We start from the raw sequence: 72,089 nt of genomic DNA, 5'->3' as shown, positions 1-72,089 counted from the left end.
TCTCCTTCTCTCTTCTTCTTGTCTTGAGAACTTTTAAGGGGAAGTTGCCCTTACTGCTATGTATACTACCAACTGTGTTCTCACCCCTGTCATCAATAATCAAACTCTTTTTGAACATCCACACGGCACACACCCTCCATACATACATCTTCAGGTTGTTGGGTCCGCATGTTTTGTCCTGCTTCAACCTCATGAACACACAAAGCTTAGACATCGTTCTCATCTTTGTTGCTTTCCCGGGTATGGGATTGAACATAAAGGTTATCGCTATCGAGACCCTCTCTTTAAACATCTTCGTGTATCCCGTCATGTGATTTATTGTGAGCATAAAATGTTTTCCTCCCAATCCTCATTTCACTTACCCTCCCCTACTATTTTACTAATCCTTCCATAGATTTCTTCTCTAATGAATTTGATGCAGATTCCTCATTTGTAAAGACGTCTTTGTTGACTCTTGATCTTGTCCGAACTACTCTCTCTGATGGTCCATCTCCTATTGTGCATTCTCGCTCGTCTCCTCTCTTCCAACCAAATCTTCTCACAGGTCGTCCTCATCGAATAACTCAACCACCTATTCATCTTCATGATTATATTGTCGGGTCTACTGCCTTTTCTATTTATGAACCTACCTCCTATCGTGAGGCTTATACTAATCATCTTTGGTAGTAAGTTATGACTGATGAACTACAGGATTTAGCCAAAAATCATACTTGGGATGTGGTTAATCTTCCTCCTGGAAAGACTATGGTTGGTTGCAAATGGGTATACAAAATAAAGACCCATTCTGATGGCTCTATTAAGCGCTACAAAGCTCGTCTTGTTGCAAAGGGCTTCACCCAAGAATATAGCATTGATTATGAGGAGACCTTTGCTCTTGTTGCTTGGCTTACCTCTGTTCGTAACTTGATTATTATTGTTGTAGCTTGCCACTTAGAGCTTTTTCAGATAGATGTCACAAATGCATTCCTTAATGGTGATCTTCTTGAGGAGATATACATGCAACCTCCCTCTGGCTTTACTTATTCAACTCATAAGGTTTACCAACTACAACATGCTCTCTATGGTCTCAAGCAAGCCCCATGAGCTTGGTTTGCTAAGTTCAGCTCTACCATTCATGACTTCGGTTTCACTTCCAGCTCATATGATTCTACTCTATTTGTTCGGACCACTACTCATGGCACTACTCTTCTTCTTCTTTATGTGGATGATATGATTATCACTGATGATAATGTGGCTGGTATTCTTAGCCTCAAACAATTTCTCAATTGTCAGTTTGAGATGAAAGACCTTGGTACTCTCAATTATTTCTTAGGACTTGAAATCTCTCATGATTCCACTAGTTACTATTTGTCACAAGCCAAATATGCATCTGATCTTCTAGCATGTGTTGGTCTTATCGATGGCAAGACTACTTCTACTCCAGTTGATCCTCAGACTCGTCTCACTCCTATAGATGGGGATCTTCTCTTTGATGCTACTTTTTATCGCCAACTGGTAGGTAGTCTTATCTATCTCATTCTGACTCATCCTAACATTGCATATGATATCCATCTTGTTAGTCAATATATGTCAACTCCCCGCACCCTGCATTATACTGCTCTATTTCGCTTACTTCGCTACGTCAAAGACACTATGTTCCATGGGCTTCACTACTCTTCTCACTCTTCTCTCGAGCTTCGTGCTTTTTTTAATGTTGATTGGTCTGGGGATCTTACTGATCAACGCTCCACCACGAGTTTCTATTTTTTCTTATGAGATTCTCTTCTTACTTGGCGCAGCAAAAAACAGTCCATCACTACTCGCTCTAGCACTGAAACTGAATACCGCGCTCTTGCTGACACTACTCAGGAACTTCTGTGGCTTCGTTGGCTTCTTACTGACATGAGTGTTTCTTTCCTTGGTGCTACCTCTTTCTATTGTGACAATTAGAGTGCCATCCAGGTTTCTCACGATGACGTCTTTCGTGATCGCACCAAACATATTGAGGTTGATTGTCCTTTCATTCGACAGCATGTTACACGTGGTACTATTCATCTTCTTCCTATTACTTCTGTTGATTAACCTACTGATATTTTCACTGAGGCTCATCCTCCTGGTCGTTTCAGTGATCTTGTTTCCAAACTCAAGTTGGTTAATGCTTACCCACCTTGAGTTTGAGGGAGGTTGTTAATGTATATCCTAATTAATGTAAACATATCACAATTAATGTATATCATTGATAATGTATATCCTAAATTAGGAATTAGAATTAGATTAGGATTGTATCACTCTCCTATATATAAGAGCTCAAACAACTGAGAAACGAGGAAGAAATAGAAAATATTAAACCTACCAACAAAAAAAAAAATGCACACAAAGCAAATGAAGAAACTATATATGCTTATAGTACGAGTTTAAAAAACACAAAATACATTTTTTAGAGAAAGGATCAAATAGAACTAGATGAAAAAACATAGATGAAGAAGCATTATCCAAGCCAATACGAAAAGACAAATAAATATATGAAGGCTAGCATAAGTGATTTGTTGTGCAAAAGAAGAAAAAATGAAGATAAAAGAAAATCATCAACGGTCAAAACCCTAATGCCGGTGAAGAACAGAATAGTCGGCGGCAACGCGAAGGTTGTGCGTGTGTGCGAGAGAGAGAGAGAGAGAGAGAGAGAGAGAGAGACAAAAGGGTTGGTTTGAGTCTAAAAATGAGAGTGTACGAACAGACCAAAAAATAATACTAAAAATATAAATAAAGAGGAGCGAAAATGGAAAGGAAAATTTATTTATAAATGGAATGTTGATTCATAAATGGGAAAAAAAATTTGAAAAATTATATTTATTTAATTTGATACTATTTGAATTTAAGTGAACGTGATATGCACAGAATAAAATATTATATTACTTGTGTTAGGTTTTTGTTTTTAGCAATTCCGTTTAACAAAACTCTTATCAGTTGTAATTCTATTCTATTCGTTGAGCAAATTATTCATACTAAAAATTAAGTTAATAGGAGATTGTTCGCCACTTGATTAAATTGGTGAATTACTTTCAAAATAATATAGACCATTAATTATTTTTAGACAAAAATGATTCAATCAAATGACTATCGATACTCAATCAACTTGATATTTGGCATGATTGATCAGCTCGATGTTCTCTGCAAAATGAGTTTAAATTGTCGAAATAAGCTTAAAAAGGATCCACAGTGGACCACATTAGACATCATAGACAATTCAATCTCAAATGGAATATTCACAAACATTTTAGGGAGAGTTTTCTTATATGTACCTCAATGAATAAAATCCTTTAATAAAATTTTAAATAAATCTTAGGTTAATATTAGAAAAACGATTTAAAACTTTAAAAAAAAAAATTAGGCAAAGCAAGTTGGGTGAACGAATGCGACTTTTTCATCTATAAATATCTATATGAATATGATGTTCACAAATGGTAAAAACACTTATTTTTATTTCTATAAATAACGGATATAGTAATCCTCCATGTGCTTTGAATTAAAAAAAGGAAAATTGACTCATAAATCCTAAAAGGTGGAATTGTAATCTAATCAGTCTCATATTTAATTTTTTACACCCAAAGGTCCCATTAATTTGGGGTGGACTGTTTTGCCCATGTATGTAGTGTTTTTGGTTTGTGATATTATGTTGTAATGATGTGGGTGTATGTAACGTTTTGGAAAAGCTTACTATAGAGCTTTATGGGTTTAGTAGTGTATTTTGGGGGTCCATATTTTTTATGACCCACACGTTGGTGGCCCAAACCATTTTCGAAGCCCACATTTGGAGAGCACACATTATTTTCCATAACCATAAATTGATGGACCACATCAGTTCGGTGAACCACTATTTGATGGCTCACATCAATTTGCTGAACCACATTTTGGTGGCCCACATCATACTGCAATTCCATCCTGTGAAGCCCCACATTTTGAATAGTGTTTGACGATTGATGCTTCGATTCTGAAGTGTGACCCACTACGACTAAGGATTCGGGCGGCAACCATGGTGTGGTGAGAGTAGTGTAGGGTTTGACGACGAATTTGTGTCGCCACTGTGACGATGATTGTTTGGTTGTAGATATATAAGTTTGTTGTTTCCAAAATCGGAGGTTTAAATCTTAATCGGGGTGGGTCGCGCATTTGGCGTAATCCGATCCCACAATTGACGGTGGGAATATTGGGTTTAACCGTTTACGATTAAGTGATTTACGTCAGTAAATACCCCAAATCCTACCAAATCCGAAACGCAAAGCAAACACCCCCAATTTGGTGTGGATGGATTTTTTTTCTTTGGTTAGGTTTATAAGTTTAGATATTTACTAGTATTTAAGTGTGGCTGCCGTGGTTTCAACAACTGTTATACACAGTGTTGTACTTGTAAAGATCCCCACAACTGATGACAACTCCGCGAAACAGTAAGTTTTCTCATATTTGAAGAGTTTTGTGAAATCATATTGTGTTAGTGTGTGTTGTGATGTGTTTTTTGTTTGTTTTTGTTTTGGGTTTACTATTGGTGCAATATTGGCAAGTATGAACAATGGCATATGAAATGTGCCTAAGGCCGTTCGTTTTATCCGTTCCGCTTAAGCTATGGCATGATATGAATTGTTCGGTCTTTAAAGACCAACTAACTTTGGTATGGAACAAAGTGTTGTGTGAAACTAGGCGCTACAGTGAGAGTCACCTCTAGAATCCATACAAGACACCTCTTAGGTCCATACATACATGAATTGGGCCTGAGGCCGTTTTGATACATGAATTGGGCCCGAGGCCATTTTGATACATGAATTGGGCCCGATGTCGTTTTGATATATGATTGGGCCCAAGGCCGTTTTGATAAATGTGGAAGAGTAATGTGTTATACTTCTTTTGACTCTAGATTATTTACTTGATTCACTTCACTTTATTATTACTCATTGAGCTTCGCTCATTTCGTATTTTATCTGTATGTAGGTGATCAATCTGGAGACCATCCTTCGGTCAGCCTCAGGAGTTTTTTTTGTGAACTTGCTAAGTCAAGCCACCCAAAATGCACCTCCGTGTTGAGGTTGTAACCTTGCATTGTGAGAATTTTGTGTTTACTTAAGTTTTATGTATATATGGGTGATATATATATATATATGTATATATGTCTATTAGTGTGTTTTCATTTAAGTATTTCAGTTATTATGTATGTACAAGCTCAATGGACATTTCTATTTGATTTGCTTCCGCTTTAGGCCCCGATGTCTTTTAAATATTTTGAAATTTTGTCTTTGAGGCCTAATTATAGGCTGGTCATGGCCTAAACTTTTAGGGGCAGGTTTGGGTCGTGACATTTCCTGTGTCAACACACGACGTTAGTGGATGCTGCTAACCCCGACTTGTTCCCTAGATTCTTGAAATGGAATGTTAGTTCTTTGTTAACAAAGATGCGTACTGTGACGTTTTCAGATGGTGATGCATTTGAGGTAACCATTTTACATTTAAGTCTTAATATTTAGATGTGTGAACTGTAGGTGAATGCAAATGTTGATGAACGCATATGTGTTTAATTGAGTGTTTATGGTATGGTTAAACAGGTCAATCCAGGCAGATTACAAGTGACGTCGTATGAGAAGGCACAACTGACGGGGGGATATAGCACGATGGGCTTGGTTGACGACGACTTTGTTGATGTAAATGATGTGCATACAGTAGGTAATGGGGAATGTGAAGCAGCTGGTGGAACTGTGAATGATACGAATGTTGAATGTGGTATGCTTGGTGATGGAGTTGGCAATGGTGTTGATGTGGGTGGACAATTGGTATATGAATAGCGAAGTGGTAAATCAGTTGGAGTGGATAAAATGGCAAAAGACAATGTACGGCGTTGCCCAAGTGGTGATGGTGCACCCATTACTTCTACCACTGAGCATGCACAGAGAAGAATCATTGTTCTGGAGGCTGAGCTGAAAGCAAAAGATTTTGTGATCACCAAACTGGAGGACAAAGTTGCAAAACTAACAAAGGCACTTGAGTAGCAAGCGTCCAACTTGTTTGTTGGGTTCAATGATTGCCTGAAGGTGAAAGAAAATGAAATAGCATGACGGGCAAATGTTATCAGCGATTTGAGAAAAACCATAACTAGGCTTGAGGTGCAAATTAGAGCAAACGCTGGTTGTATCGTTATAGGAAGTCCGCATGCGAATGCTTGAGGCAACGATTCGGATTCATTTGCATTTGTTGATGAAAAAATACCGAGGAAGTGATACACGATGTGACACAGAATGCTGTGGGGCAATTCAGCATTGGGAGTGAAGCAAATGGGGTTGCAGACGTGGTTGGGGTCGAACATGTCTTTACTGAAAAGTGTGCAATCGACAACGTAGATTTACCAGAAGTGCAACTTGTTAGGGAAATGCAAGATGAGGTGCAGCCCGGCACTTTGTTACAGAATTCATTTGTCCAAAACATAAAAGGGAAAATGAGATGAGAGAAAGTTACCAGAATATGAGTACCCTATTTTGCATGGACAGCTTCGTAAGGTGGATTCAAATGATCGGCAGCGTGTTGTAGGCGATGGTGGAGGCAATTGCAAGATGATGTTACGTGATGAGGTTATCGATATTGATGGGATTGGCGAGCATGAGAAGAAAAGGTCGGAGTTTGGGTTGAATAATCGTCTCGCTGTATGGAAATTAGAGAATGAAGAAGTGAAACATAAACTTAGCAACGCATACGACCGAGACGGAGATGAGGAAGACGCGTGTCACATTTGTAGTATATGCGTTGTGCTTTATCCAACATTAACTAGTGGGTAGTACTTGTGCAGGACCGTTGTGTGGACTGGAAGCAATTGGGATGTATTTGTTTACTTATCAGACATCAAAAATTTAGTATGCCAGTATATAATAAAGGGGAATGTACATGGCAACTAATATGATATGATTAAAATGCACGTTTCATTTGTCTCCTCACCCCCAAACTCCCCCCACTCAATGCACACATTTGTGTTACCATGTTGTTTTCTATCAACTATATGTTTGTACTGCATTTTGCTGACGTGTTAAATTGGTTGATGGCAGGTTATAAACGCATATGTTGAGCTTCTAGTGAGTAAGAGAAATGTGTTGTCTGGCAGAGTGGTTTTCCCATAAAAGTCATACTTCTTCAGTAGCATCTGTTTTGTAAGTATTTTGAAAAGAACACATTTGTGATTGTAGGTAATAGGGAGTTAAGTGTTGTTGGTTGATATAAGTGTGAACAATTTGAATGACAGGGTATGGTGAATAACGTAAGTAAAACAACAAGGGATCGGTATCTCGAGGCCAACATGCGCGCATCAATTGGTTGTAGGTTCTTACATTTCCCATATGCCACAAATCGCACTGGACCTTAGTTGTTTACGACACAAAAGTTGGTAGTTGGAAGCATTACAATTCAATTAGCTTTAGTGACGTAACTGGCCAATAATCATTGGATTGCCAAAGGCCTCTTGACATGATAGTATATAAATAGGGGCTGCGAAAGCAAATACATGAAATATACATAGTCCAACGAGCTGTGAAGACATGCATGAGACTGATAATTTCAAACTTCCATAACCATACGTGTGATTAAACGAAATACAATAATTAAGTCACTTCGTGTATGCATAAAAGAAAACTTGTATGACAATCAAAAGAAACAAAAACTTATACATTTCCAAAACACAGCCTCGAGGCTTGACTCAAAACGGAACCACCTCGGGAGGCACGAAGGCTGGCTAACAAAACTAAAACTCTAGGTCCTTAACTCTGAGCCTGGTCACGTACTTGATCACCTATATACATAATATAAATAATGAGCGAAAGTCCAGTGGATAATAACAGAGTAAAAGATTTAATGAATGATGTCCCATAATTAAGTCCATACATAGAACTATTTCATATTCGTGTTCTCATTCAACGTGTAAACAGAATTCAGAAATCATGCTTGTTCATTCATAGATCATTCGTTAGCACTAACAAATCATATACAGAACATCATTGATCATACTTGTCAGTTCCATAAAGGAACCTCCGACCAAGTATGGATAACTTGCCAGTTCTATAAAGGAACCTCCAGATTGGGTACGGATAACTTGTGAGTTCCATAAAGGAACCTCCAGCCGGGTACAGATAACTTGCCAGTTCCATTAAAGAACCTCCGGCCCGGGTACAGATAGCAAAGTTGAATCATAGCATGAATGCCATAAATATTTGCCAAAGGCAGACAATCATTCATAGTTTAAACACATAGCTTTCACGGTACAGATCTTAGTCCATATACAGAAATAATTTAATTTGAACATAACTTTACTAAGTTATTACTCACAGATAACTAGTAACTCCAAATAGATGAGTAGAGTAGGCAATTCACTTAACTTGAGGCGCATGACCTGCATTAACATAACAGATACATACATTGGAATACACGCTCGGATTGTACATAACTTATTTCATTTGTCCTTAGTGTGCTTCTAGCCTTTATCCTCATTATAGTGTTTTAATCTTGGCCTAGGAATGCCTAGGATGACATGAGGATACAAAAATATACTTAAAAACATTTTTCAAAACTTGCTGAAAACAGTGTCCACGCTCGAGCGTGGCTTTCCAAGCTTGAGCAAACATGTGAGGGCCCACTCGAGCATAACTTTCTTCGCTCGAGCGGTCTGCAAACTTTTGAAAAAGTACTGGTTGCTTGTTTTTCCCACTCGATGCTCGCTCGACATTCGCTCGAGCGTAAGAGACATGCCCTTACTCGAGCGCAACTATTGTTGCTCGAGCATGCTGCAAAACATAAGAACTTCTAGGAGCATGCATTTCACGCTCGAGCCAGCATTTGGTCGCTCAAGTGGAAGTGTGAGACACAGAGTGGTCGCTCGAGTGTGGAATCCATCGCTCAAGCGTGGAAGCAGAATTCTGGAATCTCCAGAATTGCTTCCAAGCTTCAAATCTTGATTCCAACATTTCAAAACTCATCATTTGGGCCCAAAACTTAAGGAAACTTGTCTAAACTTGAAGAACATTGAGAATCAAAGATCTTTTCATGAAATTCAAGCCCAAAAGGATGACAATTGTGCAAAATTCAACTTGAGATGGAAACATGAGATATTCCTTTCCAAAAACATGGTGAATTCTTAGACTACAACTATAATATGAACATGCATGGGACAAATTCTTAGATAGCATGCTCTAAATGTAATGTAATGTACATGCATGCATGTATACTCTATCCTACTACTTCATTAAGCTTAATTCATGCCCCAACTTACTTAATTCTTTTGAATGCATGAGTTAAACTCCCTAATTACCCAATTAAAGGCTTGATTTCATACCTTAGGTTCTCAACTCTTTGAATCATAGTGAATTCTTGCTAAGTCTTCAAGTCTCCTTAATTCTCTAGCAATTTTGTTGTTTGAAGGCTCCTCTCTAGTCGCTCTCTCTCTCTACACGTTTGTACGTGTGTGTGAGCTCATCATGGGTTGAAAAATGAAAGAAAAAGAGAGAGAAAGAGATAGCACAAAAGAAGCTTTATATAAGTTTACCTAATGATAGTTAATTAAGGCTAATCAAGCGGGCATTAAGTTAATCTAATTTAATCGTTCCAAATCGATTTTCAATTGGACCTACCATAAAATTCTTAAAATTCTACTTAACTCAAAAATCAAGTCAATTTTTTAATCGAATGCCGATAAGGCCTTCAATTTGTAAATCGAAACAAAAACATGAACAGATCTTTCTACGTTAAACAGATATAAACACAAATAATGCAATGCTCATGTAATTGACTCATGACTTCGTCTTAATTACTTGTTAAACATACTTAACCATGGATTAACGTTAATCATGGGTCCGGGTTGTTACATAAAGTCTGAAATATTTGTTGCTGTACATGGTGTGGTTGTCCACAATAGACCTGATTGCGCTATCATCGTCTGTTACGTGATGCGACAATATGTCCACCACACCGAGGTCAAAAAAATGATAGAAGGTACGAACTGTGTGAAAGCGAGGGCGACGATGGCGGAAGCTTTTGTAGATGACCCTACTAGAGGACTGAAAACGTGGTAAACGAAGAATGTGGCCGAACATGGCTCGTACTGTTTGGTTTTTGTTTTTGTTCTTAGTTTATTTTTTATTTTTATTTTTTTTTTCTTGTTGAGTAACTTAGCTTTTGCTTGGAATTGTTTGGAATGTCATTGACGTTGACTTTGATGGTACGATTTTTGTGGCATGTTATTGTAGTGCAAGTCCTTTTTTTGGAGCCCGGCGCATTGCGTCCAACATTTTGGTTTGAATAATCCAAACTTGAATTGTGTTTTTTTAGGGCTAATGAATTATAAATATTGCATTATAATTAGGGTGCAAGTTTTTGTGTAATGGAATCATATTGATATGGTGTCGTGTTTGACATGTGAAACATGCATTCAAAGTGGCTAACATTGGAACATGAATGCTCACGTTCATTTTGTTTAATTGTACAGTATGGTTTGTTTAGATGTTGGTAGGTTGTGTTGACTATGTAATTTGAAGTGACTTAAAAGATACGTTGTGGTGTCCTCGTAATGTCGTGAGGGTATTTTTTTACATCTGGTCGCAAGGCTTCTAGGAATTATGTGCGACAATTCAAAAGAGGGAAACTGTTTTAGGTGGGTTGATTTGCTGGAAAGTTTGTGATACAATTGTAGGACGGGTTTTCCAATTGTACAATGTCCTTACTTTGTGTTGTTTTGGTGGAAATATGAAAGGCCAAGTTGTTGTGTTGTTTATGGTGTGAAAGTTCATTAGAAGTTGTGGGATGATGGTTGTGTGGTCTGATTACGTAATTTGGGGTTGTTACATTGTGAAGGGGAAACGGTGGCGTTGGACGGTCATGTGGTCGAGTCGATGAGTTGTATGTTAAATAAGTTCAATGAATTTTCCATTCAAGTCATGTAAAGAAATTTGAATGTAACACCCAATTAACAACACATTGTTTATTCTTTTAAAACATGTTAAAAATTCTTGAACATAACACAAATAACATGGCCTAAAATTTAAACATAACAACAAATGTAAAATGTGAAAAATTGTAAAACAAAACACAGAGAGCATGAAATGAATCTTGAAAACGTAACACCGAATGTTAAATGAACTGACCACTTTATTGTAGCTTGAAATTCAAATTGATATATGTTATTGCATATGACTAAACTAACATAAAACATTGGACCATGTAGAAATAGTTCGAAATTAAACGTGGCAACACACAATGGTTGGGACTATATTGGTTCATTGCATGTCTTTCTGTTATGGTTCCCTAGACTGCCGCAACTGCCACATCGAATCTATTGCACTTCTTCACTTTTAGATGGTATTTGTTTTTTCTTTGGTCTGCCAGGTGGTCATTGCACTACTGGAGGAAGAATAACATAATTTTCTGGATTAGCATGTGGTTTCTCAACTGTTGGGATTAGATATATGGTGTGGGAGTATGAAAACTGATAGGTTGACACATGAAAATAAGGTTCAACCAATGCATTCAAGTCACTGGCACTATTACGGATGGCAACCATTGCATGTTCACAAGGAAACCCATTGATTTGCCATTGGAAGCATGAGCATGTACGCCTGGCAATGTCCACCAACACTAATGGGTGTGAGTGGACCTTGTACACGTCATTATTCGACTGATTGACTATCCACGACCTTCCCTCCTTGTATGCCTTGTCCAGTTTGGACTCCATCATTAGACATATAGCACAAGCTCACGTACTGGACACTCCCCTACGTTCAGACATCTAATTCATTATCTGGGTCCTGATTACATCAACCAATCGAGTGATTGGCAAACTGCGGGCTTCTTCTATCCACTTGTTAAATGATTCAGCGGCGTTTGAACCCATCTCGCCATAACGTTTGCCCCTACAAAAAGTGGGTGGCAAAATGGGTGTGTGACATACCAGCAAAAGCACAAAACATAGACGGTGTAAGGTTGTCTAAAAGAATGAACTTAAAATTGTTGTCCCTCACCTGAAATACGCGTTGGCCCATCGGTGCGGTTCTAAATCTTTTAAAAAATTTATAGCAATGCACTGACCGAACTATATGAATGCATCTATTTTTCACTGAAATCAGTGACGGTCAGTGCATATGCACATGCACGCAACTTACTTACCATTCCAATGTGGTATAATTTGTTGACATATTTCATCTTGTCTTTCAAATTCATCTGTAAATGTTGCATGCAAAAAGCATGGTGGGCCGTTGGAAAGACAGTAGGCATGGATTCCATAATGCCGACGTGACGATCCGAAACAAACGTCAAAACCCGATTCCCATTAACAACGTTAGCTAGGTTCTGTAAGAACTAAGCCCAATTCGCAGCATTTTTCGAATCGACAATTGCAAAAGCAACTAGGAACAAACCTGTGTACGTAACATAAAAATAAATTACCCACGTCTGATATGTAATCCCAATCGGCTGGGAACAAAAATGACAAAATCTATGAACCAAGAAACACATAACGTGCACAATGAGTATATTACCTTGGTTTCCATCTTTTGCGGTCGCCGCAAGTAGATTTCCCTTGAATCTCCCTTTCAAAAATGTACCATCCAAGAACAATAACAGGCGATAGTGGTTAAACCCATCAATACATGCTTTGAATGATATGAAAAGCCTATTAAAACGACGGGTGTTGTGTTCATCAAAATCAAGATTAATATAACTCCCCGGATTATATTCCATAACAGCATTACTATACCAACACAGTTGGTCGAACGACATCGAATTATCACCGTAACGTCCTCCTCTCGCTTTTTCAACCCCCAACCAAACTACACGGTAACTAATTTGCAAACCATATTCTTTTTTGAAATCATATTTGACATCGGTTGGGCAAGTCAATGGTTTGTCGTGTACATGTTTTGTAATAACATCAGCAACTAGTCCAGACCCCATCCTCGGGTTTTGGTCAGTACACACAGCGATCCCACAAGTGTGCTCACGGTGCCATTTTTTGAGGTAAAAATATCCATTCGCATTCAAGACCCTCGCATGGATGGACCATAGACATCCCTTTGACTCCTTAAACATGCATTCCGCCGTAATTTGAACTAAGTCGTTCTTTGTGAACTTAAATTGAAACCCACATTTGATGGCGTAATTGCTGAGTACCTTGCGAAATTCCCCCGCCCCACCCTCAAAACATTGTCCGATATTAGTTATGCCACATACCCAATCCGCTAACAATGACACTTTGCCAGTGTATTGGCAAATAGGTAACAAATCAGCCTCCTCATCAATATATGCATCCATTTCCCCCTATCAATAACTATGTCATCGAGTACATCGTTCACCCCATTGCGACGTTTAATCCCCCGCAACTCACCACACTATTCCACATGAAGATCGATATGATCCAATCGAAATGATCTAGCGAGGCATACCATGTTCTCGAAATCGGAATCATTTTCCATCTTGAAATTATTGTACCCAGGAATCTTGAATCACATTGACGCCGAATCAATATGGAGGCCACCAAATCGTCTGCAAATATGATCAACCAACATACTAAACGTGTAATCCGTACAGGCCACAATGGCAACGTTTTCAATCCCGTATGAACACAACAACATGATACTGTCCGCCATTCCTGCAACGAGACAGAACAAAAAATGAAGATTAAATATGAAAATCATATTCTTCGCTTCTGCTTTGTAAAGACACTACATACATCACACTGAAAATCTATATAAAAAAATACAACCATTATGCTTTCCGCAAAACACGTATCGAACACATCAATTGTTTGTGGGGTGTAAACTTCGCAAAATGATACATGCAACATTGCGAACAACGTGTCAATGTTTACACCCCCAAAGTAAAACCATTAACATAACGAACAAATACCCCAACAACATTACCGTCACCGCAAATGAAGAATCCAACACCACGCCCTACAACGTTGAAGCAGACGACTGAGTACACCAGTACACAACTCGCACACCTTAACGCCTCCCCTCTCTCTCCCCCTCCCCCCGGCAACTTTCAAATACTCATGACCCTCATTATCCCTAAAAATCTGGCCACATTTGATCTTCCTATATACTGCACACTGAAATCAACGTAATGAATATAATTCAAACATCCTTTCAAAAACCATTTCCAACCACATAAAAGAAGGGTACATTAGTCAGAAAACCCATCCCATAATTACATAATGGGATCCTTCGAATCACATTACCAAAAAACAGGACTGGGACGTCTATTAATTTTAAAAAAGGACCTACTAGACTACAATTCTTTGAAATAGGAGTTTCCAATAATTTCCCCTTAAAAAGAAGGTTGGACCAATTAAAAAATTACTTTACAAAATAACATAAATCAAATTATTAATTTACAAAGCAACATTTGAAATGATGAAACACCAATAAATCTTAAATAGTGATCTTATAATCTATTTGATTCTTCTTTTTTTCTTATGGACCCAAAGATCTTATTCTAGTATAAATTACATAAAGGGCCAAGTATAAACGTGCCTGTATTATGTGTTCAGAAACAATTGTGGGTTTTCTCATTATGTGAAAATTATTAAACATAACACTTCAAAAAAATTCCTTAATATACTTTTTTCAAACGTAACACTTTAAAAATGTAATACTCCAATATAAGACACTAAAAAACTCCTTAATGTACTTTTCCAAACGTAATACTTCAATCAATGTAACACACAGAAACTCATTAATATACTTTTTAAAACGTCACACTCCAATACTAAAAAACTTCAATTAATGTAACACACTAAAAAACTTGTTACTATATTTTTTTTAAACGTAACATTCCAATGTAACATACTAGAAAACTCTTTAGTATATTTTTCTCAAACGTAACAAAGTAACATTCCAAAAAAAAACTCCTTAGTGTATTTTCTTTAAACATAACACTCCAATCAATGTGATACATAAAAACTCCTTAGTATACTTTTCCCCAACGTAACACTCTAATGTAACACATTAAAAAGCTCACTAGTATACTTTTCTCAAATGTAACAACGTAACATTAAAAAAAAAAAAAAAAACTTCTTAGTGTATTTTTTTTTTTAAACGTAACATTCCAATCAATGTAACACACAAAAACTCTTTAATATACTTTTTTCAAACGTATAACACTAGAAAATCACACTAATAGAAATGTAGATTTTTACGTTCGACAACTAACACTTCAGCCACTAATTCCTCCAAAAAAATATCTTCCACATCTCACCTTTTCATTCCCATCCCAAAAACGAATCAAAAATATATATATATATATATATATATTATAAAATGGCATTTTCTTAAAATTAAACGGTACCAAATCAGATGTAACTTTCCAAAACAAAAAGGATTAATTGGTTTATAAGAAAACTCTTAATACTAAATAGATCAATATTCTCCCATACAGAATTTATAGGTAAATTTTCCTAATCGAAACTGTTGAGCAATAAAAAAAAATTAAAAAAAAAAAGAACTTTAACTTTCAATGAAATGAACGACCTTGTAATGTGTCTAAACCTATTGGTTAATTTTAACCTCCTGCAATTAGTGGCGAAAATGGATAATACAAATAAAAAATATATTATATATCCTCGTCATCGGAATAGTTAATCAAAATTCTCCACCTCTTATGTGAAATTCACATGTGGCATGATAGGCATGTTTGATTAGGCGAATTATAGTATAATATTGAGGTTATTAATTAATTTATGAGATTCACATTCCATTATTTAGTTGCAATTGTTGATTAGTAAATTTTTAATTCTACGACTAATAATACAAAACAAGCATATAATTGAGATTATATATTTTTATAACTATTGCAAAACAAACGTGGAGCCGTAATTATTAATCTTACTAATCAAACAGAGTCATAATGTCTACCACATGCCATGTTTCAATATATTGAATTATATAATTCAAACTATTCATTTTATAGAACCCTTTGTATTTATTATTCATAAAAAAATAAAATTGATATAATAATTATAATATTTTTATTTTTTAACATTTGTCTCTAAAAAATATATGATAAACAAAACCTAAAGATTGATGCAACATAAGAATCAAATACAAAATAATTCCAATGTAGGAAAAAGTTACATGATTTTTCAGGAGTATATTATATACAGCTTTTTCTTCTTTTCTCTCAACTATTGTAACATGACACTATTAGAAAAAGGGTAAATGACATGAAACTTTTTGCAACGGTATACGTTGCCGTCACAAAAAGTTGCTTTTTGCAACGGTTCATATTCCGTCGCCAATAGTCACTTATTGCGATGGTAATTTCTGTCTCAAAAAGTGGGAAGCATATGTTCAACACTACTATACACGGCTTTGAGACTACATCATTAAATAACAACCAATTTGGTGACACAAGTAAGCTTGTCAGCCATATGCACATGAGATTTTTCACCATAAACTCTGTTGGTAAATTCCAAAAGGATTTACAAGCTCATTTATCTTGTTCATACTTCATAATCATATCAGACCTTCTGGCCATAAAACAAGAAATTCAGAAGCTCAAAACCTCATTCTACAAAGAGCACATATGAGCTTCTTCATTAAGCATATTTCAATCCTTGTGTTGTGTTGCTGTTGTCCCTCTCCGAAGCCTATCTCACCAAGACGAATGTACGGATCATAAACGATTTAGGGCAAGGCTTCAACCTTACAATACACTGCAAATCCAAAGACGACTATCTGGGGACTCACGTATTGCAATACAAAGAGTGAGAGATGAGAAGCTTTGTGGTAAAAGGTGTTACTGGTATACTAGACCTAATGCTGCGTGTTTACATAGTGACAAGACTCATTATGACTATTACTTTGATTGGCCAAAAGTATTTGAGAAAATTAAGGTCTAAGATTTTGTCTTATAATGTTCATGTCTTTTGTCTTTTGTCTTTTGTGCTCGTAATTATGTGATTTTATATTTAATAAATTTTTAAATTAAAGAAAATTATTTCATAAAACATCAGACAAGGAGACAGATGTTTTGGGATAGGGCCCAAGATGTTCCTTAACAAACTTTATAAGGTTAATTTGGTTCAAGAAATGAAGGGTAGAGTTTTATTTTTTATATTAATTTAACATTGGAGAAAAATGTACATAATTTATTAGATTAGTCCAATCCGGCAAATGTGCAAACAAAGATCAATAATTTGGCAAATTTAGTCCATTTAACGAGGGATCTCTTCTCAAATTGAAAACCTAGTTCACATAATATCATTAACCGTATCATATACCAATGATGCATCACCATAAACCAACACTCAGAAAGTTAAACTTAATCGACATGATTTATTCATCAGAAATCCTAATTTTACTATTGAAACACTAATTTAAGTTTTGATCCAATATGAAACAGTAATCTTTACTCTTCTTGTTTTCTTCTCTTTCATCTTGTGAGAAAAATTTCAAAATATTTTAACCTTCCATCCTTATTTTTTCTTTTTTTCTTTTTTTTTAAATTCATCAAATTTGATATTTAAAAAAAAAAAAAGGTGACAATTTTCTTAGTTTGATACAAGTTTAATGAAGTAATTAGGACTCAGTTTTATAGCTCTTTTTTCACTAAATTTCAAATTTAATTTTGATGAAAGAATTGATGAAATATTGAAGATGCTCAAAAAACATTAATTAACCACACATTAAACATTTTTTGTTGCGGAATCCAGAATCCACATATTTACTTTTTAATATCAAGATCCTTAACTCGAAAATGGAGAATATACATACATATATATTGAAAAGTAGCACAAATCAACCTTCAAATGATGCAATCGCTATGCATAATGTGAACAAAATCACAAATTGAGATAGAGAAACTTGTGACTATGACGATAAGCCCGAAAGAAGAAGAAAGTATGGGTTTGTTACACCTTCTACTCCTAATCTATTGTCAAATTATCTTTTTAGGCATTATTTGACATCCCTTACAAAAATGTACTTTTTTTAATTTTTTTTAGATCACATCACCTCTCTATTTTTTTGAACATATTTTCGTAAAAAATTAAAAAGTATATTTAGTTAGATCATCCCATACACCCTCTTAGTCACTAATTATCAATTGAATCTACTAAGTCTTCGTTTGTTATGCCAAACTTTTTGACTTTTTGACTATTTTAGTCACAAAAAGACAAAATAGGTTTTTTAATCCAATAAGACAAAACATCACATCCAACTCATAATCATTTTATTTTTTCTCTTACAAAAGTCGAAAAAATCAAAAAACCTATCTCAAACGAGACCTTTTAGCCCCAAACTAAAATAGCCAAAAAGTCAACCCACATCCCAAACAAATATGTGTTTGGCATGTACTAAAATAACATATGCTATTTTAGCACATTATGTCACAATTATCTTATTTGGGTCACATTATCTCTCTACTACATCATTTCAAACCCAACCTATATTTCACATTTTTTCGTAAAAAAGTATACTAACCTAGCACTTCTCAAATAACCAAGTCTGTAAATATGAATCAAAATCTATTTTTCGTAAAAAATCAAAAAGTATACTAATCTAACACTTTTCAAACAATCAAGTCATGAATCAAAATCTATTTAATTCCTAAACTATCGATGGAATATATTAAATCTTTAAAATATTTAATTTAAACATATTTAGTCCCTAAAAGAATTATAAAATTAAATATATGCTCATAAGTATTATAAATTAATAAAAGGCTCAAACTAATTAAAATTCGGAACACTTACCCATAGACCCTACTTTTGGAACTCATTATCCATTAAGTCCTATTAATAAATTTATCACTGTAAATTTATTCGTAAAAACAAGAGAGACTCATAAATTTATCACATGATAAATTTATCAATAGCACTTAATAAGTCTCAAAATTTGAACCTATTGGTAATTTATCGTTAAAATTTTATTATAAAAAAAAAATCTAAAATTTTTATTTTGTCTTAAAAAGTATTTTTTCGTTGTGTATTTAAATTAGTATTAGAGTATGATTTCTTAGTATTGCCAAAAAAATTATATGAGTATTAGATATACTGAAAAAGTAAACTTAGATAGTGTGAGGGAGATTTCATAATCTGGCTTTGGGCCGTGGTAATGATCGGGCTAAAAAGAGGTCCGAGCGCGTTTGGGCCAAGCTAACTTAGGCTAATCCAGAGTTGGTTTGCTCGGTTGAGGTCCAAGGCCCATTCAGCCGAGATGATCGTCTGTCAACCCGGGCTTATTGGTCGCGCATGTAGCTCGGCGGAAAGGTCTCCCATGGACCGGCCTAACCTGTCTGGAGCTCGGCCATACTGGAATGCTACGGAGCCCAGTTGTTGTCACACCCCAAACTCGCCCCTAAAAGTTCGGGCATGACCTATGCAGATACGGACACATAACCTGATATACATAATATATGGGGCCTGAACGGAAGCATTTAATATTACAAAATAACATAAAATAACATCCATTGAGCTAAAACTAACATGCCAGGATCACATACATAAGAGCCATTTATCTATATACATACCCATACATATAAATGAGCGTATATCCGAACATTGGTAAAGAAACGGGTCATATACATACATTTTAACCTAAGGAAATTAATTAAAGTGCAAGCCAAAATTTTAAAAAAACTTCACGTAAAAACATGGGCTTAGTCTGGGAGCCTGGGCATACTGGGGTTGACAATTGAAGAGTGAGCATCAAGGGTTAAGACGGACTCCCAAAGTGATTACCTACAGAACAGACATAACACAAAGTGAGCGAAGCTCAGTGAATAATAGTACATAAACGATGCAATGCTCAACTTGAATTATAACACATATCAATGCATACATAAATAAAGAGGGCATAAGGTTAACTGATTTTGTATTAATTTTAGGACGACCTTAGGCTCAGTCTTGAAACATAATGATTTGAAACATAAAAACTTGGAACATAATGGCCTTAAGCCCTTGAACATAGTGGCATCAAGCCCTTGAACATAATGGCACGAAGCCCTTAAACAATTTGGCATTAAGCCCTTGAACATACTTGTATGAATTCAAGAGGTGTCTCACACGGATTCTAGAGGTGACTCATATCGTAGCACTTAGTTCCGCATAGCACTTTGTTTCATATCATAACAACTTGTACGAAATGGCCATAGGCCTCATAACTTGCACATATGTATGGACTCAAGAGGTGGCTCATACGGATTCTAGAGGTGGCTCGCCTTGCAGCACTTAGTTTCGTACAGCACTTTGTTCCATACTAGAAATACAGAATGGCCTCTGGCCTAATAAATCATACAGAATGGCCATAGGCCCAGATTGGCTTTAAACCTAGTTCATATATGTATGGATTTGAGAGGTGTTTCACATGGACTCTAGAGGTGACTCACAATGTAGCACTTAGTTCCATGTAGCACTTTGTTCCATACCAGTAATTAATAGGTCTTACAAACCAAACCATACATATCATGTCAAACCATAAACGGAAACAAATTCATATATATGCATTATACTTGAATCATAAACAGAAATCAATATTCATACTTGATTATACTTGGCACTTCGCTAGCGCTAACAAATCAATATAAAGGATTCTTGTTAGTTCCATAAAGGAGTCCCCCGATACTGAGAACTTATAACATACATGAACTTGTAACATACCTAAACTTGTGCATACTTGAACTTGTAACATATGTAAACTTGTAACATCCTTGAACCACGGTATTATTACCCCCGAGTAAGGGCCGTGTGCTACGGATGTCATGAGTACTTTACATATATGGACAACTGTTCATTAAGTCAAAACGTAACATATCAGAACATAAATCATTTCTTGTTATATCATGTCATTACAGTACACTTAACAAAGACAGAACAGTTTACATCATAACGTGAGTCACATGACAAGGTCATTCATATTTAATTCTGTCTTCAGGTTAAGTCATCCGTAAATCAATCCGTTGTTTATCATAATGCTTAGCAGGTATTAACGTATAAAACAATCCGTGGTCTTAACTAATTATTCATTAAGGAATGGCGTAGTTCACTTGATCTATTAATAGCATATAGAAGCATACACCTTTGTTTGATCATTCATATATGTTACCATAGTTGACTTGTACTTAACAGAGTACTAATGGTAACCGTTACATTATTCACATGAGTTAACATAGTTAACTTAAGTTTAACAGGACATTCCTGATAATTATTAATGAGAGATTAACACATTTACAGATTGAATGATCTCAGAGATACGTGAATACCATGGTTCCATAGTGCTTATACGTTCCCTTTGTTCATTATGAATCACTATAGCTATCTTGCAAAAAACAGAATGTTAGTCTGCTTTGTCAACAGTAATACTACTCAATTATGCCTCTAGATTTTCCAATCAACACATTATTAACTTAATTACTTGCAAGGAACAGCATATTAACGATAAAAATCATTAACAATAATTGAACGTACGACTACTGTACTACTACTCACAATGCTAGCATAGAGTGCTTGTCCCTCCTGGAGTGTGCCCTGTATACATACATAACTTAATCATTAGTTCTTTTTTCTTTCTTAATTCACTTCTTGCTTCATTATACTTTGAACGAATTTACAGGCATCTTAAGGACATCAAACACATATTTCAAAAATACCAGCGGCATAAGCATGCAAAACGGAGCGACTAAATTTTTGCAGCTTGGGCCGCACGTGCGGCTGTAAGCCCCGCACGTGCGGCAGTGCTTCCCGCACGTGCGGCGATTCTGGCAGAATGCAGTTCGAAAATGTAGAAAAACCCAATTTTGGATACACTTTTTCAAGGCTCAAAATAGGTTCTTTTAATGGTAGAATATGGTTTAACAATCATGTATAGAAACATTATAACATATCTCAATCTCAACATAACTTGGATCTTTAATCTGTAAAACTTATGAACATAATCTAATTCCATAATATTTCCACTTTCCTTACACATACACACATATATACAACCATGTATCCATATCAATAGGTTCAAGTTTGATAATTGAGGAAATAAGGTGAAATTCTCACTAGATAATCCAACACAATTCCAAATCCATTAACAACATAGAGGAATTCCTTGGAGTCAATTAGAAATTGTTAGACATACCTTGAAATCCTTTAAATTTTCCCCAATTCCTTCTTTGAAGAGCCTCCTTCTCCTCCTCTCAAACTTTTTCCTTCTTTCTAACCCTCTTCAAGAGATATTTATTTTTTTTAAGTGATAGTTTCCCCCAAGTCAAAGATATAAAAAGCATTGATATACATAAAAGTAAATAAAGACAAAATTTAATCAGTTTAATCATTCCTAAATGAAATTTCACAGAAAATCATACTATAACCTAAAAATCATGCTGATCTCAAATATAAAATGAATTCCAAATAATTAAGCTTCTAAGGCCTTCAATTTCTGATTCAAACACTTGAATTGTAACAGATACACATCCATAACCATAAGATTAACTTCATTAAACTTATTTTCACGTAAAAGTTTACAAAAAGTATTTAGCTACACAGGATAAGGGACCGAAAATGTGTCGAAAAACATATTTACGGGGATCGGGTCATTACAGTTGTGATGGAGCTCGGCGAGTGGCGCTGTTGGGCTCGTTAAGTAACTCGGTCGAAGGAGGCCGAGATAATTCCGCCGGGCTGCCCATTCCCTCCGATGCCAACTGGCGGTTTGATTTGGTGGTGTTTAGCTGAATTTGCCCTGACAGATAGGAGAGCAGCTCCACGTGTCAATAAACGAATGGATGCAGAGGTGAACGCAAAAACGTATATAAGCATGATTGCGCCCTCCATGCTAGGGATGGGACATCATTTGATGAGAGAAACCTAACATTCATTCAGCACTTCTCTCTCTCTCTCTCTGAGTGTAACTTGACCGTCGGAGGAGTTTTCCGGCAACACACCGCCAGGTAGCTCACCGCCGTTGTGTTCGTAGGTTAATCGGATAGAAGCGGAGCTTGGACGCAAGGAGTACGGAAAGCGATGAATATCTCCTTTCCATATAATTGGCGCCGTCTGTGGGAAGTTGACAGACAAAACCTTGTCCTCCAAGCTTCTCCGACCATCTTTTATGGCGAACCACGACGACATTCCGTTGTTCGCCATCGACGGCATCACGCCAGAGTCTGTTCGGCGCAGAGATGGCCTGTCCGCCATTCCGACGATGGCTGATTTGGAGACCTCCGCACAAGGACTTCCCAGCGATGTGCGAGACAAGCGCGCAAGGAGTTTTGGGCGCTCTGTCATTCCAAAAGAGCATCGCCGACGGCGAGATTCACACACTCAACACTTGGAAGACAAGTTGAGAGACCAAGATACCATCATCAAGAAAATGACGACGAAAATGAAGGCCATGAGATGCCAGATGAAGGGAAAAGGCGTCGCTAGAGTGGGAAACCACAGTGAGCACGCACATTCTCGCCGTTCCGGCCGTCTTAATAGACGTTGCACCCCTTCACACTCCGTCACGAGAAGCTTCAAAGCTGGAGACTACGTCGCGCCGGCGATGATATCTCGCACGTAGGACAGCAGTTACCACCGCTCACGCCCGATAACGGCATCGAGATTTTCTAGTTCCAACCGTTCGAAAGACTTGAGGGATGTGTTGGAGGAGCGCACTGGCCAGCAGGAGGTGCAGAAGGTGCCTGCACTGCAACGTCTGGTCCCTAGAGGGCAAGCTAATGAAAAGGTTGCCATGCCACAACCACGCTTAGCGGCACACGTGCCACCAGACAGAGAGTTGGCAAGGCTGAGCGCCACCCCTTTTCCGTAGAGATCGAGAACACACCGCTCCCCCCCGGGTTTCATCAACCAAAGTTCACGCTCTATGATGGAAAGACTGATCCATATATGCACGTAAGCCACTTCTGGCAGGTTATGGTTGGGTACAGGCGAAACGACGCGCTCATGTGCCTTGTTTTTCCATCGAGTTTGGGCGAGTTCGGCCTAAAATGGTTCGAGAGGCTACCGGAGGAGAGCATAGAGCGGTGGCAACAGTTGGCAGAGGCATTTGCCACCAGATTTAAGACAAACGCCAAAACGCACAAGGAAATTGACCATCTCTTGAGAGTAAAGATGGAGCCAGACGACTCTTTGAAGGCGTATAACGCTAAATATTGGGAGACTTTCAACGAGGTCCTTGATTGTCCAACTAACCTTGCAATCACTCAGTATAAGCACAGTTTTCCAGTTGGACATCGACTGAGAGACTCGCTCACAATGAATCAACCGTCAACCATAGAATTGCTCATGCAACACATTAATGAGCACATCCAAGTCGAAGACGATGCAGCCGCAGCTACCGTGATGACAAGTCCGGCCGTAGAGAATAAGAGAGTAATGCAAAAGGTTCACACAGTCGGACAAGATGATGGCCATGCAAACCACCATGGAAGAGATATACGGAGTTCGATTTTTGGAAGACGTATAAGAAGGCCGAGGAAAAGGGGCATAAAACTCGTTAAATGTAAATGGCCGATCTATTTTAAGAACATCGAACTCTGTCAATCTAAAGTTTTATTCTTAGTTCTATTTTTGTAACCCTTTTTGACATTGGCACAATGAAAAAAATAGATCATTTTCTTGAGAATTTTGTATTTTTGCCTTGCCAAGCGAATTTAGTGTGGTCCAAGGGGCAACTAACAATAATTTTGACGGAAAGATCAAAATTCATTGCAGGGCGGATTTTGCTCGGCAAGAGATTTATTGATGGTTTTGATCAATTTTGGAATTCCTTGCCGGACAGATTTTGCTCGGCAAAAGGTTAGTTGATGATTTTATCAACTCTGGAATTCCTTGTCGGATGAATTTTACTCGGCAAGAGGTTTGTTGATGATTTTAATCAACTTTAGAATTTCTTGCCGAGCTGATCTTGCTCGCCAAGAAGCAAGTTGCCGAGCTGACCTCGCTCGCCGACCATAGAGTTCATTCCCGACTTGATCTTGCTCGCTAAGAAGCAAGTCGTCGAGCTGACCTTGCTCGTCGACCTTGCTCGCTGGCCTTAGAGTTCCTTACCAAGCTGATCTTGCTCGCCAAGAAGAAAGTAGCCGAGCGGACTTTGCTCACGGACCTTGGAGTTCCTTGCCGAGCTGATCTTGCTCGCCAAGAAGAAAGTCGCTAAGCTGACCTTGCTCGCGGCCTTAGAGTTCCTTGCTGAGCTGATCTTGCTCGCCAAGAAGCAAGTCGCGGAGCTGACCTTGCTCGTCGACCTTGGAGTTCCTTGCCGAGCTGATCTTGCTCGCCAAGAAGCAAGTCGCCGAACTGAACTTGCTCGCTGACCTTAGAGTTCCTTGCCGAGCTGATCTTGCTCGCTAAGGAGAAAATCACCGAGCAGACCTTGTTCGCAGACCTTGGAGTTCCTTGCCGAGCTGATCTTGCTTGCCAAGAAGCAAGTCGTCGAGCTGACCTTGCTCGCCGACCTTGGAGTTCCTTGCCGAGCTGATCTTGCTCGCCAAGAAGAAAGTCACCGAGCAGACTTTGCTCACGACCTTGGAGTTCCTTGCCAAGCTGATCTTGCTTGCCAAGAAGAGAGTCACTGAGCTGACCTTGCTCGTGACCTCGGAGTTCCTTGCCGAGCTGATCTTGCTCGCCAAGAAGCAAGTCGCCGAGCTGACCTTGCTCGCCAACCTTGGAGTTCCTGGCCAAGTTGATCTTGCTCTCAAAGAAGCAAGTCGCCGAGCTAACCTTGCTCGCCAACCTTAGAGTTCCTTGCCGAGCTGATCTTGCTCGCCAAGGACAAAGTCGCCGAGCGAACTTTGCTCACGGACCTTAGAGGTCCTTGCCGAGGTGATCTTGCTCGCCAAGAAGAAAGTCGCTGAACAAACCTTGCTTGCGACCTTGGAGTTCCTTGCCGAGCTGATCTTGCTCGCCAAGAAGCAAGTCACGGAGCTAACCTTACTCACCGACCCTGGTGTCCCTTACCGAGCTGATCTTGCTGTAGACACCCCATTTTTGACCGCCCTTAAGACTTGGGCGCTACTGATGGTTTGCTCGATGATGAAAGGTGTGTAGGGCAAAGGTTCAATTTCTTCAGCAATGAGAAGGTCAAATCCCAACTTCACACCCCATTTTAGACCAAAGCTATTTTGAATGGTTTTTAGACCTTAAAACCCTCTCTTTCAAAACATTTTTGAAATAAAGTTTCTACGATATTCCGAGGCTCACATTTTGTCAAAAAATGCGCTTTTCGATAAACCGAGCAAGGACAAAGTGGAAATGAATGAAAGAGAGATGAAATCTTCAAAAAATCTTTCAAAACACCTTGCTTAGGGGTTTAAAGTTGAAGAAAAGAGGAGAAGAGGGGAGAAGCCAAGTTGGAGAAGAAGACAGGCAAGAATTGCTAAGAGAGGGACGAGCAGTCCTCGCTAAATCAAGCTTATTTGTCTATACACTTTGAGTTAAGCTATGAGGACACCACCGTTGGAAAGAAGACTTCCAGGGTTTCATTTTTCATTCAAAAATCTCTTAAATCCGAGACCGGAGGGCGGAGATATGATTGGTTGAAGTTGGGCATCATCCCGGTTGGACCGAAACTGAGCAGCCTTCACTAAAACAAGCATAACTTTTTACTCAGTTGGTATTTTGATGCAAGGCTGGTGCCATTGGAAATCTTACTTCCGGGGCTTCAATTTTGACACAAGAATGACCCGAAAAGGAGTTCATATGAAGAAGTTATGCCCGTTTGAAGTTGGACCTGCAGAGCAGATTTTTCCTGCCGACCGACCAAAAATATGGCCGACCGGCCAAATAGATTGCCGACCGGCCAGAACAGATGGCCGACCGGCCAAATAGATTGCCGACCGGCAGATTAAAGTAGCCGACCGACCTTTTTTGCTAGCCGACGACCTTCCGGAGCATTCTGCAGATTGAGTGGATTCCAGCTGTGCCAGCTGGAGTGCACAGACTCGATCCCCCATGCACATGTGTGGTTGTTTTGCACCTTGTGAGTCTTTGAACCCCCTAACCTTTTAGAAGCTTGAACCCTTTGGCCAAGCTTCTTGGAGAAGCTTGGCCAGCTGTTTTAGCTTCCTCTAGAAGCCTTGCACCCCCCTTGAACCCCTTTGACCCTTTCCCTTTACTTAGCTTGTAAGTTAAGTACTTCCCTTGCCTTATATAAGCACCATTCCTCTCCCTTTGTCTAGGTTGGATGTTTTTGAACAAAAAACCAGAGATATATAGATATATCTAATATATACATACATATATCCCTTCATCTCTCACTATATCTCTCTCATTCAACCATCAAACACCCTTGTTCTTGGGCCATTTCTTCATCAAATCATAGCACAAGGCATCCTTACTCCATTGCAGCAACTTAAGGCTGTTCTTCAGAGCTTAGGAGCACCTAAACTTGGTCCAAGAGGTGCTGGTTTGCTGGTCTTCAAGGGAAGTTTCTGCCGACCGGCAACATTCAGTGCTGACCGGCCATTTATTCAGTGCCGATAGCTTTATCTCCAGCCGATGGATATTGTACACGGCCGGTGGCCATCCCTCCCAGCCGATGATGTTCCGCAATGCTCATAGAAGGTTCTCTGGGACTTTGACAAGTTTTCAGAGAAGAAAAGGCAGTGAAAACAGAGGCAGTAGTGCTATGGCAGCGAGTTTCCGGGCGATATGGGTCAAGCATGCATCATTCGCGCATCCCGAGGCGGGGGCCGTGGCCACCTTCCCTTTGCATTTAATTTATTAATTAAATAGGAATTCTGTAATAATTAATTAAGTAGTTAGTTATTTATTCGGACTGTAATATTTATTCGGTCCCTCCGAGTGAAGGCGTATTTGTAATAAGTGTGGGTGCGTGTGTGTATGTCTTCCAATCCCCACTTCTTTCTCCCTTTTATTTACCTGCCTATGATGGTAGACTAGGGCATATTTAAATTAGCATAACAGTATGATAGCATGCGTGCATCCATACATTTGTCTTACATGCACCAGGCTCGGCGCATCATGCTAACAGCATTAGCATTTCAAATCTAACTTGAATACATGCTACCTGCGCATTTTCGCATGTCATTCATAGACTAGCCGAGCCTACTCTAGTGACATTCCGTGTGCGTTGCATTAGGCATTTAAACATGGACTTGGATCATGCATTGATTGGTAATGAGTTCTTTATTTTGGCACGGAGTACGATGTAAGTATTTATGCTTTAGCATCCTTGCATGCGTGTGAGTGTTGCCATGATAGCATGATTACCATGAGGCTAGTTGCTTACGTGATATTACTGCTTTAATGCCTGTGGATGGAGGTCGAATTGCTTAAATTGGGATAACACATTAAAACTGTGAATTTTAAAGCCCACTAGATAGTGGCAAAACCATTTTTTCTAAAAGCCCACTTGAGGGTGGCAAAACCTGCATTTTAGCCTATTTGCGAGTAGCAAACCATTTTCAAAACAAACATGAAATGTTTTGTTCCAATTTAGGCGATTTGGTCTATACTTGTTTGCTGTGCGCATAACATAGTAATTCTAGGCTAATAACCAGAATAAGAACACATAAACGTTTTCAAAACAGAATATCACGGTTAGTAGAGGCCGGTCTTCGGACCGGGCGAGAGGGGGTGCTCATAGCTGACCTTCCCCAATCGTACCCAAGCTCCCGAGCCGAGATAACTCCGGTGATGACAGACATGTGGCCTTCGGCACTGAGTCAGGGTTTCCTAAATTTCCCCATTAAAAAATATTTAGGTGGCGACTCTGTATCTGGAAAAGCAGTCCATGTTTGGCACTACTTTTTCAAAAATCTCTTTCTCAAAACGATTTGCCAGATTTGGACTCTTTGGTTCAAGATTAAGAACCGCGACAACAAAATCGCGAGTCCGAACTGTAGTAGCGAAGGGCCCCTCGCGGGACGCGTCTACACTTGCTCACCAAGAAACAAGTCACCGAGCTGACCTTGCTCGCTGACCTTAGAGTTCCTCGCCGAGCTGATCTTGCTCGCCAAGGAGAAAGTCGTCGAACTGAATTTGCTCGCCGACCTTGGAATTCCTTGCCGAGCTGATCTTGCTCACCAAAAAGAAAATCACCGAGCGGACCTTGCTCGCGACCTTGGAGTTCCTTACCGAGCTGATCTTGCTCGCTAAGAAGAAAGTCACCGAGCTGACCTTGCTCGCGATCTTAGAGTTCCTTGCCGAGATGATCTTACTCACGAAGAAGCAAGTCGCCGAGCTGACCTTGCTCGCCGACCTTGGAGTTCCTTGCCGAGCTGATCTTGCTCGCCAAGGAGAAAGTTGTCGAGCAGACCTTGCTCGCGGACCTTGGAGTTCCTTTCCTAGCTAATCCTGCTCGCCAAGAAGCAAGTCGCCGAGCGGACCTTGCTCGCGACCTTTGAGTTCCTTGCTGAGCTGATCTTGCTCGCCAAGAAGCAAGTCGTCGAGCTGACTTTGCTCGCCAACCTTGGAGTTCCTTGCCAAGTTGATCTTGCTTGTCAAGAATCAAGTCGCCGAGCTGACCTTGCTCGCCGACCTTAGAGTTCCTTGCCCAGCTGATCTTGCTCGCCAAGGAGAAAGTCGCCGAGCAGACTTTGCTCGTGGACCTTGGAGTTCCTTGCTGAGCTGATCTTGCTCGCCAAAAAGAATGTCGCCGAGCTGATCTTGCTCACCAAGAAGCAAGTTGCGGAGCTGACCTTTCTCGCCGACCTTGGTGTTCCTTGCCGAGCTGATCTTGCTCGCCAAGAAGCAAGTCGCCGAGCTGACCTTGCTCGCTGACCTTAAAGTTCCTTGCTGAGCTGATCTTACTCGCCAAGGAGAAAGTCGCCGAGCGGACCTTGCTCGCGGACCTTGGAGTTTCTTGCCGAGCTGATCTTGCTCGCCAAGAAGCAAGTCGTCGAGCTGACCTTGCTCGTGGACCTTAGAGTTCCTTGCCGAGCTGATCTTGCTCACCAAAAAGAAAGTCACAGAGCTGACCTTGCTCGCGACTTTGAAGGTCCTTACCGAGCAAATCTTGCTTGCCAAGACGCAAGTCGCGAAGCTGACCTTGCTCGCTGACCTTGGAGTTCCTTGCTCAGCTGATCTTGTTCTCCAAAAAGCAAGTCGCCGAGCTGACCTTGCTCGCCGACATTAGACTTCCTTGCCGAGCTGATCTTGCTTGCCAAGGAGAAAGCCGCCGAGCGAACCTTGCTCGCCGACCTTGGAGTTTTTTCCGAGCTGATCTTGCTCGCCAGGAAGCAAGTCGCCGAGCTGACCTTACTCGCGACCTTGGAGCTCCTTGCCGAGCTGATCTTGCTCGCCAAGAAGCAAGTCACGGAACTAACCTTGCTCACCGACCTTGGAGTTCTTTGCCAAGCTGGTCTTTCTCTCCAAGAAGCAAGTCGCGAAGCTGACCTTGCTCGCCGACCTTGGAGTTCCTTGCCGAGCTGATCTTGCTCACCAAGAAGCAAGTCGCCGAGCTGACCTTGCTCGCCGACCTTAGAGTTCCTTGCCGAGCTGATCTTGCTTGCCAAAGAGAAAGTCGTCGAGCGGAACTTGCTCGCAAACCTTGGAGTTCCTTGCCGAGTTGATCTTGCTCGTCAAGAAGCAAGTCGCCGAACTGACCTTGGTCGCCGGCCTTGGAGTTCCTCGTGGAGCTGATCTTGCTCGCCAAGAAGCAAGTCGCCAAGTGGATCTTGCTAGCCAACCTTGGAGTTCCTTGCCGAGCTGATCTTGCTCGCCAAGAAGCAAGTCCTCGAGCGGACCGTGCTCGTCGACCATGGATTTCCTTGCCGAGGTGATCTTACTCTCCAAGAAGCAAGTCGCTGAGCAGACCTTGTTCGCCGACCTTAGGGTTCCTTGCCGAGTTGATCTTGCTCGCCAAGAATCAAGTTGCTGAGCCGGCTTTCCTCACTGACTTTGAAGGTCCTTGCCAAGTTGATTTTGCTCGCTCAAGAAGTTGCTAAGCTGATGTTACTCACCAAGATGCAAGTTGACGAGCTGACTTTTTTTGCCAACTTTATAATTTTTTGACCGAGCAAAGTGAACCACCGAGCAAAAAGTCTAGCCCGGCCTTGTAATGTAATTCCGGTCACGCAAGTGCGGACAGAATTAAGGGGCAATTGTGAGGGAGATTTCATAATCTGGCTTTGGGCCGTAGTAATGATCAGGCTAAAAAGAGGTCCAAGCACGTTTGGGCCGAGCTAACTTGGGTTAATCCAGAGTTGGTTTGCTCGCGGTTGAAGCCCAGGGCCCATTCAACCGAGATGATCGTCTGTCAACCCGGGCTTATTGGTTGCGCATGTAGCTCGGCGGAAAGGTCTCCCTTGGACTGGCCTAACCTGTCTGGAACTCGGCCGTACTGGAATTCTACAGAGCTCGGCGAGTGGCACTGTTGTGCTCGTTAAGTAGCTTGGTTGAAGGAGGCCGAGATAATTCCGCCGGGCTGCCCATTCCCTCCGATCCCAACTGGCGATTTGATTAGGTGGTGTTCAGCTGAATTTGTGCTGACAAATAGGAGAGCAGCTCCACATGTCAATAGGCGAATGGATGCAGAGGTGAGCGCAAAAAAGTATATAAGCATGACTGCGCCCCCATGCTAGGGATGGGACATCATTTGGTGAGAGAAACCTAACATTCATTCAGCTCTTCTCTCTCTCTCTCTCTGAGTGTGTGCTAACTTGACCGTCGGAGGGGTTTTTCGGCAACACACCGCCGGGTAACTCACCGCCATTGTGTTCGCAAGTTAATCGGATAGAAGCGGAGTTTGGACGCAAGGAGTACGGACAGCGACGAATATCTCCTTCCCGTACAGATAGTTTAAATAATAACATTTTCGTACAAATAATAATAGAAAAAATAATATATTAATTAAATTATATAAAAAAAACATAGTCAAAAACTTAAAAACAATCCATTAGAAATTATTTCTAACATATAATATTAGATAAAGGTAAACACACGTAGCCATTTTAAAATATACATAAGAAAATATTATAATCAATTAGGTTTACTCTTATAAAGGAAATTCACTATAAGAGTTAACATCTACTTTTTAAAGTCGGAATAAAAATTAAAGATTTTTTGAAATAAAATTTTAACTAGAAAATGTCTTTTGCTAATTTATAATACTTATAAATTTATATTTTATTTTTATAATAAATTCAATTGATAATTTAATCTATATACTTTAGATCCTTAATAGACTCAATCAATTATTTAAGTATTACGTAGATAAATTGGTGACAATTCAAAAGTATAATAAATCCAAAAAGTACTCATAGTCAGACGACAGAAAAATTACTAGTTGATCCGGGACAGCACCATATAATGTTTCATAAGTATTGTAATTGATAGAAGGATGAAACTTATAATTTTATATTGAATAATTGAGTAATATGAAAAATATAAAAGTTCATAATTAGCTTAAAAATAATAACGTGATGCTCCAAGATTAATTAATAATTTTTCAAACCACGCTTGAGTTTGGTAAAAGTATTTGTTAAACGACGCTACGATACGATTCGCCATGATAGTAGTGGGGCAGCGTTGCGTTGGCTTTGTTGGAAAAGTTGAGTTGATTTTTTTGATTTTCAATTATTTTAGTTTTAGTTAAAAATTTATTTGGATTGATTTTTTTTGAATTTTTTATTTTTTATGAAAAAAATAATAAAATAATTATAATTTAAACATAACATATTAATTTTTTAATTTTGTTTTATAACTAATTTAGTTAAAAAATCAACTCAACTTTCATGCTTAGTCAAGGCTACGATTGTACTAGGCTTCTATTCCACTTCAATTGTTGAATATTTTTAGAGAGAAAATTATACAATACTCTTGGGATATGTTTGTGTGTGGGTGATTTTCCGACCACACTGCCCGCTTAGTAACCAGCTGGAGAGCACTGGCAGAATAGATGGCACCTGACTGACCTGCAACAGAAATATAAGAATCCCGCGGTGGTTTCGACCACCCGGGGGCACTCCGACGATCAAGTCAGTATATCTCTCAAAGATAAATCAAATACTAAACTCACAAGCTTGAGTATCAAAAGCATACCTTGGACCCATGGGGGTGCCTCTCTTTTATAGCCAATACAATCCTAGTCCCAAAAGAAGCCTGACTTCTATGGACTCAGGATTACTGCTAATCTTAGACTCCCAGTAAGATTAGGATAAACTCTCTAAGAGTCCTATCTTTAATACAAACCGAAGTCTTTTCTTCATTCTAGGACTCTTGTCCATATCCAGGTTGAGTTCCCTCTTCATTCTAGGACTCTTGTCCCTTATCCGCTTATCTCGAATTCTGATATCTTCGGAGGAAACCTCGGCCTAGCCGAGATGACCTCGGCACAACGACCAAGACACGTGGCACCTCGGCTGACACGTCGGCGTCACCTTGCCACGTGTTGGTACTCAGAAAATATATCCCCACAACTGTCCCCTAGGTTCTATTACCTCGGCATTCTGAGGTGATGGAATCTACACTGTTCGTTCATCTGTGCCCCTCTGTCCTAGATCAAACTCGCCGACCTCAAAGTTCTATGGACTTTACTGTCCACTGGTGTCAAGAATCAAGTTTCATGCTTTCCGAGCTGCTTGAAATTGCACCTCCTAGCCGAGGTTCTGGTTCCATTAATTCGTAAACTCCAAGAGCTTTGCAACTGTTCCACTCACATTCTTCGATGGATTCTCGACTTCCAGTCATCTATTTGACTCCAGCGATCTTTATATCAGCGTTCATTTCTCTTGATAGGTTCATAAACTCTTTTATTAAGCTCAATCTTTCATAACTATTTTGAATCCGTTTACTTGCCCTCTGTTGTTTTCTATTTTCGTTTGTTTTCAAGTTTTAAATTGCTTGAACGCCTGGCACTGTTCTTGCCATATCCGCTTTCTGTTGCTAGCATCGTGTCTGGGTCATTACTTTCTTGTTCTTCACATATTTACTTAGTGCCTGTGTACTTGGCTTTATTCTTTGAACTTTGTCATTTTCTTGACTCTGATTTTTCTCTTCTTGTTTTTCTTATTGTATTTCTAGATTCTTGCCTTCGTTTCTGTTTTCTGCATAGTCTTAGAACCACGTCCCTTCTTGAAATTGTTGCCGAGATAATGGTAGAGAAGCTCTCTCAACTGACTGCCAATGCTGAACCACCGTCAACTGTTGAAGTAGATTAGTCCGACGTTCTTGTCTTAGTCCCTAGTTCTTAGGGTCTTCATCTTTGTACTTTTATTTTCTTTGCATATGTAACCTTTTTTGCTTCTGAAAAAAGTTTGTTGTTGGCCGATGTTAACATTCTGTGCTCCTTGATTATCATTCCTTCTTCCACTGTATTTGATAGCCATGTCGGGTAATTGATTTCTCGGATAGTCCTAGGCTCTAGAAGTCTGTCTACTTCTTCCTCTACTGCTTCGACGTGCATCAACGTCGGTCTTCTTGCTCGTTGGATTACAGGTTTGGCCGACCTGTCGACGTTCAGTTGGTGGCAAGTGACCTCGGGATCAATGCCAGGCATTTCGTAAGGTGTCCAAGGAAATACCTCAATGTTTGCTCTCAAAAAAGCTTCCAATTCTCTTTCTTCTTCTTCGGCTAAGCCTGAGCCGAGAAGAAAGAAGCGTTCTTCATCACCCTCCTGAACGAGGATTTTCCTCAGTGCCTCTTCACTCTTCTCGGCTGGCTCCTTGCCGACATCATCTAGGACCTCTATGTCCTCGTTTTCAATCTCTGCCTTCTCTGGTTCTCGATTGCTGCATGTGGATTTCATTGCTGCCATGGAGCAATTCTCCGTCTGCAGTTGATCTCCTCTAACTTCTTCAATCCTATGTTCTGTGGGGAACCGCAATAGTTGATGCAACGTTGAGGGAACTGCCCCCATTGCATACAACCATGGTCTTCCCAAGATGATGTTGTAAGGTGAAGGCGTGTCAATCACGACGAATTCTGTTTTGATCTTCTTCTATCTGCTCTTGCATGATTTTATACTTAGAATATTTTGCATGCCTTTCATACTTTGCCTCCTTTGTGCAATCTTCTCGGGATTACATACCTCAGGTATAATAGCTACAAAACTTTTACTTCGGCAAGATACTGACCTGCAAACTTTTCATAAATTCTAACAAGTGTGAAACATATACTACTCAATGTTAACTTTGCAAACTTTTTCTCAAGTTTCAACAAGTGTTTAAACGGTGATCTCGGTCTAGCCTACTTGTAAATTGCTATAAATTTCAACAAGGATTAACATATACTGTAACAGGGATCAACAAGGATTAACATAACAAGTGTTAAACAATAATCTATTTGTAAATTGCTACGAATTTCAACAAGTGTTTAAACAACATACTTAGCTTTTTTCTTAACCTGTAAATTGTTGCAAATTTCAACAGATGATCATACGTCGGCTTAATGTTATCTTGTAAATTGCTACAAATTTCAACAAGCGAAGAGAAACAGTAATCTTGGCTTAACTTCAACTTGTAAATTGCTACAAATTTCAACAAGTGAAGATAAAGAATAATCTCAGCTTAATTTCAACTTGTAAATTGCTACAAATTTCAACAAGTGAAGATAAGGAACCATCTCAGCTTAACTTCAACTTGTAAATTGCTACAAATTTCAACAAGTGAAGATAAGGAACCATCTCAGCTTAACTTCAACTTGTAAATTGCTACAAATTTTAACAAGCGAAGATAAGGAACCATTTCAGCTTAACTTCAACTTGTAAATTGCTACAAATTTCAACAAGTGAAGATAAGGAACCATCTCAGTTTAACTTCAGTTAAACATCATCTTCGACTTAACTTCGGTTAAGCATCATCACGGTTTAACTTCGGTTAAACATCATCTTCGGCTTAACTTCGGTTAAGCATTATCTCGGCTTAACTTTGGTTAAGCATCATCTCGGTTTAACTTCGGTTAAACATCATCTTCGGCTTAACTTCGGTTAAGCATTATCTCGGCTTAACTTCGGTTAAACATCATCTTCGTTTAACCAACTTGTAAATTGTCCACAAATTTCAACAAGTGGTAAACGCATTCTTCTTCTCTACGCCCCTAGTGTGAACTTAAAATCCACTTGGGTTCTCATCATACATGTAGTTTCGACCTTGTCGCCGAGGTTGAATTCAAGCCGAGGTTGTCGGCCTTGGTTTCTCTATTGATCTTACTTGGCTCCGACCTGAGTTTGATTTTCGGCCTCGCATCGGCGAGCCATTTCTCTTTTCTTGTTCCGACGCCTTTATTCCTGGCATGTCTTCCTTGGCCCTAGCATACTTCTCAATTTGGGCCAACTTTAGTCTGATCTTGTGTGTTTCCTTTTTATCTTCTGGGATCTGAGATTTGCTCATCGTGCTCTTCTCTTCTCGGACTCAGGTGCCGAGATCTTATCTTCTAGAATCTTGGATTTGCTCACTTAGGTTGAGCTCTTCTCTTCTCGGACCTATTCATCTAGGCCGAGATATGTCTTCTAGGATCCGGGATCTGGAATTCGGGATCTGCTCACTTAGGTTGAGCTCTCGTCTTCTCGGGCCTACTTGTCTAGGCTGAGATCATGTCTTCTCGGATCCGGGATCTGGAATTCTGGATCTGCTCACTCAGGATGAGTTCTTCTATACTCGAATGTTATCTCCTTGGGAGCGCTCATGCCCCTTGTCTTTGCATCCCTTCTGGAAGGGTCTTCGTTCCTCCGCAGGTATCTATCCTTCCACACCTGGAGGTCGTCTTCGTTGCTTCGATCTGTTGTCTTTGGTGCGTCACCTTCCTGGCCGGCTTCTTTCACTCCGTGACTCTGGTCACGAGTTTCTGTGTTGCGGTTGTCCCCTTCAACGTCGAGGTTGATAGATCTCTCATTCCCAGTAGGAGCATTGTCTCCAGTCTGATCCTTCTGTTTGTCATTGGCTATCTATTCTTCTTTCTTTCCCACAGATGGCGCCAAATTGTGTGGGTGATTTTCCGACCACACTGCCCGCTTAGTAACCAGTTAGAGAGCACTGGCAGAATAGATGGCACCTGACTGGCCTGCAACAGAAATATAAGAATCCCGCAGTGGTTTCGACCACCCGGGGGCACTCCGACGATCAAGTCAGTATATCTCTCAAAGATAAATCAAATACTAAACTCAAAAGCTTGAGTATCAAAAGCATACCTTAGACCCATGGGGGTGGTCTCTTTTATAGCCAATACAATCCTAGTCCCAAAAGAAGCCTGACTTCTATGGACTCAGGATTACTGCTAATCTTGGACTCCCAGTAAGATTAGGATAAACTCTCTAAGCGTCCTATCTTTAATACAAACTGAAGTCTTCTCTTCATTCTAGGACTCTTGTCCATATCCAGGTTGAGTTCCCTCTTCATTCTAGGACTCTTGTCCCTTATCCGCTTATCTCGGATTCCGATATCTTCGGAGGAAACCTCAGCCTAGCCGAGATGACCTCGGCACAACGACCAAGACACGTGGCACCTCGGCTGACACGTCGGCGTCACCTTGCCACGTGTTGGTACTCAGAAAATATTTTTTTGATATTTATTTTATCAAATTAGTTTATATTTTTATAAAAAAAATTAAAAAACAAATCAAACATAGTCATTGTCTTTTGTATTTTTATTTTGCTTTTATTTATATATTTATAATTTTTTTCAAAACCACGTTTATGAAGAAATTTTGACAAAGTAAAGATTGTGAAGAAACATTGATGAAGGGTAAGATTGGAAAATAAAATAATATAGCTATAATCCTATATTCATATATTTTTTTATCCAGTGCAAATCAAACAATGGATAATTGATAATTTATCCTACTAACCCAATTGACTAGTGAATACCACACTAATTTGATAGGATTATTAATACCTTCACTATTGGTCTTGTGAGCCGAGGTGTTATATTGCCATATTGAATAAAGAAAAAATAGATTAAAATAATTAATAAAATTAAATATCACATTTAATTCATAATTATTTTTATTTTTTTTCTTATAACCATTAAATCAATTAAAAAAAATAACTATCATCTTAAATAATTTTTTTAACTAAATTAAAATAACTAAAAAGCCAAAATATATATATATATATATATAAAATATATTCTCAAACAGGATCAGAGCATCCGCATCAGCCTCAATAAATTTTGAGTCAAATTATAACCTAAAATTCATTTTTGTTATTTTAGCTAGTCACCTTTTTGAACAACTCCAATCACACTCTCTATTTTTCACTAGCTAAAGTACAAAAAAAATGCACTCTTTATTTTACCTAATTACTTTAGTTATTGTGCTCTCCAACCACGCTCTTTATTTTAGCTAATCATTTAAACTAACCTAATTAATTTTTAAAATAAAAAATATACTAATTGTTGATATTTTACCAATATAAATTTGCAATAATAATAAATTTGCCCATACAAACATACAGAACCTGTAGAATGAGGAGAAAAAAATACAAAATACAAAATAAGTTATTCCGTAATTCATCAAACATAATTGAAAGAACATATAAAATTGCTACATACACACACACACACATATATATATATATATAATATATAAAATCGCAAATTCAAGACATAAATATATAAAAATCTAAAATATATACAAACATAATTGTTTGGAGAGCCTTTGGGGCTCTTCAATTGTAACCACCAAAAAAATAGGATGGTAAAGTAGCTAGCCCAATAGCTAGCACATTAGAACTCAAAATTAGACTTACATTGGCTAAAATGTCTAACAAGTCTTGGTTAACTATCCATTTGGAGATGTTTTCACTATTTACTGCATCAAGCTCTCTATTCTAACTCAATCTTATTAAAATATTAATTTCTTATTGTATTTGTTATTCTTTATTTTTTTATTAAATTGATGAGATGCTACCCAAACAATTCTTAAAAAATGCACACAAAAAAAAAATGCCGTTGACCGGTTGACCGATTAGGTTAATTTTGGACTCTTTTTTTTTTCTGCTACAGGCAGTCACGGGACATCCGGTAGGATATCTGGGTAGACATCCGGGTAGACGATCAGTTTAAAGATTTTGACCCAATTTTGCTCCATAAAATATAATAAGAAATATGTAACTAGTGAATACTGGCTCAACAAAATTATTAAGGTAATATAACAAATTTAATAAAAAATTTATTTATAAAAAATTTATTGAAATTGATGAAAAACAAATTTGATGTTAATAGAGACTGATGCGGATCCTCCAAGCGAGATCTCACTTCCTACTTGCGGCTGGGTAGGCCCCGTTTAGTATAGGTGTTAAAATAACTTATAGATTATAACTTAACAGATTATAAATTATGACTTTAATCAGAAATTGTTAATCTGTTTAGTGTAACTGTTGGATTATAGATTTAAGTTGCTAAGTAGTGTTTGTTAAATAAGCTGTGAAATAGTTTTTTCAATTAATTTTTATTTTTTGTTTGTCTACATTTCTCATAAAAAATAATAATAATAATCTATAATCCATTTGGGTCTTTTTCTATTTTTAAAAAAATAAAAAATAAAAAAATTTAAAAGTATAACCATAAATTAGCATGTCCACAGCAGAAGCTGATAATCAGAAATAAGGGGTGAACAGCTTCTCAGATTCAGTTTTTTTGAGTTAAAATAAGCGGTTAGAATCAGAAACTGTTTGAATAAGTTTAACCAAACAATCCAAAATAACTTTTTCAAAATTAAAAACCATAAGTTAGCTCTGAAAAGTTAAAACAAATACCTCGTAGCCTCAAGGCTCTGATTTTTTTTTTTTTTTTTGCTTTTTTTTGGGTAATCACACCCCAATCGGTGTTGGGGGAAAAACAAATATTTACATGAAAAATTTTATAATTTTAATTATTAATATGTATAATTTTTTTATTAATTTATAATTTTTTTTTAAAAAAAATCTCACGGATTTGATATTTCCCTCTTTCTTTTTTTGAGATTTGCGCCTTAACGCTTGGTTATAGTTTAAAGCACAAAATTATTTTAAAAAAAAAGTATAAAGCTAAAAACTTTGTTTGGGCCAATCATTGATTTTTGGGTGCGTTTAGTTTGGATTTTCAAATCAATTTTTGAGAGTTAGAATTTTGTTTGGGCCAATCATTCAGGATTTGTCAATCACTTTTTTAATCTCTTCGCTCTTTTTCTCATATTTTATAGTCCTGTTTAGTAGAGCTGTGGAAAAGTACTTATAACTTATACCTAAACAGCTTATAACTTATAACTATGAACATAAGCTGATTTTTGACTTATTTTTAAAGCATCTCCTGCCCCACTCAAAGAATAAGTTGATTTCTGACTTCTAAAAAGCTATAAGCTATAAGCAATAAGTTAAACCAAACACATCAAAATAGTTTAAATTAAGCTGAAAGTTAAAATAAACTGATTATAATTTCTGTCAAACAGGCACTATATTTCAATCAATTATTTTTTCTATCTCCTATTTCTTTCTCTCACATCATGGAGATCAATCAATTATCTTTTTCTCTCATACCCATTTATTTAATTACAAAAAAACTACTAATACAAATCATTTCAAACTACAAAACTCCAAATTTGCAAAAACTATTTTCAAAATATATAATCAAACAAATTTTCAAATTTTGAAAACTATTTCCAAAAAATTATCTCTCAAAATTGATTCTGAAAACCAAACCAAACCAAACGCAGTAAGTTTTCAAAATAATTTTTTTTGTGTTTTCTTGTTTTCGTTTTTTTTTTTTTGTGTATTTTAGTTAAAAAATTAGATGTACTTAATTTAAATATATTTAAAAAGTAAAATATTTGTAAATAAATTAATAAATACCACAATATACTAAATTTTTATATTGTTTTGTATTTAGTGAAATTTTAATTGGGAGTTGAAACTTCAAAATACAAATATAAATGAAAGAGCAAATTATAAATACACCTACTGGAATTTATTTAAATATGAATTGTCTTCTGTAGTTTTGAAAATTACAAATACTCATTTGTTAGAATTTTTTTATTTAACATAATTAACCGAAAAAAATAAAATTTCTAACGACTCTGCTATCCAACAATAAAATTATCAAAATTGTTAATTGAAATATATTTATAACATAATTAAAAATAATAATTGACTTAACGATATATTGATAAAATTGATCATTTGTTACAAGATTATAAATTTAAAGGAACGAAATATAATTTTCAAAATCATAAATCATATTTAAAATAAATCTTAAAGAATATATTTGTAATCTACCAACATAAAACTATTATAATTTGTTGCAGTAGACATTAAACATCATTAACGTGACCATGATTTTATTTGATTTTATTTTTTGCGCAAGATTTTCTCCTTTTGTACGGGTGTGCATGCTCACATTTAAATAGTTTAAAACTATATATTTACAAGGTGATTTTTTTTTATTGAATATTTGCAAGGTAAGTTAATCAAGTGAAATTGGTAGAAAGGAGGACTTTCATTTTGTAAGGTTGGTGGTTACAGGCTTAATTTGGAATTCGTTTGGGAATAGATTATTTTTTTATATTATTTGACTATTTTAGTAAGTTATTTTAATTTTTATGTTTGAAAAATGAGTTGACTTTTTCTAAAAATTATTATATTAAAAAATGTGTTTGAAATTGATGTTAAAGATGGAAAATGACTAAAATGCCCATACAACACTGACGTTATTTCCATGCATAGTAGAGAGTGGCGTGGCAATACTATTTCATGCAAATGCAAACCACAACTATTGAATCATAGGGGTAAAAGCATCATTTGACAACTTGTCCTCATAATCCTACAAAACCACGTGATGAACTTTTGTTTGTATGTGTTTATTGACTATTTTTACTATGTTGACTATTTTATCCTCAATCTTTGGATATGTTGGTTTAGTTTTGAGAGATGAGTCTTAGAAGAAAAAAAATTTAAAATTATTTGGTTTGAGATTTTTTTTTTTTTTTAACACATTAATCAATCACTTTTTTTCTCTCATCTCTCTTTCTCAATCACTTTTTTTCTCACATATATCTACTCAATTATAACAAAATATTAAATCATCCCAAACTCCTAAACTCCAAAATTACTTTCAAAATATAAAACCAAACAAACCAAAAAAATTTCTAAACTCTCCAAAACTTTTTTTGAAAATCACTCTCTTAAAATCAAACCAAACACACGTGTTTTTTTAAATTTATTTCAAAATTTTGGTCATTTTAACTTAATTCTATAAGCCTTGGTTTGGTTTTTGAGTTGGGACTAATAAGCATATAAGGACAAACCAAAAAAAAAAAAATCACAAAATGACAAAACACTTTGGTTTGGTTTTGGGAGAGATGTTTTTAAAATTATTTTGGGTAGAGAGTTTAGAAATTTTTTTGGTTTGTTTGGTTGTGTATTTTGAAAGTAGTTTTGGAGTTTGGAAGTTTAGAATGATTTGATATTTTGCTATAATTGAGTAGACGTGTGTGAGAGAGAAAAAGTGATTGAGAATGAGAGCGGAGAGAGGAGAGAGAAAAAGTGATTGATTGATAGATAAGAGAGAGAATGTGATTTTGGAAATTGTTTTGAAAAATTTACAAACCAAACAATTTTTTTAGAAAAATTTTTCCAAAATCACTCTACAAATCTAAACCAAACATACTCTTAACTTTTGATGCAAAATTACCAAATTGACTCATATACAAATAAAAAGTCAAAAAAATATCATTTCAAATGAAGGGCAATTTTGTCATTCCAATGCAAAAAGTCAAAAAAATCAAACAAAAAAACTAAACGAACAAAAAAATCTCAAGCTAAAAAAATTCAAAAAATTTAAAAGTCAAGTTTGCCAAACGACACTAATAATAATGTGAAAATTGGGAGCAAGTTCAAGTATTCTTTGGATTTTGGTCAATAGTCTGCATGTTGAAGTATATTAGGCGTTGAGATTCAACACACACCGTAGAATTTTTCATATGATTGGTGACGTGGGTAGGCCCATAAAGGCCATAACCCATTATGAACAACCCAAGCCTACCACTTAGGGCCCAATACATAACCCAACAGATAAGGCCCAGCACCATCTGGAAGTCAACATGGCATGAAAGACCAATGATATTCAGACACGTAGCAGGTAAAGGGCAAGCCACATCAGTAGATAAAGATCTGCAAAGTTATTGCCACTGTGCATCGCCATTAATGCAGCCCCTCACTGTATTTATTACGACAACACCTCTCCGTCGGGACAGCATGCCCTCACCCTGAACAAGGTAAGCTACAGCATAGACTTTTGGCCAAGGTGACAGGTCGGAAGGGACAACGAAATGATTACCAAAGGATATAAGCAAACGTTGAAGACAAGAAGAAAGTTAAGCTTTTTTATCTCTAATCTATCTGCATATTCCACTCTCTCTCTCTAACTTGCTCGTCGGAGGGTTCGCTGGAGGACTCCCCGTTCCCCGTTGAACTCTTGTGCAGGTTTTCTGGTGGGCTTGGTCATTCGGACATCAGGCTTGAGGAGCGTAGATCAGTCCAACTTGTCCTACCATCAAAAACTACATCATCAGTTGGCGCCGTCTGTGGGAAAGCTTTGCTCCGCACGCCAGTTGTGCTCATTGTTGCCGGAGACCCTGTTCCAATAACCCTTTCCTGCTACCCATCAAAGTGTATGGTTACGACTAGATCTATGGATTCTCACCAAAATGTTGTCGACCACCAAGCCGACCCCCTCAATCCAAACAACTCACCACAGTATTTCATCGAGCTTACCAACAGCATTAACCGCATGGCCGAGCAAAACCAAGTCCTGATAAATGCTCTACTCCAAAGAAACCTTCATATGCCTCCTCCACCACCTCCCGATATTCCGCCCAACCAAGAGCAAGCCCCGAGCCATACTATCTCGCAGCCCTATCCACCCAACTTGGAAGGCTTGCAACCTCCTCCTCCTAATATAAATCCACCACCCCGACCCTCGCATCCATCGGTCCTAGCACCAACCCCTGAAGGGGAAGCCAGTAGCGTCCAACCCCCGCTGCCTTCCGGTGGTGATAATATCCCTCTCTGGGATACCGAACTCCGAGCCATGAAGCTCCAACTCCAAGGGGTCATGCAGAACATCCAGCATAAACCCTCTACCATAGCAAACTCACCATTTGTTGCCTCCATCCGGGACAAACCTCTAACCTCCAAGTTCAAAATACCCACCGTCGATTCTTTTGACGGTACGACAGACCCAGTCGACCATCTGGAGACCTACAGAACCCTCATGATCCTCCATGCATTCCCTGATGAGATCATGTGTCGAGCTTTCCCCGTGACACTGAAGGGGTCAGCTCGGCTGTGGTTTAGCCAGTTACCAGCAGACTCCGTCTCCACTTTTCAGCATCTCAGTGACTCCTTCCTCAGCCATTTTATAGGAGCCCAGCGCCAGCGACGTCCAGCAACCCAACTCCTCAATATCCGTCAGACCGAGGGGGAGTCGCTGTGCAGCTTCGTCACCCGTTTCAAAACCGAAGCCTTGCAGGTAGCGGAAAACGATGACAAGGTCATCCTTACGGCTTTCATGGCTGGTCTGCTGTCGTCTGACTTCTTTTTCTCCCTCTCTAAAAACCCCCCAACCTCCATGGCAACCCTACTCTCCAAAGCTCAAAAATACATGAATGTTGAAGATTCCCTAGCCGCCCGACAAGATCCTATAACCAAAAACCCGACCCCCAGAGAAAAGAGGAAAGATCCAGACACCAGAAATACCCAATACAATAACCAAACGTCTCAGTACACTGACCGACCCCCCAGAACTGAGCGGTCGGCCCAAGCCCGACCGGCGGGTCAGTTCGAGTGGTACACCCCCCTAAACTCCCCCATAGAACAAGTCCTCAATCAGATCCAGCGGGACTACCCCCTGAAATGGCCCCAACTATCGTGAACCCCTTCCAACTGGAAAGACCAGTCCAAATATTGTCGTTTTCACTAGGACCACGGCCATAACACCGATGAGTGTGCTAACCTCAAGGATCAGGTCGAGACCTTAATACGTCAGGGATGACTTAGCCGGTTCACGGACACCCGCCCTCAGCAGAGGCAAAGGACTGAACCCAACAGAAACAACCGCCGGCGCACTCCTCCCCGGCAGCCAGCCCAACCTAACCAAGGCCATGATTACCCTCCACAGCAACCTCGGGCACAGGTTAACCCCGCCCCACCTGTTGGAGAAATTAGAGTTATTTCCGGCAGACTTGCTTGTGGCGGACCATCCCGCTCGGCTCAGCGGGCAGAATTCAGGAAAATAAGGCAAGGCTCAAATAAAGAAATTGCCACGTTGGATCGACCCTCCAAACAACCCATGCAGTGGACCGAGCCTATCACCTTTAAGGACGCCGATTGCACAGGCATTCGTTACCCCCACGATGACCCCCTCATCATTTCGGCCCTCCTCTCCAACTACAAGGTCAGACGGGTTCTCATAGACAACGGCAGCTCTTCAGACATCATCTTCCTCAACTGTTTCCGTCAGCTCAAGATCGGGGAAGAAAGTCTTTCCCCTCTCCAAACCCCTTTGGTCGGTTTCACTGGTGACCGGGTGACCTCCATCGGCTCTATCGATCTCCTCATCACCATCGGCGAGTACCTACGGCAGACCACCAAGTTGCTCACCTTATTTGTTGTCAACTACCCCTCTGCTTACAACATCATCCTTGGCCGAACCGCCCTAAACGCCTTCCAAGCCATCACCTTCACCTTCCATTTCGCCGTCAAGTTCCCTACCGACCTTGGGGTCGGCACAGTCAGAGGAGAACAGACTGTGGCCAGAGAATGCTATGTTGCCTCACTTAAAGAAGTTAAGCTTAAGGAGACCATGATCATTAAAGGACTTGACGTCAGAGACGATGATGAGCTGGTCAGAGGAGAACCAGTGGAAGAGCTTATCGAGGTCTCCATCGACCCCACCAACCCGACGAAAACTGCCAAGATTGGCAGCCAACTGCCCTCCCATGCCAAGGCCGACCTCACCGCCCTCTTGATCGAGCACAACGATGTCTTCGCCTGGACTCACTCCGATATGCCAAGGATCGACCCCTCCTTCATCAGCCACCGTCTCAGTGTTAAGCCTCATTTCCGACCTATCCGCCAGAAGCAGCGCATTTTTCACCCGGCATGCAATAACCTTATTGCTTCTGAAGTAGACAAACTCCTTGAGGCACAGTTCATCACTAATGTGGACTATCCCAAATGGCTGTCGAATGTGGTTCTGGTTCGTAAAAATAATGGTAAATGGCGACTCTATGTCGACTACTCCGACCTCAACCGAGCCTGCCCCAAAGACAGCTACCCTCTCCCTCGCATAGATCTACTGGTCGACGCCACAACCGGTCATCAAATGCTCAGCTTTATGGATGCCTTCTCTGGATACAACCAAATCTTGATGCACTCATCTAACCAGGAGCACACCTCCTTCATCACCGACCGAGGCACCTACCACTACCGTGTGATGCCATTTGGGTTGAAGAATGCCGGGGCCACTTACCAACGGTTGGTCAATGCCGTCTTCCATCATCAGATAGGCCAGAACATGAAAGTATATGTCGATGACATGCTGGTCAAGAGCACGCTCTCCACTGATCATCTGGCCGACCTGCGGGAAACCTTCGCCACCCTACGAAAGTACCAGATGAAGCTCAATCCAGAAAAATGTGCCTTCGGCGTCAGATCGAGGAAGTTTTTAGGATTCATGGTCAATCAGCGGGGCATCGAGGCTAACCCCGAAAAGATCAAGGCCTTAATCGAAATGCAGTGACCCAAAACGGTCAAGGAGGTTCAGAGGCTTACTAACCGAGTAGCCGCCCTCAACCGCTTCATTTCCCGAGCAACGAATAAGTGTCTTCCCTTCTTCAAAGTCCTTCGCCAACTTTTGAATGGACGGTTGAATCTGAAGAGGCTTTTCAACAGCTGAAACAGTACATGGCTAACCCCCCCTACTTTCCCAAGCCATCACAGGCGAACCCCTCTTCCTCTATCTAGCCGTGTCACACACTGCAGTCAGTGCAGCACTCGTCAGGGAAGACAACTCTGTCCAGCGACCGGTCTACTACATCAGTCGGGCTCTTCGGGGGGCGGAACAGAACTACCCATTATTAGAAAAAGTGTCATTGGCCTTGGTCCCTGCCTCCAGAAGGCTCCGCCCTTACTTCCAAGCCCATTCCATAGTGGTCCTCACTGACCAACCGCTGAAGAAGATAACGCAACAACCAGAGCTTTCCGCCAGGCTTATGCAATGGTTGGTCAAACTCAGTCAATTTGATATCTCCTACCGGCCTCGGACAGCAATTAAGGGACAGGTTGTTGCCGACTTCATCCTGGAATTCACTAACCTCACCCCAACCACAACTCCTCCGCCCCCACAAACCCCTACCGAGCCAGAAAACCCCCACTCGTAGACCGTCAACGTCGATGGATCATCCCGCAAAGAAGGCAGTGGGGCTGGTCTAATCCTCACCGCCCCTGACGATGGTTATTTCAAATGTGCTCTCCGCTTCCTGTTTGATGCAAGCAATAATGAGGCCGAATATGAGGCATTGATAGCAGGTCTCCGCCTAGCCAGAGACATCGGTGTCAGCCACATCCAGGTGTTCAGTGATTCCCAGCTTATCGTCGGGCAAATTACGGGGGAATTCGACGCCAAAGAGGACACCATGCAGGCATATAGGGATGTCGCTCTCCCCCTTGCTCGCCTCTTCAATACCTTCCATATCAAGCACATTCCTCGAGCTGAAAACTCCAAGACAGATGAGATGGCCCAATTGGCTTCTGCAGACCAGTCAAATCTCAACCACGGGGTCCACCTCGAATACCTGACCAACCCGGCCATCTCCCCTAACTGGTAGGAAGTCTACTTCCTCCAAAATGAACCTATCCCATGGGCGGCAGACATCTTTCTGTATCTAACAACGGGGGAACTTCCAGACGACAAACAGGAGGCCGCCAAAGTCAGGGTCCGGTCGTCCAACTACTTTCTTGTCGGCGACCTCTTATACAAACGTGGTTTTTCACACTCGTACCTCAGATGCCTCAATCCTACTCAAGCAACCTACGTGATGAGGGAAATCCATGAGGGTATCTGTGGTAATCATTCAAGCGCCCGGTCTCTCGCCCACAAAATCCTCCGCACTGGTTATTTCTGGCCTACTCTTAATCAGGATGCGACAAACTCCGTGCTCAAATGTGATAAGTGCCAGCGTTTTTCCAACATCCCCCATTCCCCTCCTACAAAATTGATCACACTTTGCAGCCCCTACCCATTCACCAAATAGGGGATCGACTTGGTTGGCCCATTGTCCACTGGCCGAGGCCAAACCAAATTTGCCATTGTCGCCATTGATTACTTCACCAAATAGGTGGAGACAGAACCCCTTGCCACAATTACCAAGCGGAACACAACCAGGTTTATTTGGCAGTCGATTGTATACATATTTGGTATCCCTCAAGCCATTGTCTCCGACAACGGCAAACAATTCAACAATGCCAAGTTCAGGAAATTCTGTGCAGAGCTTCAGATCCAGCCATGTTTCTCTTCCCCAAGTCACCCCAAAGCCAATGACCAAGTTGAGGTCACCAACCGTTCTCTTCTGAAGATCATCAAAACCAAGTTGGAAGCTGCTAGGGGACTTTGGGCTGAGGAACTACCAAATGTGCTTTGAGCCTACCGTGCTACCGCTCGAACTCCCATTGGGGAGACTCCTTTTCGCTTAACATACGGCACTGAGGCGGTCATCTCAGTAGAAGTCAGTCTTCCTACCCCAAGGGTTCTACATCCGAATCCAGAGTTGACTGAAGAGCTGCGCCGGGCAAACCTAGACCTAATCAAAGAGCTCCGAGAAACCACGGCAGTCAGACGGGCCTTACACCAACAGAAAATGAAAGCTCACTACAATCGCAAAGTCCGACCAAGGGAGTTCGCCGAAGGGGACCTTGTTTTGCGAGAAGTAACTTTAGCCACCAAAAATTCGACTGAAGGCAAACTGGCAGCCAAATGGGAGGGACCTTATGTTGTGAAAGCTAGACCACATCCGGGTACTTACCGACTTCAGGACATGGAAGGCCAAGACCTCCCCCATCCTTGGAACGCTGAACATTTGAAGCACTATTTTCAATAAAAGTTGTATTTTTGTATCGTCCAAAATGTTGTATGTTCTTTTTGACAATCTATGTTCTCATTTTCTCCTCATATAGTGTAAATTTATGACCCCATGGGCTACACTTTGTATGACAGCAAGCTTATATCTCCGTTATCTGTGGTATTCCAATAACGTTTTGACTGCAGCCTCAGCCAGACTGAGCACAAAAAGCCTCAGCCAGACTGAGCATGAAGAGCTCGGCCAGACCGAGTCACTTAAAGCCTCAGCCAGACTGAGCATGAAGAGCTCAACTAGACCGAGTTACTTAAAGCCTCAGCCAGTCTGAGCACAAAAAGCCTCAGCCAGACTGAGCATGAAGAGCTCAGCTAGACCGAGTCACTTAAAGCCTCAGCCAGACTGAGCACAAAAAGCCTCAACCAGACTGAGCATGAAGAGCTTGGCCAGACCAAGTCACAAAAAGCCTCAGCCAAGCTGAGCACAAAAAGCCTCAGCCAGACTGAGCATGAAGAGCTCGGCCAGACCGAGTCACATAAAGCCTCAACCAGAATGAGCACAAAAAGCCTCAGCCAGACTGAGCATGAAGAGCTCGGCCAGACCAAGTCACAAAAAGCCTCAGCTAGGCTGAGCACAAAAAGCCTCAGACAGACTGAACATAAAGAGCTCGGCCAGACTGAGTCACTTAAAGCCTCAGCCAGGCTGAGCACGAAAAGCCTCAGCCAGGCTGAGCATGAAGAGCTTGGCCAGACCGAGTCACTTAAAGCCTCAGCTAGACTAAGCGCAAAAAGCCTCAGCTAGACTGAGCATGCAGAGCCTCGCCAGACTGAGTTACTTCAAGCCCCAGCCAGGCCGAAGCCACCATTGCGACTTCATGATCATAAACATAGTGGTCATACTTGGTCACATTCCAGTCCAACGTTTTCCAAATCAGACTCGTTCCTCGCTGGGTCAGGATCCATAAACCTCGCTCTGCATTGAACTTTTACAAGTTAAAACTCACTCTGCATTGAGTTTTTCTCACATTCACTCTGCATTGAAGTTTTACAAGTTAAAACTCACTCTGCATTGAGTTTTTCTCACATTCACTCTGCATTGAATTTTTCTTACAAGTTAAAATTCACTCTGTATTGAGTTTTTCCCACATTCACTCTGCATTGAATTTTTCTTACAAGTTAAACTTCACTTTACATTGAGTTTTCCTTACATTTTACACTTCACAATGATTTATACATAAGCCTTATACAAGTCGTCATTCTCATTCATTTCAGATGCGCAAACAAAAACAATAGCATGAAAACAAGACTCAAAATTTTATTTATTCACAAACTTGTACACAAGTTTCTTACAGTAAAAAAAAAAAAAAACACACACGCACACACATAAAACACAAAACACAAAACACAAAACAAACCCTAAGTACAGGTTTTGTTCACACCAGTCACTCCTCCTCACTTGACACAAGGTCTTCTTCTTCAATGCCCTCGTCTAGGGGGTCTGGGCCACGTCGTCTTCATCAATCCTTACACTGCTAAGGTCCAAGTCTGGGAACAGTTCTTCTGCCTTCCGCTTGAACATCTTCCAGCCACTGTCCCAGAACTCAGCCATTTCGTGTTTGTAGAAGTCCGACCGATGGAAACTCTCAATAACTTCTGCTTCAGTCCTGCCTCCAGCGGTCGTTCCCGACGGGCCCGCCCCTCCAGATACCTCCCTTGCCAAGTTGCTGGCGACCGCAGCGTCAATCGCCATCTGGAAGTCAGCAGACCCCTTGAATTACTCTACTACTGCAACGCACAGATCCGGGTATGCTGCCCTTTCAGAGGCTGCCTTGGTTTTTTCTTCCTCCAACTCCTTTTGCAATCTTGCCTTCTCCTCCATTGCCCTAGCACGCTCATCCTCCAGCTCCTTCTGCAGCCTATCAGTCTTCACATCTGCTTTATCCTTCTCTTTGATCAGCTGGGCGCGGAGTTCTTCATTGTTGATCATAGCCTCTTCAAACCTCTCGGTGGCGACCGTGCAAGCATTCTGAGCATTCCCCAGCTTCTTCTGCTCGCCAGCCAGCTGGAACTCAAGTGACACTACCTTGCGGCGTTCGTCCTCTAGCTCTAACTTGACCATAAGCAGCTCAGCATGGGCTTGAGCAGCAACATTACACTGAACGATCGCCAACACTTCCATTTTCTTCGCCTTCTCAACCTCCTGCCAACCCCTGGCACACGCGCCTCGCGCAGCCTTCTTCCAGCTTGCACTCTCCTTCTTGAAACTTGCAAGTTGGGCCTTAGCCTCCTCTGACTTGACCTTCGCAGCCGCCGCCTTTCTCAGCAGAGCCCCTGCTAAGGTGGTTACCTCCATTTTGGCAGAGCACAACCCCCTTAGCAGCTCTGCCTCATTGAACCTAGCCACCAAGCGCACGGCTGTTTCATCCACAATCCCCACAAGGCGATCTGCAGCCGCCCTGGCTGGGCCTTCTTCTCCCTCCAGTCGCCCAGACACTGCGTGAGCGTGGTAGATACCAGTCGTCAGCCTGGCCCCTTCTCCTTGGGGCGTAGGGCCCCCCTTGGGCTGCTGCTCCATCACTTCCTTAGGGTCAACTGACCCACTCTCCAATTGCATCTTGGGGTCGAGGGCGCTTATGTGCCCTTCTTCCTTTCGGACCCTTTGACTCTTCTCTCCATGTGCCTCTGGGGCAACCACCATTTCTGGAGCAGCCTCCACCCCTTTCTCCCATCTCTCCTCCACCATCAGAGTGCCCTCACCACCCACCCTGGCCTTCTTCGATCTAGACGCATCTGAGGCCCCCTCAGGGGTAACCCTCATCTTCTTCTTCTTCTTCAAGACCTCCCCCTCTTTGTTTGCCCTTTCCTTCACTAGATCAACGGGGGGCGGTCATGGCTCAAAAATGCCCAAGTCTTTTTCCCCCAGCGGCTTGCGGCGCGGTCGAATTCTTTCCCTCGTGACCGGTTTTGGTACCGGGCCTAACTACCCTTCTTTGAACTTATTGGCTTTGGCAAAAATGGTTCGGTCCTCCGCCTCTTGCGCTTTCCTTTTGGCCCCAAGCTTTGCCGATGCCAGATCCCCACCGGTCGACTGAGGGCCCAATCCTACGGCAAACAAAGCTGACGGCTGAACGAGGTCGTCCCATCTGGCGCCCTCCTTCTCCCTCCATGCCTTCACCTTCTTCACCCTCTCCTTCGCGACCGCCCCCAGCTTTGGCTCCATAGACTTGGTGGGTACTCTCCACACCGTGCGTACTCCAACTCCGCCGTTCGCGGATAGGTAGAACCACCACGGCCTCCATCCCTTAATTGATAACGGTAACCCCGCCACCAAACCCCTTCCTACCGCCGCCTGCAAAGTGACCCAAGTTTCTTGCTGGCCCGAGGCCTTATAGCAAGCAAAAAACTCGTCCACCAATATGGCCACCCCCTCGTTCACCTTCGGCCACGCACTTGCACAGGCCAGTACAATTTGCCATGCGTTGGACATTAGTTGGCTTGGCACCACTTCCAGTCGGTTGAGAACATCCACTACCACTTGTGGAAGCGGCAACCTCAACCCTTCCTTCAACGCCTCCTCATAGGGGGCAAACTCCCCCGGCCGGGTGTCGGATGGCCTTTTCGCTACTGTCGGTGACATTAACTCTATTTCTTCAGGCACCTGGTATTTTTTCCGCATACCCTCCAACTCCTCCGCCGTAATGGTTAACTTATCGGCCTTCGTATACTAGTGATCTGGCTCAGCCTGGCTAATTGGCTTCGAAGCTGCTATCATTGTCAACGGACGAGGTAAACCCGCCGGCTCCCCTAACTTCTCCACTTGCCTCTCCCTTTTATACTGTTCCGTCAGGTCAACCGCGTCATCATCCCCTAGGGGATCAACCCTTGCGGTGGTTGCTTTCTCTTGTGCCATCTGTGTCGTATATCTTCGAATAGCTTTGGATGCAGGCGCAAGAAAATTCAAGAAGTGTTGCAGGAGCGTATCGTTAGCAACGATGGAGTTTACGCTTGGAACATTTTGATGTTTTGTACAAAGATAGGTAAAGCGAATAATCCCAAAGGCCCAAGGTTTGCCCGTATTCCAAGGGTCCCTATTAAATTTCGCCAGTTTGAAAATTTTTCAAAACACCACCAAAACTGTCCTTTCAACAGTCTATAATGACCTATCGTTTCATTTCTGGCCCAACGCCTAACCTCCCTCACCACAAGATGCTGCCACGTGTACGACCACGATTCACTGCCCCATTCCCCTACCCTGTCTTTTCCACTTCAAGTCATCACGTGACGCGCCGCCTCTCTAGCCCCGCACCCTGTCACCTCACCCTTCGCAGTCGACCCTTCTTAAGGTCGGTCCCTCCACTCGGCTATCCTTCGCGGTTGGCCCTTCTCACGATCGGTCACTCCACTCGACTACCCTTCGCGGTCGGCCCTCCTCGCGATCGGTCCCTCCACTCGGCTACCCTTCGCGGTCAGCCCTCCTCGTGATCGGTCCCTCCACTCGGCTACCCTTCGCGGTCGACCCTCCTCGCAGTCGGTCCCTCCACTCGACTACCCTTCGCGGTCGACCCTCTTCATGATCGGTGCCCCCACTCGGTGACCCTTCGCGGTCGGCCCTCCTTACGGTCGATCCCTCCACTCAGCCACTTCTGGTCGGTCGTTCCTTTCCCTCGACCTTCAACCTCCATCTTCTTCATTATTCCCTTCGTTGGACTAGAGCTGTACTTGGGAATACGGGACTACTAACGTGGGTAGGTCCACAAAGGCCATAACCCACTATGAACAACCCAAGTCTACCACTTAGGGCCCAATACATAACCCAACTGATAAGGCCCAGCACCATCTGAAAGTCAACATAGCATGAAAGACCAATGATATTTAGACACGTGGCAAATAAAGGGCAAGCCACATCAGCAGACAAAGATCTGCAAAGTTATTGCCACTGCACATCGCCATTAATGCAGCCCCTCACTGCATTTATTACGACAACACCTCTCCGTCGGGACAGCACGGCCTCACCTTGAACAAGGTAAGCTACAGCATTGACTTTTGGCCAAAGCGACAGGTCGGAAGGGACAACGAAATGATTACCAAAGGATATAAGCAAACGTTGAAGACAAGAAGAAAGTTAAGCTTTTCTATCTCTAATCTATTTGCATATTCCACTCTCTCTCTAACTTGTTCGTCGGAGGGTTCGCTGGGGGACTCCCCATTCCCCATTGAACTCTTGTGCAGGTTCTCTGGTGAGCTTGGTCATTCGGACATCAGGTTTGATGAGCATGGATCAGTCCAACCTGTCCTACCATCAAAAACTGGATCATCAATTGGAGAATTCCAACACACACGGTAGAGTTTCCCATATGATTGGAGAATTCTAGAAGGTTTCAAAAAGTTTCAGAGAAATTTCGAAGGTTTTATTACATTTCAGATCAATCCATAATATTTGAAAATTTTGGAAAAAATCTAAACAAATGTAGCAAGCTCTGAAAAGTTTTAAAATATCCTAGAGAATTATAAAATGCTCCACTACTAGAATAATTTAGAAAATTCTAAAATATAATTTAAGATTTCATTTGGTAAAATTATTTTTTTTAATTTAAAATTCAAAAAATTATTAAAAAATCAAAAAATTAATAATATATACCGAAAAGTTAAAAATTCTCTTTTTTTTTATTATTTTTTACACATCTTTTCGTAAAAAATTAAAAAAAATCTCAAACATACTAAATTTTTTTTACATCATATTTTACTTAAAAAGTCAAAAAATTATCAAAAAATACATGTTCTCAAACGAATATTCTATAAGCCTCATAGTAGTCATTGGATCAAGTTGAATATTCATCTTAGAATATTCATATTCATCTACACAGGCCGTTGCAAAAAAATACTGTTTGGCAAGTTGGTTCTTGGATTTTTTTGGTTATTTTAGCCACAAAAGACAAAATAGGCTATTTTAGCCATAACAAATAAAACATCACATCCATCCCATAATCATTACATTCTTCTCTCACAAAAAAACTCAAAAAAGTCAAAAAGTCAAAAAGTCCTTCCCAAACCAAGCTTTTAAGCCCAGGCTAAAATAGCTAAAAAAGCCAAAAAGCTAAAAAGCCAGCCCACTTCCCAAACGGAGGCATAATTTTGAAAGAAAAATCTCAATTAAAAAAATCAAAAAAAAAAGTAGCTCATTGAGCACTTCCCAAGCAGAGATTATGAAACTGAAAATTTTGAAAAAAGAGATGCCTGTGCTTTTAGAGAGATAAACTTTTGACCCCTACTTTTCAGCCACTTCAATAGTTCCTCTAAGAAATCTATTCTATTATTAAATGGTAATAACAAATCCTCATAAATTTTTTCCAAATTTTTCTAAAATGATCCTAACTTTTTTAATAATTATATTATTTTTATACTTATCAATTTATAATTAAGGGTAAAATAATAAATTACAACCAATCCCACTTCTCACAATACCAACCAATCTCACCTCCCACGTTTTCAAACTGCTATGCAGTTTTAAATAGTTTCAACATCTTCCCCCCTCTCTCTTGCTATAAAATCTTCCTTTTTATTTGTCAATGATTTTTTTTTTTTTTTTTTGGAGAAATCCTATTTAATAACATTGCAATCTTATGATTCTCTTTATTCGAAATATATATCTACTGCTTATCCTACATTGTAAGTGTAGTATTGTTAATTATATTTTTATTTTCTTCAATAAAAAGTTTCATGATGTAATTAGGTTCTTTGGAGAAAAAAATATATTGATTGAGAACACTATTATGTATTTTTTTTCTTCATTAAAAAGTTTCATTGTCTGTGTTTTTGGGGGAAAAAAAAAATCAGTGCTCATAATTTTGTGTGTGTGTGTTTTTGAAAAAAAAAAAATGGGTATTTTTTGTATTTTCATTAAATTAATTTTTAGGTTCTTAATATTTATAAGTGTTTTTAATTGAACACTTTGACACCTATGTGCAATTTTTTAGAGACTTAAATAGTTTTGGATTTCTTCCTATTTCACTTTTTAAGTTATTGTTTCTTTTTGTGTATAAATTCAGTTTTTTTTATAATTTGATTTGCTTGTTTGTTTACTTTTGTGAGAACACTATTATGTTTTTTTTTTCTTCATTAAAAAGTTTCATTGTCTGTGAAAAAAAAAAAAATTCATCAGTGTTCTTAATTTTGTGTGTGTATTTTTGAAAAAAAAATCAGTGTTTTTTGTATTTTCATTAAATTAATTTTTAGGTTCTTAATTCATATTTAAGTAGGCTTCTTTAAATAATTTGGCACCATATGTGCGTGAAATTTTTTAGATTAGACTTAGACTTAAAACACTTTGGATTTTTTTTTTTTTTCCTGTTTTACTTTTTCAAGCATTTGTTTATTTTTGTGTATAAATTCAGTTTTTCAAAAATTTGGTTTGTTTGTTACTTAATTGTGTGCTTTTAAAAAATATTCAGTGTTCTTTAAAAAAAATCAGTGCTCTAAGTGCCTTGAATTTGTATTTTAGTATTTGTCTTATTATGTAATACTGTTAATTATACTTTCTCTAAAATGAAATGTTTCATTATGTTATAAAGTTATAGAAAAAAAAAAAAAATGACTTTTATTCTTCTTCTTTTTATCAAAATTTGTGTTTGTGGGTTTATTATGTTTCCAAAAAATTGATTTGTTTGTTTCCTTAATTTCGTGTATGCCTTTCTTTATAAAGATTTGTACATATTTTAATATATATATATATATATATATATATTTTATTTATCAAATATAAAATGTATTAATATCAAATGTTACATTGCATATGATGATATATATGTACATTATTTAAAAAAATGTCAATTTCATATTATAACTTTAAACGAGTTTGCACATGCATCGCGTGTGCCCGGCTGCTAGTGAAACAATAATTTTAAGAATGTCACAACATACAATGCTGACATTAGGGGCAGCAAACAAACACCACCATTTAATTCCCAAAATTGCTTTTGGGCTCATCTTTTACTTTGCAACTGATGCCCTCCAAACCCACAACCGTAAAAATTAATGCAGCATTGGTATGGCTGTTGCTTCAATGTTAGGTCATGCCATGATCTGACAGCTTGGCTGATTTCAAATGCTGATGTGCATCGGTTCCAGATGGATGCCCATATCCATCTTCTTGAACAGCTCTTGCATTCTTCAAATCAGAAGAATTATGCATCCCTCTACAATTTTGATAATGTTGTGCAGTAGTTCTTCAGCCATTCAGAAGCAGATTTAAGGACACGAAGCTCGCCAGCAAGGAGATCTCGAGCCATTTGTTTCCTCAGAGCAAATTTTTGAAACATGAAGGGAGAACTAGAAGGCTCCAATGACTGTTAACAAACAAGCAAGACAAGCAATCTTAGGCCATGTAACAAGTTGACAAAGAAACTTAGCATACTCATTCTAATCATCGGTACTTCTTGTTATCCATTCAAGACCAAATGACACCCACAGATGGGCAGAGATGATCCACAGTTTTTTTTTTTTTTTTTAGAAAGCACTTTTTGACAAATAAGAGTGCATGCAAAAGCTCTAACGTCAATATCAATTGTCATTTTGAGGCACCAAAATTAGTTGCACAAAATAATTATGAAGCAATAAGGAAAGTGGTGGTAAAACATTCTTTTACATGTAGTTTGTAACGATGTGTGCATGGTTACCTTAATAGACACATTATGTTCCTCAACTAAACGAGTAATCTTTGAAAGCAAGAACCAATGCGCTTCCATCTCTCTGGTTTTATTCTTCAAAGGATATCGAGCCAGCCTGCCATCATTTTGCACAGCTTCCATGGCCAAATCACTTAACTCTGGACATTTAAAATCAATAAAAAATTATTAATTTTTGCTGGTAAATCAAAAACGTAGAAACAAAAATAATTTGCAAACAGAAATTGTTTAAAAGAATTTCGATCTTCCAAACAGTATAAATTTCAAAGAGAATAGCACAATCTGAACCTTGAGAAGAAGTGGAACATAAAACACGAGCAAATGCACGAAGAGATTGCGGAAATCCCCTCCCTTTCCCTTTTGCAGACCTCACTTCCCTGTATGGTAATTAAGTTATCAGAAATAGAAGTAGATATTAACAAATTTATTTCGAAGCCAAGTTCCCATTTAGTTAAAGCATTGACTCATGCACATACAAGGACAGTCTATAGTAGGTAGCTCATAAAGCTTCAACCAATAATTTAAGTCAAAGTGAACTTCACAATCTCAAAAAAGAAAAATAAGGAGGCATCAGTGTAATATTAAGGACAAATTTTAAAGTGCACTAAAAATAATAGTATAATTTGGGTTCGATACCATATTTTTCTCTTTGGGTGAGGAGGATAAATTGGTTAATTCGTTCTCTTCTTAGGGGGTGGGTTGGTCTTAGGGTCTAAGCAAGGTTCTAAAAAATGGTTGCGGTCACCGTAACGGTGGCGGTGGTGCGGTTGCCGGGTGTAAAGACCGTAGCGTAATGGTTGCGATAATCGGAACCGTGAATTTCTTTATTTTTTGCACAATTTGAAAAAAACTTTCCGATACGCATATATTTTTTTTTTCCATGATCATATTTATTGGGTTTTAAAATAAATATTGATCAATTTTTGTAAATTTTTAAGTAAGATACAATATATTTTATATTTTTAAATCACTATAAACTGAGTTTATTATTTTTTATTTTAATAATTAATGACTTTATATTATACAAAAAAATCAATCACTAAATATTATATATAAAATAAATAATGACAAAAGTAAGAATAAATAGGAGCCTAAATATATATATATATATATTTTAATCAATCCAAATAGATAATGACCACACTTATTATTATTATTATTATTATTATTATTATTATTAAACAACATATAGATAGACACACACAAACAAAATGGTTGAGTAATAACATATGAATAGAATAGCATAAATCTTACAGTTTCAACAAATCAATAACATGCTCTTCATCTTTCCTCTTTTCTCTCTCTATCCCTTGCTCCTCCATCTTCCATTTTCTCTCTCTATCCCTCTTCCCCCATTTTCAGCTTTTTTTTTGTGTTTTTTCGAAAGAAGTAGTTCGAAACCATTACGTAACGGCGCGTAACAGGCCATTACGGCTGTTACGGCACCTTTACGACTGCTACGGCAGCCGCTACAGCCGACACACCTATGAATTTCAATCACACTGCAAAAGCGGCCGTAGCGAGTAGGGGTGAGCAAGAAATCCGTAAAATTCGTAATCCGATCCAGTCCAATCCAATCCGATAGGTTTGGATTAATTTTTTGAATCCGTGGTTCAGTTCCGGATTGAAGAATTAAAAATGCGTAGTCCACGGATTGGTTCCGAATTGAACCCCACGGTTCCGGATTGGAACCGATCCGGACCGTATACAAATAGTCTATATTTTTATTATACATCCGCCCCCATAGTATCTTCTCTCATTCTATATAAAATCTAAACTCAAACCTAAACCTCGTATAATATCTTCTTTTATTACTTTTGTTTTTTAGTTTTTAGTTTTAATTTGTAATGGTCTAAATACTTATGGTGAAACCACTTTTTTTATGATTGTTTGAATTCTAGAACATTATGTCGCTATTATAGAAAAACATGTTGCTATTGTAGAACTAATATAGCACAATATTTATATTTTTATAAAATTAAAGTGTTATATATATATATATATATTTGTTATTTAATTATGTGAATCCGTGGTCCTAAACCGATCCAATCCGTGTTGAAATGGATTGGTTCGGATTGGTTCCAAGATTTAAACAGATCGGATTGGTTCCGATTTTTCAGGAACCGTAGATAACGAATTGGTCCTGGTTTTATCCCAATCCGGTCCAATCCAGACCATGCTCACCCCTAGTAACGGGTGGCGATAACCACCACAACCGTTACATAACGGCGTTACGTAACGGTTGAGGCCGCTTTTTAAAACCTTGGGCTTAAGGTTTGGTTAACACAAAAAAGAGTGATATTGTGGGAAAGGGTGGAGAGTTAAGCAAGATAGGTTGTACATGTTAGCAAGGTAGTTGGGTTGTTCCATTGAGACTTCACCATTGAAGGATGTTGAGGATCCTCTCTGGAATTGGAAAAGATTGGAAGTTAGAGAAAAACATTTATCTCTGAAGGGGGAGATTTACCTTGGTTTAATCGGTCTTGTCTAGTATTCCAATTTACTATTTGTCTTTGTATAGAGAAAATTCTCCTGGCAAAGAACTTTTCCCTCTCCCATCTGTCAACCCTAGCTTGCAAAAAAAAAAAAAAAAACTAACTAGCAAGTTTATTGTTCTCAGCACAGTTCACAGCACCCAGACCAACCCTAAACTCCTCTTCTTTCTTGATTAACTACAGCCCTAAAACTCTACCCTTTTGTAACTCGCATAAGCTAATTATTTATTAGCTTCTGGTAAAACTCAATATATTCAGCCCTAAAGCAGCCATTTTACCATTGCATATATTAAATTTGGGCTTAGGTGTAGGAGAGTGTTCTATACACTTGTCAGTAACCCTTTCTTTCTTTTCTTTATGACAAAAAAAGTTACGTCTTCCCTTAATTTTTCAAAGATTGTTATTTTCTATATACTTGTTTCCATCTTAATTCAAGATAGTACAGAAAGCGCAGTACTAGATTTAATATTCAATTGTATCCTGGCTTAAGGTATTAGATTCCATGAATAAGAACCAACTTGATTGTGAAGGAATCCTGAGAAGAGCTGAAGCCGTTGACATCTTCAATGGCTGGTGTACAATGTACATGTAGGAGTTCCAACTTTTTTGCACAGAGAGGATCATGACGAGGTATATTGACCTGAATCCGAACCTGAGAGTAACTCATGTCATTTGCAAAACAAAAAGGTCACAATTTGTAATAGATAACCCTACATTTGGCCAGAAAAATAAACATCGCTCTATACATAATTCCTACGGAAGATTTTTTACTCTTTTTTTGTTTATTCCCCCTTTTAATTTAGTGCAAGGCATGATGGTTCCTATTATTTGAATATTAACCGAGTTATTGGACAGAATATCATATATTTTGATCGTCAACTGACAAGAATACTTTAAAAAAGCACTATTTAAGCTACACTACGATGTTATCTCATATAAAACTTTACCATGATGCACCTTTTCAATTTAAAACCTGAGACTAACCTCATCATAAATGTTGTAGGAAAGTGTAAACCCAAAGTCCAACAGAAGAGTGGCATTTGAAAATTTTCCATATCTTATCAAAACCTGAAGAAAATTATGGGCATACATTAATCAGATCTCAGAAGGAAAACTATAGAACCACAGAATTCACAGCCTTAGAAGACATCACTAGAGAGGATGGTAACAAAAGAAACAAATATAGATAGAATCCTCCTATTATGAAACATGAATTTTAAATCTATTATACTCAATAGTTAAGACCCTCTCTCTCTCTCTCACACAAGTAAGCTGCAAGGTGCAATAACTCATATCAAAGATGTTAAAAACCCATCTCAAGCTGAGTAATTTTTTTCATTTTTAAGGCTACCTCTGAAACAACCAGACTATATTTTTTTTTCCCGCACTTTTTGGCTGATTTAACAATTATACTCAGCGAACCATAACAATTTAGATTTTATTGTCTTAAGGCAAGGACAAAAATTTCCTAACAAAATTAGGATATTTTTATGACAGTGGTACAAACCACATATGTAGGGGGACTCGAACCCAGGGACGCTAACAAAATAAAGATATAATCACATAACACCAAAATTTTGACCAAGAGAACCATATGTATGATACTTCTTGACGAGCAGTTTCACCAACACGAGCCCCTATATGTTCCAAACGACAATTTTGCATCATCAAAAAACAAATAGCTCAAGTTTTAACATATGGAGAACTAAAAGCTATAAATAAATAAATAAATAAATAAAAATTTAATAAAAAATAAAAATAAAATAATAAAAAATCTATTGAAAGAAGATACATCATTTAGATATGAGAAGAGAAACTAATCTACTAATATGGCATTACCTGATCACCAGGGGAATAATTACGATCGGCAATAACCTGCAAAGTTAAATACATACAATTAGAATAAGAATCAAAGTGAACTTTCAATAGAACAAACTAGAAATGTACAAAATAGACTGACATTGAGCCTTTTAATTTATAGAAGGGGCATTAACCAGTGCTTTGTTTCAATTGGGAGTTCTTTAGGAGAGACCTTATCTTTAGCTTTATTTGCATGAAATGACTGTCCTCAAACTTTAAACACTTGTTTCAGATATGCTGATAACAATTCAGCATTGTTTTCAGATATGTTGATAACATAATTTGAAGGAAAACCAATCACATAAAGACAAACTGAGTTACACTCTAAACTGGGTTTACAAATGCACAATACTAGTAGAAAATGAATTCGTGGTGCAAGAATGACGCAAACAATTTAACTATATGAAAACTATAATGGTGCAAGGCAAATCAAACAGAAAGCATTCGATGCCCACTCGTTGAGTTGCAGAAAGGCAATAATATGGAGGAGGGTGGTTGGACACACCTCTGAGAGTTTTTTGTCTTCATCACTCAATACAACTTCCTCCGCGGCACCATCATGATTTAAAAAATCTGCAAATGGAATCTATGTAACATTTTACTAATCAAACAATATTAAGATCAGGAACTTGCACCCAAAAAAAAAAAAACAATTATCCTTGACATAGATGTGAAACAAACATAAATGAGAGCAGCATCATATTAATAGCATACCAGAGATACACCCCTTGTGCTTCTCCATGCCCGAGATTCAACTGAAATGTCCATAGTGAACCCATCAAAATAAGTCAAGAAATCATAATCCACACAATAACTGCAAATGAGTAAACAAAAATTTTTCTTTCTTTCTTGAAGAATTTGTAAACAGAGAACTAAGATGACAAAAGTATGCACATTATTAAACATTATTAAATCCAAAGTTTAATTTCATTCTGAACAAACTTTAACAGCACAGATATAAATTTTAAATTTCAGCATAAAACAAATATTCACATTCAAAGTATCCTATTGCCCACTGACACAAACTCATTGTGAAATTTATGCATAAAAAACCAAACCATATGATGAAAAATTAAAACACTACCAATGAAACTCAACTGAACACACAAAACATGTGGAAAGAAGCTCTATGGCTCGAATATGGGAGTCAAATGAATTTATCACATTAATTTACTGCAGGATAGAAAAATCATGGTTAGTAAATATTTTGAATGAAATTTTGTACCTAAAGCATATGCATGCCGAAAATCATCAAATGTAATGCCATCAAAAAATTCAGGGAAGTGATCAAAAGCCTGAAATCAACAAAGAAGGCTGTTTATATAATAAAGCATATGAAGATCTCCAGGCATTAGCAGTGTACAAGATTGCATCATAGTAGTAATATGAAATGTGATAAATAAGATCTGCCGGATCAGCTCAATTATTCTGTTATAAGTTAGAAGTAGAGTTGATAGAAAGAGTGTACATGAATTGCAATGCATTGCCAACAGCATTGAAGCCTCAGTACGTACACCACCAATTGGATGCATATGGAGTGGGGAAAAAATTAGTAATTAAACTTATCAATTAACCAAAATAACAAGTGCTTACTGGTTTAACTGCCAAAAAATTCTTTTCAATCTGCACATTTTTTTTAATTGTTTCCTGATATACTGAGCTTTGTCGAATCATGTCCAACTCCCTTTCGCTCCAGAATATCTACAATGAATCCAACAGCACTCATCTAAACATGCTACAAGATCTTGCGCCCTCCATAAAATGCTTATAGCTAATTCATCACATACAAGTTCAACTAATGAAATAAAATGTGAATCATAAAAATTTGGTTTAATAATGAAGAAGAAGAAACATATTGTCTAAAACTAGATGATTCTTGTCAATCATACAAAAGAACATCAACTGAAATGCTAAGCAGAATTCATTTTTGCTAGTGCCAAAGCATCAACCAATAGAGGTTGCCAGAACGCTAATGTCAGTGTACACTGAAAACGTGGGAGCACGTATCATGTAAAAATTTATGTATTTTAAGTGTTAAATAATAGTGTTGACAACTTTTAGAAAAAAAATTCCAACATATATTAGACTCCTTCAGGTATAATTCTGTCTGCTTGAGGAGTTACAGAACAGATTTATACGACCAACCCCACCATCCATCATAAATCTGGAAAGACCAATCTGAAAGGAAAAGAAAAAGAAAAAAGGGCAACCCAATGCACGAGACTCCGGCCACTACAAGTCCGAGGAGGTTCAGAAGTATGCAACCTTACAACTACATGAGAATAGGTTGTTTCCGTGTTTAGAAGTTGTGATGCCAAGATTTCAACGGACTATGGAGCAACCTCGTTGCTGCTCGGCTGCTCCAAGGGTCCACCCTCATGGAAAAATCAATCTACCAGACCTAAATGTTCATTTTAACGCAGGCCTCGTGCCTAGCAACTAATGCACCACAGCCACATTTTCATTCACCTCAGACTATAAGTAGCTTCATATCAACGCAAGACCAGGTACTTCTCCAGCTTCGAAATTTTTAATTTCCAAGACGGTACCGGGTACCCCAGCACAAGAAGGGCTACGTAGCAGTTGATCTGACTAATCATGAAACACAGAACTAAAAGCAACTAAAGACGGTAAAAAAATCATTCCCAGTGTTCTCTCATTGCTGAGTTTCATCCATTTACTCAAACACAAACATATAATTCTCTAGCCCCAAAGAGCGTGCCACTAGTGCGTATTACACCACCAACAATACTCAAAATTTGACTGACTAAATGAAATGTACGTGATCGTGACTTATTCACAACAAGAACAAAACATTTTACCGTGTTATGCAACTCTCCATGCTGCGGAAGACGGCTCATAAAAGGGGCCCATTCAGAGTGCTGCACAAAAGAACAAAGCGGAAAAGAACAAATCATTCAGCTCATCAAAAGACGCCCTATAATTATAAAATGGCAACACAAGCCCATGCACAGACAAAATCTGTGAGAATATGTCAAATATGCACAACTATCAATAATACTTGCACATCTTATTCATAAAAATATTGGAAAAAACAAAATTGTACCTGACCCATTTTTTGCTCAACTATAATTACTATAGCAAGCTTTGCAACATTGCTAACTTCGTTAGGTAACAAGGAATTAATTTCTGGGAGGAGATTATCTGGTGCTATTTGCTACATTAACATGAAAAGAAGTGTTCACTACAGATCGCAATGCTTGACGCAATTAGATGCACATATGGAAATATTAGTTGAGAATACCATACCACGTTGTAAGGAACTTTTAACATGCAATCCCCAGGTTCTATTGACTTTGAAGCTAACAATGACCTACAGTCAACACAAGAAGCCCAAAATAATACACATATTTTCCAACGTTTTCCACACCACAAGTTTATTGTGATGAAACATGAGGGATTGTCACACTAACAACAAAGCCAAAGGAAAAAAGAAGGCACCTAATTGTTAGTCACACTTTGATTTTGTGCACAGCCGGGGTACTGGAGATTTTGTGCACAAGGAAAAACTTATGGATATCAATTTTAAATTAGAATGAGAGACCTGTTTGGTTTGTAGATTTTTGGCTTAAAAAGTCAAAAAACAGAAAAGCCAAAATATCACATCATACACATCAATCAATCACTTTTTCCCTCACAACTATTTGTTCAACTAAAAAAATCATTCCAAATACACTTAACTTTTTTCACTTTATAAAAAATCCACTAAAAAACCAAGTTGCCAAATGGGCATTGAATTCTAAATCAAATCAAATACTTTCTTTCAAGAGCCTTGATTTTAAAAATGAGCATCTCCACCCAAACCTTCAAATTTTGATATATCAAACTTTATTGAAGGCTTGGGTGGCAAATTGGCATATGCCAATTTGACATTTCTTACAAGAAAGCTCTCCACCCGATATGCCAAATTTATTATTCTATTATTTTTTACACGAATAATTTCTTTTTGCCAAAAAGGTATAAACTACATAGCATGTCATGCTGAGGTTCCTGCCAAAGCCACATCACCATTTGAAGTCTTAGGTGGAGCAAAGACTTGGGGTCATTTATTACTGTTGGTGTGCCAAATGGAGTTGCTAAGATGCTGAACTGGCTGTGACTTTAAGAAGATTAAACTTCATAACAGAAAAGCAACATTTTAGAACAACAATCACCATGAAAAATGCTCATAATAACTAATTGCTTAAATATGGCTTTACAGGTTCAATGATGAAACCATTGTGGGGAGAAGGGAAGTTGGAAGAGCAATCCTAAAACCTGCCATAAGCTGATTTTCCAATCGAAAGCACTGACGAAATCTTCGTCCCGGCCTTACGCTCCAACCACGGCAGAAAATTATCACACTCTTCATCTGAAGAACATGAAACCTGAGACAATGATTCAGCAGTGCAGCTTTTTTAGCTTAAGAACTAAAACATTAAATCAATTTAAGCCACAACCCAACAAATTTCAAACCAGAACAACAAAATCCACCAACTAAAACATTCAATTTAAACCACAACCCAATAAATTTCAAACCAGAAAAACAAAATCCAACAATTTGGCAGTTGAATTTTTTTTTTTTACAGAATGGAAGGAAGGCCTCTGAGAGGCATAACAATATGTAAAAACCAATTTTAGTTTCTTCTATTTCCCTGCAATTTCACTGAAGCCAAACAGAAAAAATTGTCGATAAAATTTTGATTCTACAGTTAGAGATAGAGTGAACCTCGACTGAAGTGAATGTGGATAATTTGAGCTTGGTTATGCTTGGGCGATTGGAGAGAGTGAAGAGAGGACGATGAAGCCAACAATGATTAGCAATTCGTGTGATCGATAGCATTGCCTTGCCGAGAATGTGTAGATGCAAATTTTCGTATCTAGGGTTTCTGATCCTTGTGTGATCTCTCTGTGGTCCGCTAGGTCATGTTTGGTTTCGAAACTATTTTTTAAAAAGGAAAATTAGTGAAACATACTTGATAAAAAAATTGTGTAATTATACCGGAAAATTTTTAAAATTTCTCTGTAAATCAGATGAATTTTTTCATAAAAATTAATTTTCCCATGTCAGACTGAAGTTTCTGTATCAAATTTTTTCTGTGAAAGTATTTATTAACTATTTTAACATTATAAAAATATTATGTGTTATTTATTTTATAAAATATTAATATTAGAGATTTTAAAAAAATTCTTTTTTATAATTGTTTTTAAAAAAATAAAAATTCATCTGACAAAAATAAATATTAATAATATATTTTTAAAACATAAAATTATATAAACATGATAAGTATTTTTTATTTTTTTATCAAATTAATTTTAATATTTTTTGTAAAAACAATTTGGAAATGAATTCTAAAAATCAAATCAAATTAAAAATATTGGACAATAAAAAAACACTAGGGTTTGAGGTATAACAAAATAAAACCCTAATTTTTAATATTTTTAATTTAAATCCTACTTTTTATTTATTTTTAATCCAAATTATTCATCTATTTCCGTAACTAAAATAGATTGAAATAAATATTTTAATAATTAAACTCAAAATAAATATACATAAAATGTCTAAAATACTCATTTTATTGAGTTTAATAACATAAAATGTCTAAAATACTCATTTTATTGAATTTAATGATTAAAATATTTACTTTTCTATTACTTTTACTTAACAAAAATAAATAAATAATTTATATTGACAATAAATCAAAAAATTATGATTTAAATTAATAAAATTATAAATTCAATGCTTAGGGTTATATTTTTTTATCTATTTTTTTATCATTCCGCACAATTTAACTTAAATAAATAGATAAATTAGTTTAGATCTTCGCTTAAGCCTCCGTTTGAAAAGTGTGTTGGCTTTTTGGCTTTTCTGATTATTTTAGTCTGGGCTAAAAAGCTTGGTTTGGAAAGGACTTTTTAGTTTTTTTCACTTTTTTTGTGAGAGCAGAGTGTAATGATTATGGATTGGATGTAATGTTTTGTTTGTTGTGGCTAAAATAGCCTATTTTATCTGTTGTGGCTATTTTAGCAAAAAAACACCCAAAAAGCCTCTTCCCAAACAGAGGAAGTTATGTTATTCTCGAATGAGATAAATAAAATATGACGAAAAAATTTAAGGCTCTGTCTGGTGAAACTCTGGAAAGTTAGTTCCAGAACTTCATTTGAACATAATGTTTGTTTAGGATTTTTAAAAACTAATTTCACACTCACTTTTGAAAATGCTATCGGAGGCGAGAAAAATTTGGACTATTAGTCGTCTCACCGGACGTTCCACTAGTCGTCTAGCCAGTTGACCAGAACAGTGTAATTTATTTATTTATTTAAATTTTTTTTTCCTGTGCAATTGATACATGTTAATTTTTATATATTCAATAAAAAATATTTTCTGAATTTTTAAATTTTTTTATGAGTTTTAATAGAATTTTGAGTTGTGTGTTTAGTTATGAGTTATAAATTTTTATATCAAATATCATATGTTACATCAAAAATTCCCAACTCAGTTCAAAACTCTTTCACCAAACAAATTTTTTACACTTAAATTATAATTCCAAAACTCACAAACTCAAAATACAACTCTATTCTCAAATCATATTTATAAAATTCTACCAAAAGCAACCTAAAAATCTTAAGGCCTGTTTGGTAACTACTTGTTTGGTAATCATTTCGTTTTCAGTTTTCAGTTTATATTTATAAAAATTTTAAAAAGCTATCATAAAAACATCTTTGATAATTTTTTTGGTTTATAAATGGTTGCCTCAGTTTATAAATTCGAGAAAAAAACGTAAACTCAAAAAATGAGTTTACATTGGTTTTTAAACAGAAATTTAAAATTTTGACTAACGAATTTTTTTTTCAATTATTGTTTTTTTCAAATACTTTTTTTTCCCAAATAATTGTTTTCAATTATTTTTTTTCCAATTCTTTTTTTTTCAATTCTTTTTTTTGCAATTAATTTTTTTCCAAATTAATTTTTTTCAATTAGTTTTTTCCCAATTATCATTTTTCAATTTTTTTTCCCAATTAATTTTTTTAATCAATTTTTTTCAATTATAATGTGTATGATCCCATTGTCATAAATAATAACAAATAAATATAAATATTTTAGGCCTAAACAAACATATTTTTTTTATGTTTTTAAAAATTTTCAAACATTTTGTTCAAACTAAACGCGTTTGTAGTTTATGTTTTTCTAAAAATAAACAAAAACCAATTTATAAAAAAATTGTAAACATAAACTAAAAATGTAAACGTTACCAAACGCTACCTAATCATTTCATTTTCAGTTTTCAGTTTATATTTATAAAAAAATTAAAAATTGTCATAAAAACTTGTTTGATAAATTTTTTGGGTTTATAAATGGTTGTCTCAATTTATAAATTTGGAAAAAAACGTAAATTCAAAAAATGAGTTTACGTTGATTTTTAAACAGAAATTTAAAAATTTGACTAACAAATTTTTTTTTCAATTATAATGTGTATGATCTCATTGTCATAAATAATAAAAAGATAAATATAAATATTTTTTGCCTGAACAAACATATTTTTTTGTTTATGTTTTTAAATTTTTTTCAAACATTTTGTTCAATCCAAATGTATTTGTAATTTATGTTTTTCTAAAAATAAATAAAAACTAATTTATAAAAAAATTGTAAATATAAACCAAAAATGTAAACGTTACCCTACATTACTTTAGTGTTATTGTTTCACAAAACCCACTTAAATTAGAGTGTTTGAATATTGAAGTTATTAAAAATTCTAATATATACCTTTTTAAAAAAGGATATATTATATACACTTTTAATTATGTTATTTTATTTTTTTTAGTTACGTTCAATTTTTTTCTTTAGTTATGTTATTATTTTAATTATGTCTTATGTTGTATTTAATTATGACATTTTTTTTTAGTTACGACTCAAAAAATTAAAATTATGTTTTTTTTTTTTTTAAGTCATAAGGTGCATGTGATGTGCACCATAGTGTTTCCCATTACATAAATGTAATATATATATTTTTGATAATTAGATGTTCGAAATAGTTTATGCGCATCTCGACTAATCTCAAAATTCTAAAGTTAATGATCACGCAAATATCTAGGGTGTGTTTGGTAACGTTGACGTTTTCAGTTTATATTTACAAAAATTTTATAAACTGGTTTTTGTTTACTTTTAGAAAAACATAAACTACAAACGCGTTTGGTAATTGAAAAAATGTTTAAAAAAATTTAAAAATATAAAAAGAGTAAGAAATAGCAAGTGATGGCAAGTGGCGGCGGAAGACGATGGTGGAAAGTAATGACGGTAGGTGGTGGGTAGCTGGTGGTGGTGGGTGGTGGCGGGTCAGTGGTGGTGGTTGTGAGTGGGTGGGTGGGTGACGATGGCAGGTGGTGGGTGGTAGCGAGTGGGTGGTGGTGGTGGTGGTAGCTGGTGGTGGGTGATAGTGACAGGTGGGTGGCGGATAGCGGGTGGTGGTGGCGGGTAAGTAGCGGGTGGAGGTGGTGGGTGGGTAGGTGACGGTGGCGGGTGGTGGGTGGTAGCGAGTAGGTAGTGGTGGTGGGTGGTAGTGGCAGGTGGGTGGCAGATGGCAGGTAGGTAGCGGGTGGTGATGGTGGGTGGGTGGGTGACGGTGGCGAGTGGGTGGTTGTGGCGGATGGTGGTGGGTGGTGGGTGGTGATAGTGGGTTGGTGACAGTGGCGAGTGATGGGTGGTAGCAAGTGGAGGGTGGTGGTGGTGGTGGCGGCAGGTGGCGGGTGGTGGTGGGTGGTGGCGAGTGGTGGTGGTGGTGGTGGGTGGTGAAGGGTGGTGGTGGTGGTGGTGGGTGGGTAGGTGAAGGTGGCGGGTGGGTAGGTGAAGGTGGCGGGTGGTAGGTGGTAGCGAGTGGGTGGTGGTGGTAGTAGTGGTGGGTGGTGGCGAGTGGGTGGCAGGTGGCTGGTGGTGGCAGGTGGCTGGTGAGTGGTGGTGGCAAGTAGGTGGCGGCTGGTGGTGGCGGGCGGTGGATGGTAGTGGCGGTTGGTGGGTGGTGGCGGGTGGATGGCAGGTAGGTGGTGGATGGCGGTGGTGGCAAGGGGTGGATGGTGGTGGCGAGTGGGTGGCTGGTGGGTGGTGGGCGGCGAGGGGTGGATGATGGTGGCGAGTGGGTGGCAAGTGGGTGGTGGGTGGTGGGTGGTGGTGGCAGGTGGGTGGTGAGTGGTGGTGGTGGCGAGGGGTGGAGGATGGTGGCGAGTGGGTGGCAGGTGGGTGGTGGGTGGTGGTGGGTGGCTGGCGAGTGATGGTGGCAGGTGGCTGGTGGCGGAAGACGGTGGTGGAAAATTGTGGCGGGTGGTGGCTAGTGTTGGGTGGTAAAAAAAAAAAAAAAATTGAAAACTCAAAATGGAAACACATTTTTTGTGTTTTCATTTTTTGGCTAAATTTATAAACTGAGACCACTGATTTATAAATCAAAAATTTTACCAAACAAGTTTTTATTTGAGTTTTTAAAATTTTTGTAAATATAAACAGAAAACGTAAGTGTTACCAAACGACACCCTAGTGTCTCCAAAATTTGGGATGTTTAGCTTTCATGGAATTTAAATCTATGACCTCTTGAATGATAAATTCTGTAGTTGTCTACTCCTCCCACTTAGCCAAACCGGGTGTGTTTAATTGGAGGGATTAGGCGGGGACTATTCACTATTTGGATTGCTTATTCGAAGGAGTGAGCAGTTCATCATTTTTTTTTTTTTAGTCCGCCAGACATAGAGTCCGGCCGGATTTCTTTTCCCCTATACGAGGGATTATACTATCCCGGGGGGGTGTGGAACAGTTTTGGGGGGATTATTTACTGTTGGGATTAGGTGGTAAAATGACCATTTTGACCCTCTACTATTTAATTATGTATTATATTTAGAAAAATTCAATAAAATTTAGCCTCCGTTTGGGAAGTGGGTTGGCTTTTTGGCTTTTTTAGTTATTTTAACCTGGGCTAAAAACTTGGTTTGGGAAGGACTTTTTGACTTTTTGGCTTTTTTGACTTTTTTTGTGAGAGAATAGTGTAATGATTATAGGTTGGATGTGATTTTTGTTTGTTGTGGTTAAAATAGCATATTTTAT

At 38.6% G+C, this 72,089-nt stretch overlaps 2 protein-coding genes across 7 annotated transcripts; both read right to left on the bottom strand.

The window, feature by feature from the left end:
- Positions 1 to 12,339: 12,339 nt before the first annotated feature.
- Positions 12,340 to 13,290, bottom strand: LOC114323234 (uncharacterized). The gene is made up of 2 exons (XM_028270778.2): positions 12,519 to 13,290; positions 12,340 to 12,398 (listed from the first exon to the last, which is right to left on the bottom strand). The coding sequence occupies exons 1-2, from the start codon at positions 13,288 to 13,290 to the stop codon at positions 12,340 to 12,342; spliced, it is 831 nt and encodes a 276-aa protein (XP_028126579.2).
- A 43,490-nt stretch (positions 13,291 to 56,780) lies between these two features.
- On the bottom strand, positions 56,781 to 66,972 carry LOC114323269 (SET domain-containing protein). 6 transcript variants are annotated; one of them, XM_028270831.2, is made up of 15 exons: positions 66,735 to 66,972; positions 66,284 to 66,393; positions 65,276 to 65,339; positions 65,073 to 65,183; positions 64,828 to 64,887; positions 63,599 to 63,706; positions 63,231 to 63,300; positions 62,720 to 62,760; positions 62,511 to 62,591; positions 61,985 to 62,020; positions 61,130 to 61,213; positions 60,664 to 60,797; positions 57,939 to 58,027; positions 57,642 to 57,790; positions 56,781 to 57,311 (listed from the first exon to the last, which is right to left on the bottom strand). In XM_028270831.2, the coding sequence occupies exons 1-15, from the start codon at positions 66,846 to 66,848 to the stop codon at positions 57,162 to 57,164; spliced, it is 1,401 nt and encodes a 466-aa protein (XP_028126632.2). In that variant the 5' UTR covers positions 66,849 to 66,972; the 3' UTR covers positions 56,781 to 57,161. The 6 variants fall into 6 exon arrangements, with proteins under 6 accessions (XP_028126632.2, XP_028126633.2, XP_028126634.2 ...); XM_028270832.2 differs by having other exon boundaries at positions 66,226 to 66,393; positions 66,735 to 66,931; XM_028270833.2 differs by lacking the exon at positions 63,599 to 63,706.
- Between the last annotated feature and the right edge of the window lie 5,117 nt (positions 66,973 to 72,089).

This window comes from Camellia sinensis, chromosome 1 (genome assembly GCF_055761805.1).
Source record: "Camellia sinensis isolate YWXY chromosome 1, ASM5576180v1, whole genome shotgun sequence".
NCBI classification, from domain to species: domain Eukaryota; kingdom Viridiplantae; phylum Streptophyta; class Magnoliopsida; order Ericales; family Theaceae; genus Camellia; species Camellia sinensis.
This window is presented reverse-complemented; position numbering and strand designations above follow the sequence as displayed.

Bases quoted from the DNA above. Each gene is read 5' to 3' on its own strand.
- LOC114323234 (XM_028270778.2), bottom strand. From the start codon at position 13,290: ATGGATGCATATATTGATGAGGAGGCTGATTTGTTACCTATTTGCCAA. The intron at 12,399-12,518 runs GTAATATACTCA...TTACGTACACAG, and splicing joins CGCAAAAGATGGAAACCAAG to GTTTGTTCCTAGTTGCTTTT.
- LOC114323269 (XM_028270831.2), bottom strand. From the start codon at position 66,848: ATGCTATCGATCACACGAATTGCTAATCATTGTTGGCTTCATCGTCCT. The intron at 63,707-64,827 runs GTAAAATGTTTT...GATTCATTGTAG, and splicing joins ATGGAGAGTTGCATAACACG to ATATTCTGGAGCGAAAGGGA. The intron at 62,592-62,719 runs GTATGCTATTAA...AATGTTACATAG, and splicing joins GCACAAGGGGTGTATCTCTG to ATTCCATTTGCAGATTTTTT.